This window comes from Gopherus flavomarginatus, chromosome 12 (assembly GCF_025201925.1).
Source record: "Gopherus flavomarginatus isolate rGopFla2 chromosome 12, rGopFla2.mat.asm, whole genome shotgun sequence".
Classification (NCBI taxonomy): Eukaryota; Metazoa; Chordata; order Testudines; family Testudinidae; genus Gopherus; species Gopherus flavomarginatus.
The window spans coordinates 17,715,069-17,787,157 of NC_066628.1; the positions used below are offsets into that span (position 1 = coordinate 17,715,069).

General features: G+C 48.2%; 2 pseudogenes; one reads left to right on the forward strand and one right to left on the reverse strand.

Moving 5' to 3' along the window:
* The first annotated feature begins 24,483 nt into the window (after positions 1–24,483).
* LOC127032102 (prostasin-like) lies at positions 24,484–35,793 on the forward strand (annotated as a pseudogene).
* A 3,462-nt stretch (positions 35,794–39,255) lies between these two features.
* LOC127032103 (serine protease 27-like) lies at positions 39,256–49,802 on the reverse strand (annotated as a pseudogene).
* Positions 49,803–72,089: the final 22,287 nt, after the last annotated feature.

A 72,089-nucleotide genomic window follows, 5' to 3' on the forward strand; every position in this document is an offset into this window, starting at 1 on the left:
TCTACTTGAAAATGATTCTTGAATTAAATTCTTTTCTATCCCACATTACATTACATCTCAATTAGGAGGGAACACGGCATTTGAAAGTGTTCTGGATATCACTTTGTTACAATGAGGTAAGAGTTGATGATGTTTTAGGAGCAGTTCTGAAACCTGGAAACGATAACTGATATAATAATATATCAATATTCCATTTGGTGGAAAATATCCTTTATTTTTCAATTGTCTGTTTAATGTAATGCTTTTTTCTTTTGATCTTTTCTGGTGGTTTCCTATTATGGTGGAACATGATTAGTCCCGACAGGACAACTGGAGAAAGAGAGAGAGAGAGAGAGTGTGTGTGTGTGTGTGTGCACGCATTTTATTTTTTCACATTGGTAAGGTAAAGAATTATAGAAATCTAGTGCCAAAACAGCCACATTACTAGGAAATGGGGCTTCCAAATGAGTGTGACTTTATGCTTCTAATTCCATATGGAAATTTTGATTCCTATCTTTGGCGTTTCTTTGTCTCATGGAGAAATGCAAGAACTCTGTTACTGGTGACCTTGTTCATGACCATAGATGGGCAAATCTGAAAAAAACTAGGAACTGTAATAAAAAGCAGCCAGAGAAGACCAGTTTGTGCAGAAGATTTATATCTCAGGGAAATGATTGAATATTCATGCAAATATATTGTTTACCGTGTTTTTAGTTTTTAGTTGCAAGACTTTAACACAAAATGAATGAATGAAAAGTCCACCAGCTATTCCAGTTTATAGCAGCTCAGGACTTGGCTCCATAATTTTACCTTTAAAGAGATTTCAGGTAGGAGCCCATGCAGAGAGATGGTTGGGTGGGTCTGGCTGCATTTTGCATTGGCTGAGGAGGACAATATACCAGAAAATTATTCCTCGGTGTATGCAAATATGGGGACTGGTTTTTCTGATTGGTACTGGAGTGCAGATATGAGCTAGTTCTCGCTCATTAAGTCATTGTGCAGAAATTTCTATCATCGTGACTTACAGGAGAAAACAATATGGAAATGGAACTTGAGCCCGATAATGAAGGAAGGCGCCATTTCCCTTGAAAAACAGTGTCCAGGAACTGTGTTACAGCTTCTCATTTATGCACTGATATGTGGTTTCTGCAATATAGACACCACCCCCTGCTTGTTCCACTACCTTTTGAGCTACATTGGTTAACTTAACAGATGATATAAAGAGAAGATGCTCAGACTGTAATTATTTCCATTTGCCACCCCTATTATCTCAGTTACCACAGCCCCCTTCCCCTCCGCCAGATCACTGAACAATTAAATAAAGGAAGGTGCACACAGTGAGGTGTTTTTATAGATAGATAGTCAGACAGGTGGTTCTGTTTTGGGACACACAGGTAGACGCAAGACAGACGGATGTTTTGCTATGGGGCTAGACAGACAGAGACATGGTTATGTCTGGCGTTAGACAACCAGAAACACATCATTAGACGCACACAGGAGAAAGGAAGGATGCCAGAGGTTATCGCACTCGCCTAAGACTTGAGGGGTCTGAGTTTAAATTCCGCCCCCACTGCAGACTTCCTTTGTGATCTTGAGCAAATCACTTAGGGCCAGATTTTTTAAAGGGATTTGAGTTTCTACTTCCCATCGAAATCCATGGGATTTATGTGGCCTAAATACATTTAAAACACCTTGGTTTAGTCTCCCTTTGCCTCTGCTTGCCACTTGTAATATGGAGGTAAGAGAAGGAGTGTTGTAAGCAAGACACAAGAAGTGATTCTTCTGCTCTACTCCGTACTGATTAGGCCTCAACTGGAGTCTTGTGTCCAGTTCTGGGCACCACTTTTCAGGAAAGATGTGGCCCAATTGCAGAGAGTCCAGATAAGAGTGACAAAAATGTGAGTGCCATGTCTCTGTGTGGCTCCCAGAAGCAGCAGCACATCCCCAATCCGGCTTCTATGCATAGGGAAATCCAGGAGACTTCACACACTGCCCATGCCCCAAGCACCGCCCCTGGAACCACAGCCAATGGGAGCTCCAGGAGCGGTGCCTGCAGAAGGGGCAGTTTTCCCAGCCCTGGACTAAGGGCACACAGCGTTCGCAGTTACATGGCCCACGATGCTAACCACCATCACTCCCTTGTTAAATCTTCAAACAAGCCCCTTCGTGCTTCCTCCCATTCTGCCCCCCTCACTGAGGAGGTGCTCCCTGTAAATATCAGGAAAATGACCTCCTAAACTCAGGGACTGTTTGACTCTTCAATTATTCCCTGTCCAGCAGGCTTGTCATCTCCTTATGAACTTGCTTCTGCAATGTACCAGTTCTGTGGGATGCTTTGCTGGGTGCAGGTTGTGATCCTACAGTGTTCATCTTAGGCAGCTTTTGTGAGCCTGGCCTGGCTTGCTTGATAATACCTGTCAGTGAATTTGAAGGACAGCCATGACCTCTGTCTTTGCATTTAGGGTGACCTCTCACACACCTCAAAGCTCTCCAGTGAGATATCCCTATGGCATTCGGGCCTCAGATCAGGAACAGGGGCTGTCTTACAATCCTCTGCACAGAATATCATCTGGACAAAAGCTTCATTGTTGTGATGCACTTTTAACCTGTTTATATGCACAGTCCAAGGTGCATCCCTGCTGCGGGGCCTGCGTACATTGCAGGTAACAGCGTGACCCCTTCTTACCTGCTGAGAAGGCCCTTCCCATCAGTTTCACAATTTGTACTTTTCCATGAGGAATAATACCAGCAGCAGATCCCCTACATCAAACAATCGCTCACAAGGAGAGCAGAACCCCCTTTATCCCATCGAGTTGGGACCAAGGCCAGATTGGTTAACCAAAACGTCGGATAATTGGATGAATGGGAACGTGCCAGGCTGCAGCGCCATCTAGGGACCATAGGAGAGATTGCCCACTTCCGGACCTGTGTGCGCTGGTTGTTGGGTTAATAAGGAGAACCGGATAATGGAGGGTCAGATAAACAGGGTTCTACTGTATTGCAATCATCCCATTCTTTCCGAGCTGCTTGGCTTCAAGGGAGGCTTTGCATCAACTATTCCAATCATAGATTTAGGGAAACCTAATTTAGGCTCCTCCCTGTGAAAGGGAAAGGATAAGTGAAGTGCTTCAGTAAGATCAATCTTCCCAGAATGAAATGTTCCATTTTTGGTTTCAAAAGGACATTTGGCTTCATAAGTTTATTTTACTGTGGAGGAGATTGTGCCTTTCATGATTTGTGGCACACAAACAGACAAGTTAGAGAAAATATAAAATACTCTTCCTGTACGTTCGCAAAGTCTCACTAATTTGTTTCTTAGGAGCCAGAACAACAACACATAAGAACCCAAAACTCAGAGGGAGAGAATGCAGGCTACTGCCTATAACAGAGAGGCACAACTCACTAGGTACCTACTGACTCACTGCTGCTATGCCCTGATTGTGTGCTGCCCTACCGAGCTCCCTAGCATGCAAGCACACCCAGGAACCCTGCCCAACATTTAAAGTCACAGTATTCAATTTTTACACAACCACAAATACACCAGAGCATCAACATTTTCTGTTTTACAAGGTCTCTTCTTTTTCGGAATGCTTGTTTCTAAACATGCCATGAGGGATTTGTATCAAATTTCAGCGACCAATTATCATGCGGATGGAATCATCATTAATGTGTATTCTGCGTAGTTATGTTGTTGGCTTCTGTAGGAAATTTGTGAAAACAGGAACACTGGGAAAGCCTCCCCCCCACACACAAAAACACACGGCACATTTGCTACCCACTGGTGCTGCCTGAGCAGTAGCCTTGTGACATCAGAGATAACCTACCACTCAGCACTCCCTCCCTCCGGTTCATTTTCATACTTGGGGAGAATGACTAGCACCCTGGCTGCCATGGCAACAGCTGCCTTTGACAACTGGTTGCCCCCTTGTTACCAGAACATCATCACAGACAGGAAGTTTGTAATGAAACAGGGCCAGAGCTGCATAACCAGGACAGCCCCTGCTGTGCTCAGTGGGGTTTGTGTTGCAGTACGGTGCTGTGTTCCTTCGCGAAGGGCAGGTGTTTGCTGCTGTCCTCAGTAAGGCCTAGGTGAAACCAAGATGCAAAATTCCAGCTCTTTTTCTTGGATTTTGTTTCTCTGCTTCTTGCACATTCAGGGTTATAGCTGAGAACTTTCACTGACCCTGAAGTTGCATAAAATGAGTTTTGTTTTAATTCAGTTTAATTTAATGACTTTCAATACTCTGAGCAGCACAGCACTGAGTGGTGAAACAGGGATTTTCACCAAGATAACAATGGCAATAAAATATAGACTGAACCAACGCATGAGTAAGAGCTTCATTACACTGCTCTATAGCCAAAATGCTTCTGAAATAAATGTAGTCCAACTTTACTAATTCTGGGTCACTGAGAACGAAAATGATGCTTAAAATTGTTGATTGGCTCTAGTTTTCAAGATATGCTATTGGGTCAGTATATATGACCCGTGACTTGGGAATGGCGGAGGATAAGTGAGTTAGAAAGGGAAGGGATCTCAATTTAAACCAGAAATGACTAAAATACATCTTTGACTGGATCTATGAATAAATCTATGACTGGGTTTGGACACTACTTGCTTTTGAGGCAAAACAATGAATGATACAATCTGAAGCTGGTATTGCATCATACATGATATGAATTGCATCATGTTATTCCTAGAAGTCATGGATGATGCAATCATAACGAAGCTTACCTCACTCTGCTGAACAAATTGCCCTATATCAGCTCTAGAAATCATACAGTGTCATGCTCTCTTATTTGTCAGTGTTTGATTTTGCAAAGGGACACATTTCTGTTTAGCCAAAGTGAGCAGAAATGCCTCGTACTTGTGTGAACACTGCAGATAACTTCTGCTATGTTTGTGGTGAAGTGACTTTTGCATCACAAAAGTGCAGTATAACCACTATGGTTAAGAAAGCCTAACACCTTTCTTTTGGCTGCAAAATTGGAGATCAGGACAAGAGGTGGGCCCCACACATATGCTGCAACACTTGTGCAACAAATCTTTGCCAGTGGTTGAACAGGAAAAGGAAATCTATGCTTTTGCAGTGCCCATGATTTGGAGAGATCCAACAGATCACACCAGCAATTGTTACTTCTGCATGGTGCCTCCAATTGGGAAAGGTGTGTCAAAGAAGAAAAAGTGGACTGTGCATTATCCAAACATTCCATCAGCTATACGCCCAGTACCCCACGGAGAAGGACTGCCGGTTCCTGATGCACCAGAAACATTCTCACTTGACTCAGACGAGGAAGAGGATGAAACTTCTGGTCCTGAACCATCAATGTCACAGGACCCACATTTTTTCCAATCCTGCTCCTCTGAACCACACCTCATAAAATAAGGTGAACTGAATGACCTTGTTAGGGTTTTGGAACTACCCAAGAGTAAGGCAGAGCTGTTGGGCTCCAGACTACAGCAGTGGAATCTCCTGGCAGGCTATCAGGGCAAATGGAGCCCATCAATGCTTGCAGACTATTGCTGGACAGTGACAGGAGATGCTCCATTTAATGAATACAAGACACAAGCCAAGAAGCGCCGAGTAGACACTGAATAGGACTAAACTATGTACATAATAGTTTTTTGCCTTTTGTTTTATAATACATTTTATTTATATAACGCTTTTGCTGATTTTTAAAGTGGTACATAAACAGGAAAGCTGAAATATTATCATGTAAAGCAACCATAAACACATGAAAAGACCTAGGTTTACAATTTATGATTAAAACTCTACTATCTACACAATATACATAGACATAAAATGTAAAAACTTAAATGTCTTAGAAACAGTAGCCAATCAGTTGTTTTGTCATATTTGAATTCAGCACATCAAAATACATAATAAATATCACATTTTATCTCTGATGCAGACGACTTCTCAAAAATTGTAGACCAGTGTTATTTAAACAGCTTGTAGAGCTGCAGATTTACCTCCATAGGGCCTCCTGCTGGTGACTTCTGGGAAATTAGCTCATTCCAGCTCCGGAGTGTCCTCTGCAGGCCGGTGATCTGCCTGTCCTCTGGTGCCTGTGCCCCTCCCTGGACCCGGTGCCCCTTTAGCAGGGGTGCTGCCCACTGGCAGTAACCCCTCAGTCTCAGGGTAACCCCCCACCCACTATCCCCACTTCTCCTCAGTATCAGGCTACTGCCAGTCATCGTCTAGGCCCACACCCTGGGGCAGGCTGCAGTATCAGCCTCTCATCACTGGCAAGGAGGGTTTGGACCTGCTGCCTTGGCTTACCCTGTGCTGCCCTCTGCAACCCCCCAGGACCCTTTGGCCTTCTGCTAGGCCACAGCCTGGGGCTTTCCAGGCTGGAGCGCCCCAGCTTCTCTGCTTTTCCCCAGCCCTGCTCTACTCAGGTACCCTTTCCCTAGCTCCCTGGAGCCAGGCCCTTCTCCCTCTACAGACAGAGAGAGACTGATCCTTCCGGCTTCCCTGGCCTTCTTATAAGGCCCTTTTGCTCAGTTTGGGGCTTGGCCCCAGAGCAGCCACTTCCCCCAAATCAGACAGGGTTTTACCTTGTCCAGCCCCAGCCCCCTGCAGGGCTTTTCTAACTCCTTCCAGGCTGGAGCGGGGGCGGGGGGTCACCCCATTACATAGCACAGAGAGAAAAGGTTTTCTTTCTATTAAAAAAACCCAAGGAAATTAACAAACAAAAACCCTTCATTTAACGTTACTCACGTTTGCTTTCATCAATAAAATCATTAGGAAATACAAAGTCAAGGTTTTGAAACAAGATGAAAAGGTTACAAAGTGAAGCATTCTCAGGTAAGCAAATGTCCAAAGACGTGTTGCCCAGGCACCCTCATTTCAGTCCTTTTGTGCATTTGCAGGAAGATACAGACTTTATTGACATGATCCCATAGTATTTTTTTCCAGGGGACCCCTGCCTTATTTGGTGCACAGGGTTTTCTGCTCTGGGGCTGTGTACTGAAGGAGCCTGTTGCCTGTAGGATCCCTGCCTCATTTACTGCAGAGTTAACTCGCACAGGCAATGCTCATTCTAGTGTTTCCTAACCTGAGAGTGCTTCACTTTGCTGCCTTTTAGTTCTCTGGGCATTTCCTAATTTTATAGCTTGCTTTACTGAGGAGAACAGTCTTCATGACAAAGGGCTTGGTTATTTGTGTGTGCGTGATGTCTCCATTATTTATCTGGTCAGTGTCACTAGTGTGGCTTTACAAGACAGAGAAAGCAAGGACACTCCCTGATACAAAGCCACAATGATCTAAGGAAGACTGACACATACAAAGAAAGCGGAAGATGTAAGAACTACGACGTTCTTTCTTTTCAGGAATAGTCATTTATTTATTATGATTTTTTATGATGATTAAAGAAAGGGTGGTGAATTGGGAAACTTATGTGGTGAGGATGTTCTATGCAGAAGTTTCCATTGTTTGGCACATGCAGCTGATCTGAAGTGCCACGCAGTGCTAGGTTTTGGGAAGGAAGCCCTTTCACAATGGCAAAGAGCCTTTTCAGAACTCTGATGCAATCTTCTCTTGATGCTCGTCAGCCTTTGGCCTTTAACCTTAGGCTCATCTCAAGGTCTTCCCACCTATGGAATGCTCTCTGGTGATTCCCTGCCATCTCATGGCATGCCACATTTCTAGCCAGACTTTTCCAGTCCTTTGTTCCTGTAGAACACAATGAGGCTGGAACATTAGACTGGAGGAGTTTGCAACAATACCAATATGCAGCATTCTGGGTTTTTGAGTACCTAAGCCATGGCCTTTCCACTTTGTCACCATTGGGGATTTCACACCAGGAACGTGTTGGATGGAAACTTCTATTTTCATTGTCTTTGGAGAACATGAAGTTTTTCACACCCTGTGGCCTATGCAGTACAAGGAAGTCCCTCAGGCTACTACTCAAGTGAGTCCACAGTCCTGGATCATCTAGACTTAAGGAACTAAACTCAGCAGCAGCTGTTTCTTGTGCCTCCACCACACTCTTCTCTGAGCTACACTTTTCTTCAGGAATGTGCATGGTTCCATCCATTTGAGATGGAGATATGGATGCTGCAGTAGCTGCCAGGTCACCTGCACTCTGACTAACCGGAAGATCAGGCATCTCCTCACCACTCACATCCTCACTGGGGCCGGAAGGCTCAGCGTGAACATTTGTGTCTATGTATCTCAGGAGAGCTCCTTCCTGCTTAGATAGAAAATCTTCCTTTGCTTGCTTTCTTTTTCTGAATGCTGCCCCAAGGGGCATTTTCTTCTTGCACTCATGGCTGCTGTTCTCTGCCAGCTAGAGTGGCTCTCAACACTCCGTTGAAGGGGACAAATAAGCAGGCTGGTAGCAGGGTCTGAGTGAGGGAAGATATCAGCATCTTAAGGGCCTAACTGGCTCCTACTACTTCAGTTGACTGCCTGTTCTCCTCAAGCGGGTTCAGGGAAGCAGTAGGAAATAGGAAGCTCCCTGACCAGCTGGTGTGAATCAGTCCAGGCTCCTGGGGGTGCTCAAGAGGTACATAAGAGGCTCCTCCTCTTCTCTCTCCCTGCAGCTCCTGTTGCTTTCTGTTATTCCCTCTCACCTTTTCTCCTGCCTGCCTGTTATGTCTCTTGTGCCCTCCTTCCTGCAGCACAGCACTCCACCATATCTGTGCATCTCGAGCGGAGAGAAAACATATGCACCAGCACCAGACACAATTTTCTACACTTTGGGTCCTAGTCGCATCCTCCCACAGTCTGGCACCTGTGGCAGCCGCCTCAGTTCACCTCATGGTAAGGCCAGCCCTATCCTGTGGGCATGGAGAACCTAATTCCTATAGAGGTCAACCAGGGAGGCTGGATGTGCACATTGCAGGAAATAGATAGTCAGGGCAGCATAATCCACTGAAAAAATAGTGACTTTCTAATTGCAACACAGGGTATCTCTGTGTGGATCTCTGTCCTGCCTTTGTTGCTGGAGCATTTGCAGAGCTTTCTGAGACAGCTGCTGTGGCTGTGGCCAGCCATCAAAGCCAGTTTCCCATCGTCTCTCTTATGGCTGTAGATGTTTGACTGCAGCAGCCCCGCAGAGGTCCCCGCCTCGCTCTCTAATGTCCATTCTCCTCTTGCTTGCATGGCGCTTCTTGGACCATGGAGTAGTCTCATGAAAACATCCCAGTTGTGGACACAGGGACCAGCACCGATTCCCCAAGCCAAAGTCCCCTTTGCAATACAGGGAAACACCTGGATTGTCTGGAGTGCAGGGATTGGCCCAAGGTGACTGCAGACTCTGCACCTGCTTCACAGCGACTCCTGGGAGCCCTCTAGTCCATCAGAACTTGGCTATCCTGCATTCTGCTGAGTGGCTGAGATCTGGGGGAACAGAAACCCTTTGTTAGAGACGGAAAATCTCCTCCCAGGAACACTCTGTCAATGGCTGCCAGAGGCCATCCCTGCAAAACCCCAAATGTGCAGCCCCTTGGATTCCCACAGGGGAGATCTCAGCTCATTCACTTGTCACCCGTGGCCACAGCCTCTGACAGGGGGAATACAGAGGGGGTTTTGCCAATTGTCCCTTCTACAGCACCCAGAATGGGAGGAGGTTTGGCTTTGTGATTTGAGGCCCGAGTCTGAGAATCAGGGGTTCTGGGGATCTGGAATGGGGTGTGGTCTAGTGGCTGGAACTGGATTTGTTGACAGTGAGTGAGAGGGGCATGTGCTGAAGGACCCTGGGTCAATCTCCACCAATTCCTGTGATGTCTACATGTGGCCATGATTTTACTTACCTCTCAATGTAGGTTATTTAGCCCATTCCTGGACACACGTGTTACATCTGCTGCTGGCCATCCCTGAGATGTAGGTCCTACATCCACACAAGGACATGGCACATCAATGTCAATCGAGCAGCTCCCATCCAGTCTTCACCTCCGCAATGGACGGCAAGCTCTAACCTGACCAGAGAAAGACAGGGTGGTGTTCTTCAGGGGAATCTGCTTGTGCTCCTGCATCCCCTGCTCCACCTCACACCCCAACATGCTAAGGGTTTTCCAAAGATACCGCTAATCTCGGATAAACAAAGCAGCTGAGATGAGGAAAAGCTGGGAGTGAATATGAGAGTTGTAAGGTGGATAAGGAACTGGTTAAAGGAGAGACTCCAGAGGGTCGTATTGAAAGGTGAACTGTCGGACTGGAAGGAGGTCACCAGTGGAGTCCCTCAAGGATCGGTTTTGGGACCGATCTTATTTAACCTTTTTATTACTGACCTTGGCACAAAGAGCGGGAATGTGCTAATAAAGTTTGCGGATGACACGAAGCTGGGGGGTATTGCTAACACGGAGAAGGACAGGGATACTATTCAGGAAGATCTGAACCACCTTGTAAACTGGAGTAATAGAAATAGGATGAAATACAATAGTGAAAAGTGCAAGGTCATGCATTTAGGAATTAATAATAAGAATTTTGGATATACGTTGGGGGCGCATCAGTTGGAAGCTACGGAGGAAGAGAAGGACCTTGGGGTACTGGTTGATAGCAGGATGACTATGAGTCGCCAATGTGATACGGCTGTTAAAAAAGCAAATGCGATTTTGGGATGCATCAGGCGGGGTATTTCCTGCAAGGATAAGGAGGTGTTAGTACTGTTGTATACGGCGTTGGTGAGACCCCATCTGGAATACTGTGTGCAGTTCTGGTGTCCCATGTTCAAGAAGGATGAATTCAAACTGGAACAGGTTCAGAGACGGGCTACGAGGATGATCCGAGGAATGGAAAAACTGCCTTATGAAAGGAGACTCAAAGAGCTTGGCTTGTTTAGCCTGGCCAAAAGAAGGCTGAGGGGGGACATGCTCGCCCTATATAAATATATCAAGGGGGTTAACGTTAGGGAGGGAGAGGAATTATTTAAGTTTAGTACTAATGTAGGCACGAGGACGAATGGGTATAAACTGGATATTAGGAAGTTTAGACTTGAAATTAGACGAAGGTTTCTGACCATTAGGGGAGTGAAGTTCTGGAATAGCCTTCCGAGTGAAGTAGTGGGGGCAAAATACTTTCCTGGCTTTAAGACAAAGCTTGATAAGTATATGGAGGGGATGTTATGATAGGATCGTTAATTTGGGCAATTGATCTTGAATTACCACCAGACAGGTCTGCTCAATGGTCTGCGGGGAGATGTTGCATGCGATGGGTACTGAGTTGCTGCGGAGAATTCCTTCTTGGGTGCTAGCTGGTGACTCTTGCCCACATGCTCAGGGTTTAGCTGATCGCCATATTTGGGGTCGGGAAGGAATTTTCCTCCAGGGCGGATTGGCAGGTGCCCTGGAGGTTTTTCGCCTTCCCCTGCAGCGTGGGGCACGGGTCGCTTGCTGGTGGTGTCTCTGCAGCTTGAGGTCTTCAAACCATTTTTGAGGATTTCAATAACTCGGTCCTGGGATAGGGGTTGTTATAAAATTGGATGGGTGGGGTTCTGTGGCCTGCCTTGTGCAGGAGGTCAGACTAGATGATCAGATTGGTCCCTTCTGACCTATGAGTCTATGAGTCTATGAGTCTATGAGGTCAGTGTGGGTGGATTTAATGAGCAGACTGGTTCTAATGGAAGAACAGATTTCTCCCCTGCTCTAGGGAGATTCCCACAGGAAAAGTCTCTGATGGTGGGGGTGGGGGCAATGCAAACCCCTAGCCCCTTGAATGGCAGGAAATCAGGACTCGGGGAGTTAAGGGGTGTCTCTGTCCTGCTGGAGGGAGCAAATCTGGAGAGCAGGAAGAGAGCGAATGGCATTGTAGGAAAGACAGTGACTTCTACCTATGAAGGTGGCTGAAGCTTCTTGCAGACACTAGAGTCCTGGATCCTTACACCTCCTTTGGGGATCCTTTTCCTAGGAATAAAATAAGGACACCACACAGAGAATGACATTTGAATCCCAGGGGATCTGGGATCCAGGGAAAAGGGATGATCTCAGCCAGGCTACGTATCAGGAACCTGAGTTCTCTCCCAAGAGCCACTATTACCCAGATGAGGTTTTCTTCCCCATTTGCTTTCAGATTATTTACTCACAGTATTCATTTATTTGCTTTGCCGGGTCTCCACTCTCTGCAGCTGTTCATTGGTTTTAGTAACAGTCTGTCAGTTTTTGCTTCTGTTTCCTCTTCTTACAGGGTAGCATCTACTCAGCATTTTTTAAAAAGAAAAATCAATTCAAACCAAAATCCTGATCCTACATTGCAGAGGAAGGTTTCTGAGAATTTGGCTGCAGAACTTTAGTGTCTGCATATTTCAATCCCTATTATTTATTCACGTGCAGGTCTGATGCAATCTGCACCCCCACGAATGCCCATATCACGCATTGGGAGCCCTTAGAGTACCTGTTAAAAGAGAAGAAGACAGAAGATTAAAAGGTGGGGAAATCAACCAATGCATCGGCACTTCTCTGCATCATTGAAGCACCAGGCATGGGAGCGAAATAGGTTACAAATCCCCATGGTTCTTTCCCACTAGACAGACGTCCAAAAATAAAAAGGCCTTCAGCCAATTTTTTCCTTACACTCTGAAGGGGTGAAATCCAGACCTGTGCAACCAGCCAGGGCAAAGTCTCTGCATCACAGCGGGGTTAAGTGGCACTTCGCTGCCCAGGTGCTGAGAGACTTCAGTGGCACAGTTTTCCTCCTGGAGTGGAACAGCCGGCTGGAATCCTGTGAGGTACAGAGCAGAGAGAGGTTAGGGCCACAATGTTCACCTCAGAGGCTGAGTTTCTGCAGACTCTTGGGATGTTCCCATCTGAGGGGTAGGATTTTGGCCAGCCCCAGGTCAGAGCTTTCAGTTACTTCAACCAGTGATTCTCTGGAACAGTTCATCTAAAGTAGCTGAACTTTTCAGGCCTTGCCCCCATCTCTGACCCCCCTCGCACCTCGCATTGCCCTCTAACAGCCCTGTCCCTTCTCTTGATCCCTGCCAAACCCAAATACAGAGCCTAGTCCACGCTACTCCTCTCAGACCCTCTCCTCACCCAATCCTCCCCTACCTTTGACAGACTGATCCCTGCGCCCTTTACCCAGCTCCTGGAGAAATCATGGCTCCTCAGGACAACGGGGGAGTGAGTGGTTCCAACCTCTGTGTGGGGTGCATGGTTTTCCGTCTAAGCATCACTGAGAGCCAGCACGTCTCGATTTCACAGGATGAATGAAGTCTAGGAAGCGCTGCACATCTTGAGGACTTCCAACTTCGCCCCATTGATGAATGGCTTCCACCTTATTTGGATCAATGGTAACATCTTCTGCGGAGAGGATGTACCCCAAAAACTCTGTGGGGAGTTGGCTGGAGGTTCCGCTTTTCCAGTTCTGTGTTGAGACCATGCTGCCGAAACCTCTCCAGGTTTGGATGTGCTGTGCGTGCTGCTCTGGGTTCTCCAAAAAGAGACGTATCTCACCCAAATAGATGTCAATGTCCCCAAATACATCACTGATGAAGTGTTGCAAGGTCAGGAGACTGTTAGTTAGCTCAAATAGCATATCAGACTGTTAAAATATCCATGGTGTGTTTTGAAATCTGTCATCCATTTGTCCCTTGCCCAAACGAGTGTGAGATTGGAAATCCTTGCAGATGAAGTTTGATGAAACTCTTTGCAGATATCCTGTGAGCCAACAACTATGGGATTCACAGCAGAGGGTAGTGGTTTGAAATGATCACTTTGTTCAGGAGCTGATTGTCTAAAGAGAGCCATAGCAGAGTCCCAATTTCTTCTTCCCAAAAAGGGCCTGCTCTTAGGAATGGTTTTCATGACTGTACACAGGGAGATCCACTAATTTTGGTCCCAACAATGCATAAATATAGGGAAAAGCAACTTTCAACCAAGGTAGTAGGTCAATAAGGCACTCATAGTCCTGGTCCAGAGGTAACAAGTCCACATTTCTTTCTGAGGTATCCATGGAATCTTGGTATTTATCAGGAACGCCACCATCAATCAAATCCTAACCCCTTCCCTTGACCCTCCCAAGCCCTATCTGTTGACCCCTTAGTCCCTCTCACCTGTCACTGGAAGTTCTGCCCCATGGAGGTTTTTAATTCCGGGGTCAAGATGGCCACAAGACTGGAAGCAAGGTGTGTCATGTGACCTCTCTAAGAACTCCTCCCACCACTCTCTACCAATCAGGATGGGGTTCATCCCAGAAGGACCACCCTGAGAGGAGATTTCACCAATCAGGGTGAGTTCCGAGGTGGGGTGACCCGTCCAGAAGTGAGTAGTGTAACCCCTCTAAGAACTCCTCCCACCGCCATCTACCAATTAGGATGGGTTTTGACCCGATAGAACTGCCCTAAGAGGAGATTTTGACCAATCGGGGAGAATTCTGGGGCAGGTTGATCCGTCCAGAAGTGGGCCATATGACCCCACTAAGAACTCATCCCTAGGCTCTCTGCCGATCAGAGTGCAGCACCATTACCCCATAAGTCCCAGCACCGGACAGATGAGGCCATCTCTTACCAAGGACACATGTTTTAGAAATCGTGGAAAGGCTGCTGAAAGGAAACATGGACTCCTTTACCACCCTCGTGAGAACTTCAGACTTTGTTTTAGCCCCGAGGGTCTTTGACCATCCACGGTGAAAGCGCTACATCAGTGACAGTCCCGAGGAGGAGGAGGGAGCGACCGAGGGGAGCTCTTCGGCCCAGTCATTGATGGCTACACCAGAAACCAAACCCAAAACCCAACTGCTTGTGAGACACCCCAATGAGCATGGTGGCCTCTCTTTGTCCATCCTCTTAGAGGTGGAGTGCGACTGAGGCTCGGGGGAGTCACCGGTGGACAAGGTGAACAGAAAAGAGAGATTTTCAGAACAGAAACAGTGTAAGCACCCCCACTGCTTGTTTTTAGATTTACACAACCCCCGGTTCCTTACCCATTAAGAAGCAATTGCTTCTTAATCATTCATGTACCTGTGTGATGTCAACAGCTCAAAGATGCCTTTCTAGATGGCCTGGAAGCCCTGGACAGCATTGCATGAAGCAGGGAAGATGAACCGGGCCCACCTTGGTTTTGCTCAACGCCGATAAAAATTGTTGAAGAGGACTCTGAAGATGATGGCCATGAGGTGTTTCAGAGGAAGCTTGACATAGAACTAAGTGAGCCAGTGCCTCGTCGTGAGTGTAAAAAAGTCACACGGACTATTGTACACGTTGCTGTTTATGCTGCTCTTAAGCACTGCCTTAGGGAAATGCTTTGTGAAGATTGCGAGGGCCGTGTCATAGATGCACCAGGCCAACGGCCCCATGACTGGGTGACTTGGACTTCAGTGGATATAAACCACAAGCTCTGGGGCCTATGTGCTGAGCTGGGTTTGAAAAGCTGATTAAACACCGTTATTGCCAGAGGTTATGCTGTGCAATGTCTGTGCCTAACCCAAGAACATGTAGCGCAACGGGTGACTTTGATCAATGCCGTGCAATTCAGAGGAGCCCCTGACCTTCTTTTAAAGAAAATAACCTGCTTACAGCTGGAGTGGAAAAATTGCAGGCATCTTCAGGTTCATTTTCTTTAAAACACAGTCAGGGTCTCTATTCAATTGCACAGCATTTCTCCAGTTATGGCAATCATGTGAACAAGGACGTGTGTATCACTAATTGTGTTTTTCTGCCATTAAAGCTGTTGAAAAATCTGTATTCAGGGGGACACCAGTTGGCTGGTCCCCTCCCCCAGGGTGCTCGTAATAAAGGAGCCTTGGGCGATTCTGATCCAAACACAACATGGAGTCGTTTTTCCACGACATGGCGTGATATTGGCCATCTAGTCCAGACAAAAAGTTACAAGTCCCTGCTTAAGGTAAAGACTATTTTTAAGGACTCTAAAAGGATTCAGTCAGAGAATGGTGAGGGGACAAACATGCGATAGAAAACTTGGTAGCTGTAAATTAAAAAAAAAAAACCCTATTGAAAAGGGCTTTGTGACTATCTGTGTTTCTCTTAGAAAGCCTTTGGCCCTAAAGTGAGCTAAAAGTTTTAATCAAGCATCTTGATTTAGTTTCAAGGAGCTGTATGTTTTTTAAATCAAAAATCAATTGTTTGTGAGAGCCTAGCGTTTGTCGGTTTTGTGTTTATAAGTTACCCATTTACAGCAAAAAGCTGAAATGTATTTTGTGGGGGGGGGAATTCTAAGAAATATGCTTACAATAAAACAAACAGGTTGTTCAGACCTGTGTTTGAGTACAATAGAATTGACTTATCCTGTTGAACTGAGTGGATTTAATCACCCCCTACCCCCACTGAATAGCCAGGGTGACTGCAATTTCTTATTCTTGTTGCCATAAGGTTAAATTTGATGGGGATGGAGGATGAGTTCTGATTAATATGAAATGAAATAAAACTTCAGGAATTCGCAGATGCTATTGAACAGTTGAAATATAACTACTGGAGTTGGTGGAACACAATTGGACAGTTTCAATATGACCCCTAGAGTTGGTGGAACACTATTGGACAGATTAAATCTGGCCCTGGAGTTAGTCATTCTTTCTAGTAAACACCCCCACACCAAACTTTAAGCATGAAAGAAACGTGTTTAAAAAAAAACAACTCAAGTCCCAAGACATTCATGGATATCTGCAAAGGCTCAGGCACGCATGGCTGGGGGACAGAACAAGCAGGGGCCTGTTAAATGCATGGGGGCTAGGGCGGTTATTGAAAAGTATATGGCTGCAAACTTGGCTTGGTGTGTTTCTAAAGCTGCTGTTTTGTGTGTGAGAGAGGTCTGTGCAAGGCATAGGTGTAGGGTTTTAAAAGTACTTGGTTGTTTGTTTCAAACCAACAGGGCTTTTTTCCCGTGCAAAATGTGGTTTAAAATGGATTTTAAAAGCAGTTTGGTTTTTATTCTGCAAAATTTATTTTAAAATAAATGTTTTTGAGATTTTTGTTGTTGTTTGTTGTTGTTTGTTTTGTTTTTCAAGAGGTAGAAATAAACTTAAAACCTGTGTTTCTGGTACAGCCTGAAATGGATGATTTGTTTTAAAGCTGTGACTTTTTAAACAGAAAAACACCCTAATGAATATTTAGTTTTTAAGTTTACAAGATGGTTTCATGTGTTTTATATTAATGCTGTTTGCTCCACGGTATGGTGAAAACATGAGAGATCCTTAGAGCAGAGGGAAAATAAGCTCAGAAGAAAAGAGAAAGAGACAGCTGAAAGGGAAAATTCACCAGCATCAGTGACTCATGGATGGATGAAGTCCAATAAATATATTTTGCTTATTGGTTGGGTTGTTCTATGAGGTTTTGTATTTTAAGAGAATACATAGGTGTGGTGAGAAAGATGGTAAAGTTCAGTTTTATAAAATGGTTCTGCCCACTCCTTATTGGCATGGGCAACTTTTCCGACAATGCTTAGTCAGCACGACAAGGACACCTCCTCCAGAACCGCCAAAGAACCAGGAATCTGCTTTGAGACCTTTAACAACGCAAAACAGCACAAGTGTGCAGGTGAAGCATCCGGCAGTCCAAACCTCATATCCATCAAACCCAAGGGCAAAACAAGAGCCTGGTAAAAAAAGAACCACACAACTACAACTCCAGTTCTTCAGCAGCCACTGCCACACCAAACCCTGAGAAAACGCCCACATTCACAAACCCGGAGCATGCGCTTGGAGGGCTCTGAATGTGCACAGAACCACACACATTCACTAACCCGGAGCATGCGCTCAAGGGGCTCTGAACGTGCGCAGAACCACACACATTCACAAACCCGGAGCATGCGCTCAAGGGGCTCTGAACGTGCGCAGAACCACACACATTCACAGACCCGGAGCATGCGCTCGAGAGGCTCTGAATGTGCGCAGAACCACACACATTCACAATCCCGGAGCACACGCTCTAGGGATTCTGAATAAAACACAAAGGACTGACAAACCATTCTCCCAAAACCATAAGCTCGTCACCGCTCCCCTATATTCTAGTATTTAGGAAGACTCTGATGCTTCATTCAGAACATTGATGGACGCTGTGTCCCCAGGGGGGAGGGGGCTATAAGAACGGCATTCTAAAGAGAGTTGGGAAAATCTGACACTTCGCTCAGAACACTGGTGACCTCTGTATGTTCAGGGGGCCTAACGACCAACCGCAACTCGCTTACTGGATGCTGAAACGAGTCTTTTCTTCAAAGAACCGACTTAGCCAAATAATAAAAGCCTAAACCTTACAGCACCGAGCTTCAAAGGTGCCTAATGTAGGTGAAGCCAAGCAACGCAGAGAAAGTGAAAATCAGTCTGTTTCTGCCAGAACAGGGACAGGATGTAACTGCAACCCCCAGAAACACCAAAGAGCTCAGAGTCTGTTGCTCAGCAGGTGCTAGATAACAGGAAGAAGCGATCTAAGAAAAATGCATTAGTATTGCTAAAGCAGCTGGGCCAGGCTACAAATCTCTCTTCATGAAACGATAAAGGGGCTTCCTTGGCAGGGATTTAAAGGGATCAGAACTCTAGCGGTTGTGGGGAGCCAGAGCCCTTTAAATTCCCCGGTAGCTCTGGCAGCCAGGTTCGGGTGTGGATTTAAAGGGCCCGGAGCTCCCACAGCTGTGGGGAGCCAGGGCCGTTCAAATCCCTGCCGAGGAAGCCGGTGCGGGGCCAGGATTTAACGAGCTCACAGCAGGGGTGAAAGTAACTTCCAGGACTTACCGGTACTGCCGGAATCCTGAGGGGGCGTGGCCTCAACCAGAAGAGGAGGGGCTTCTCAAGATTTAAAGGTCCTGGAGCATCGGCTGTGGCTGGGAGCCCCAGGGCCTTTAAATCAACCCTGGGCTCAGGGGCAAATTAAAGGGCCCAGGGCTCTGGCTGCTGCGAGGAGCACTGAGCCCTTTAAATCTGGCCCCAACCTGGCTGCCGGAGCTGCAGGGGAAAATTAAAGGGCTCTGGGCTCCCCGCAGCCGCTGGAGCTCTGAGCCCTTTAAATCCCCACCGATGAAGTCGGTGCAGTCTGGCACAGCGTACTGGTTCTTGCCGCTACGTCGTAGTGGACCCTACCGGCTTACTTCCATCTCTGGCTCAGAGCTCCGATGGCTGCTGGGATCCCAGAGCCCCTTAAATTCTCCCCGCAGCTCCAGGAGCTGGGCTTGGGCCGGGAATTAAAGGGCTCAGAGCTCCTGCAGTTGCTGGGAACCCAGAGCCCATTAAATCTCCCCCCACCCCCGCCGCCCCACAGCCCTAGCAGGCAGGCTGGGGCAGGGAATTAAAGGGCTGAGGGCTCTTCCCAGCGGCAGGAGCTCTGGGCTCTTTAAATCCCGGTTCCAGCCCGGCAAGGCTCAGGCTCCCCACAGGCTCCCGCACAGCCCCTGTAGTGCGTCGGGCATCTGGCCCAAGACCCTGATGTTAAATAGTTGAACCATGATGTTGGCTGTAATGTCCTCCTGTTGCAAGGGAACAAGGATCAATCAGAGACTCCAACACCCATAAGAGCAAAGGGTATTAAAGGCACCGGGAGCCAGCAAAATTTCCTCCCCATGTCTCAGGGACAGATTTCACCGCCCAACCCCCGAGACGAAATCTCTCTTCTCTAGTGACTTCCATCCCCTCTCCCACCATTGTGGAATGAACTCCTGCCTCCACTCCTCTCAGTCCCCCCGTGAGAACGGTTCTACCTCCCAACTCATCTGGGGATTCAGCTCCGCTCCCCAGAGTCCCCTCAGCCACCCTGGGCCCCCCAAGCTGAGGAGCTGGGAGGCTTTGGGCAGTAGTGCCGGGGGGTGAGAAGAAGTGGACACCTTTCCCCAAGGGATCCCCGTGTCCTTAAAGTGATGCTATGGGCAGTGGCTCTGGTGAATGGGACATTTAAGCAGCCTCTGCTGACTGACTCCTCCAGTTCTCTCAGAGCAGTTGGGGGCTGGGATAACATGATACCAGAGCACTAGGAACCGGCCTGAGGCCCAGAGGGGGAGGAAAGGCTCACAGAGGTGACTAACGGAGTTGGCAGCCCCTGGCATGAGCAATGGCCGTGTGTTGTGCTGATGTGACGCCTGTTAGGAAATAACTTTGCTAAGGAGCTGGGTCTGCCCTGCTTTGAGCAGCTCAGGGGACAAGCTGGCACCGACCAAGGGCACCTGCCTGGGGTCACCCTGTCCTTGCTCCCTTCTCAGCGCATGGGGATGGGTTGGGAGTGATTTTCAATGGCCTGGAGGTGAAAGGTCCTGGGGGTCTCTCCCCAGGTGATCCCTCTTTGGTTACCTCGTCCTCCAGCAGCTGGTCGGCTTCCCCCAAGATTGAATAGGTCAGCATCAGGCCAGCCTGGCTGACACAGAGGAGCGGGTGATGAATGACCAGCAACCCCGCCTGGAGGAAACTGCTCTTCTGGTTTTCAGTGAATATTTCTCCAAAGACCTAAAACCAACAGAACCAGAGCCCTTGCAATGGCCCAGAACCAGGCTCCAAATCCCTCTAGTGTCTCAAAAGGTGGAGAAGAGTCCTGGGGCAGCCAACCTTTGGGGTCCTGTGGACCAGGAACTCCCTTGAGTAGGAGGCTGCAGGCACTGAGGCCTCAAATAGCTCTTTCTGGAGCAGGATTCACTGCAAGTGCCATGAGATGCTGGGAATGTGTCTGCGCGCTCTGGAACCGAGCTCATGCAGACAACGCAGGACCCCTACTGCTCCCAGCAGCAATAGCTCCTGCAGCTCACCCGCTAGAGGTTCGGGGTCTTATAGATCTGGTTCATTCCCACGCCTCACCCCACGGACATTCCCAGGAGCCTCACATACTCTGTGGAAATAAGGAACAGGCTCTTGCCCTGTGTCCATGACACACTCACTGCAGCGGGAGACAGTTCCACACCTGAGCTGCTGCAATGCAACGGCAGAAAGTCCTTACCTCTCCCACCCTGGCCAGGTTTCTATAACCCAGGCGCTCTGGGTCCTGGAGCCCGTCCCGGCACCACAGCTCTGGTGCCTCTCTGGTCTTGAGCCCTGAGGGAGAAAGACACACCCATTGGGGAGGTTTGGCCTTCCGCTTTCAGTGCTTTTTTCCTTCTGGGTGCACACTGGCCAGGCTCCTCATGGCATCCACGGCCCAATGGAATCGCAGGGTCCATGCCAGGCAGGTTAGTACCAGAAGGGAGATTTGTTTCAGCCATCACAGTAATCATGTGACCCTTACGGTCATTGTGCTCTGCGAGTGGGTGCCTGTTCACGGGGGTGTCTAATACTGAGAACCCCCCACACCCACTGAAGTCAGGATCTGGCCCTGGCTACCTGACTAGTGACATCCTACAAGCTTTGTATTTGTCCCCTTTGGTCCCTGCTCCTGCCCCTGCCCTCATGATGGGCTCTTTCCCTCCATGTGGCTCAATAGCTCCGTTCCTGTCCCCTCACGAGCTGGCTGCCCCGTACCGGGGTGTGCTGATTTCCCTGGGCTGGGGGACAGAGCCAGGCTCTGAGATAAAGCAGCCAATTTCCCTGGCACTTTCACACTCATCTCCCTACTTCAGAAAGAAGGGGAGACAAAGAGTCATCATCTAAGCTGGGGTCGGTCTCAGAGGAGGGGGCTTCCTTCTGTAGGGTCCCACTGCCCAGCAGAGGGAGTCTCAAAGGAGGGGACTTTTTCTGTTGGGGATCCTCTTCCCTGCTACAGCAGGTCTAAGCAGAGAGGCCTTAGTTCTAGAGGAGTCCCAATGAACAGGTGGAGCAGAGACTCGTTTCCATGGGGTCCCTTTGCCCAGCTGGGTTTCTTACCTCTCTTCTGGAGCAGGAGCCAGTAAAGCCAATATATCCCACCCCTGGCTTGCCGGCTGATGTCACTGGCTGGGTGGGATACGTAGAGACCCAGCTGCAGCACGAATTCGCCTGCCTTGGAGAAGGCGGAGGAGGTCTGGTGGAAGAAGGAGGAGAGGGGAATCCATCACCATTCTCCCTTCAGCTCCCCAGAGCCCCTGGACCCGAGTTCTGCTCCCACCCCTGTGTAGGAGGTGCTGGGGGAGAGGAGTGAGAGCCCTCTTCCTCCCTGTCCCCAAGGGAGCTCGGAACAAAGGGAGCATGGCAAGGGCCCTCTCTGAGCACTCGCTGCCTCGCTGCTCCAGAAGAACAAGGGCCCTGAGGCCAGGCACAACCCTGCCAGCCAGCGGCCTACGGAATGCAGTCCCTTATGGACCCAGGGCGGATCAATTAGCCAGGAGATGAGGAACTTGACTCTGCAGGACGCTGGGGTGAAAGATCACTTACGTCAAATCCAGGCAGGGAGGTGGCAAACTGGAGCAGGGCCGCGCTGGTCTGTATGGCCCTGGCTCTCTCCTGGGTGTTTTTCGACAGGAGAGATGGATGTGCTGTGGGAGAAGGAGGCAGGGGAGGGTCAGCGGGCAGGTGTACATGCTCTACAAACCAGCCTCTCTCCCTCCCCAAGGGGCTCAGACTTTGTGCTCAGGGTGAAATAGCCGAGCGCTGGTCGCAGAGCTTGAAAAGGAGGTTCATGACACTACCTACGTCTTGCTGGGCACAAGCTCCTTGTCTCTCCAGGCTGGGACAATGGTCAGTCTTGGGGCTTGTCTATTTGCTCTGAACCCCTGATCCACAAACAGCACGTCAGGATCAAGGCACACGCCCTGGACCCCAAACCCCAACTGCAAAGGCCTTGGTACGATGGATGGAACGGCCATGAGGACAATCCCTCCGGGAACTGCAGTGTCCCTAAGACACAAGAGCTGATTCCCTGAGGCTCCTCCTGTATCTCAGGGTCTCCCTAGAGAGGAGCCAGTGACTTTTCTCAGCAGTCCATGTCCTGCATCTCGCCGGGGTTTCAGTCTCTCAGGTCCCAGCCAGGCCTGGTGCTCACTGTTAGTGCTTAATGCAACCATGCAGAGCTCTGGCTGACAGTCCCAGCTCCTTCCCCCTGCACTGGCAGCTCTGAAAGTGTGGCCGTCTGGGTCCAAGCTGGGAGGACACAATGGAACCGTGGCTCTTCTAGTCTCTCCTTTGCTGCCCTCCCACAGGGTTCAGGGGCAATTCCACCCCAGAGCGTCCCATTCTATTCACCTCCAGGAGGTGCTGCAGCTTCTCCATGGTGGGGGTCTCTCTTAGCCGGCCCCTGAGGATGGTGTCCAGGCTCCGCGAATAGCGGTTGTGCAGAGCCTGCAAGAAGAAGGAGAACCTGTCAGTTATGGGACATGGGGCTACACCAGTCAGAGGACAATTAGGAGGATTCTCCAGGAGCCCTGGCAAGACTCAAAAGGCACATCCTGGCTTCTCCCATTCACATCACTCCAGGGACACTTAGCAAGAGTTTATGACCAGATGCTTGCTGCCTCGTCAATCCTTCCTCTTAGCAGTTCTCTGTGCAGGGCCTGGTACCTAGCACAGTGTGGACCAGCCAAACTGCAATGGGTGGGAAGTAGGATCCCCAGGAGAGTCCGGGCAGGAGATCAGAGAATGAGGAGACGAGGGAAGGCTGGGATCAGCCACGGAGGGGTAACACAATCCCCTCTGGCCCCCTGATCCATGAACAGCACGTCAGGATCAAGACACATGCCCTGGACCCCAGACCCAAACCAGCTCCAGGGTTCGAGACCTCCATGGGGTTGGACAGGGAAAGTTGCCCCCGTCCTGAAACCAATGTCTCCTTGCACAGACAGGGGTTGCAACTTGGACAGTGTCTGCGGAGACCTTGGCCTCTGTGGGACAAATGTCCCCACTTTGGGGTGCCAGATAAGAGAGGATATGTGTCCCCACATTGGGGTTGAGGGATTCTCTGGGACAAGACCCGCTTCCTGGGTAGAAATGGAACAAGGAGCAGGACAGACTTGGTAGCAGCGCAGCTGGGGGATTTTTGTACCTCAGCTCTGCCCTGGAGGTGCTGATGGATCACCAGGATGGTATCTTCCTCAGGGGACAAATCCTGCTCCTCCTCCTCCTCCTCCTCAGCTCACGCCAGCTGGGCACTGGGGGTGTCTGCACCAGGGAAGGAAGGAGAAAGTTGAATCCCTTCTGCTGCTGGGGGGATGCAGTGGACAGAGAAGGCTCCATGTTTCCCCTTTCTATGTGAGGAGGCCCATGGCACCGAGGGCCCCACCCTGCCCCTCCCAGAGACGCCCTCAGCCCCATCAGTCTCCTTGCCCCATGCCAGTTAGCCCTCCCCCCGACAACATGATCAGGGGAGGCTGGAGCTCCCCGACTCCACCCAGCATCCCCTGCCATGGGGCGTGGCTGTGCCACCCCAACTGGTGTTAGTGGGGCTCACATGGGTCAGTCCCGGCTCCTTGGCGATCCAATGGGCACAGGGTGTTACTAGTCCCCCACCGCCCACATCTTCCTCCCTTTCCCCTGTGTCTCCCCTCACCTCCAAAGAGGGAGCCTTTAATCTCAAGGATGCCAGACCCCATGGAGGAGCTGCTGGCCCCGCAGGAGTAGGCGGAGCTGCTGGTGTTTGATGTGCAGTTGCTCAACTCCTGCTCTGGGCTGGCAGGAGGCTCCTCGATGGCCAGGGTGGGGCTGGCAGGAGGCTCCTCTGGGGCCAGGGTGGGGCTGGCGGGAGGCTCCTTGGGGGCCAGCGTCGAGCTGGCGCAGGGCTCCTCAGTTGCCATGGTGGACGATGGCTCCTGCTGGGCCCTGGGGCGCAGCTCCTGGCTCCATGGCTTCCTGCAAAGGAAGGCACAGAGCTGCCTTCCCCGGCTCCTGCCCTCTCCTGGATTTCTCCTCCATAACTGAACCCGGGGCCACCTCCATTTTGGCCCAGAAGGTGCCTCAGGTTCAGCTAGGGGAGCTACTGTCTTCTTCCTCCTCCAGCATGCGACACAGCTCCTCGTTTTACCCTTCCCACAAGCCTCTTCCCCGCCCGCGGGGACAGAGGGGCCGCTGTCCTCCTAGGAAGGCTGGCTGATATATCCTGCTGGCTCTGGAGCCACCTGCCCGGCCTTCCTCCTGAGCATCCGCCTTATTCGCTCCATCCTGGAACTGAGTGGGGAGCAGCCATGAGTCTGGCTTCAAAGCAGCCTCTCATTAACGAGCCTGACTGCTCCCTTGCCCACCTTCCCTCTGCTGAGGCAATTTCTCCTCCCGACACATCCTGCCCCAGAGCACAGGAACCCTCAACCTGGGGAACAAACCCTGACAAGGGAGAGGCTGGGAGCCCTAGTGCTGGGATATTCCCACCACACTGGGGATGGCTCTGGAGAACTCCACTTACTTGTTCTAGATCGGATGGAGCAGGATGGCAGATGCTCAGGGTTGCTCCTCCCTTCACCCTCCTCGATCTCCTGCACTCAGGTGGCCTGCAACGGGTGTTGCACAGTGCCCTGCCAGCAGGGCAAGGGGTAGAAACCAGAGATCGGAACTGGCTGTGAAAACAATACAATGCCACTAGCAGAACGCTCCTGGGACACTCCATAGCTGTACCCGGGGCCACCTCCATTTGGGCCCAGAAGCTGCCTCAGGGTCAGCTAGGGGAGCTGGTGTCTTCCTCCTCCTCCAGAAAGCCAGAGCTGGGAAGTGCCAGCAGGACTCGATTCCCAGTCTCCCTGGCTCCGAGTGTGACCTGTTGTAGTGACTGACGGATTTGTTCCTTGTCCCCCAGCCAAAGCCAATAACACATCTCTGGGTTGGCAAGCATGACTTAGACCTTCTCAGCACCACTCTGTCTCCCACAGCCCTCAGCTGTTCCTTGCATTACAGTGGCTTGGACGGTAACAGGACTAGATATTGTTACTGGCTCACTGGGTGGTTCTAGCCAATGAGGGTCTCAGTCTAGCCTCAGAGGCCCACACCCCCAGACGCTACAGGTCAGGGTGGATTGATTTCATTCCAAATGTTTTGTAGTTGTATTTTTGAGTTATTTTCCTAATGAGAGATTGATTCTCATGAAATTCTTAGTAGTAGCCGAAGACAGAACACAGAGCAATGGTCTCAAGTTGCACTGAGGACGGCGTAACTTGGCTGTTAGGAAACACTAGTTCACTAGGAGGGTAGTGAAGCCCTGGAATGGGTTACCTAGGGAGGTGGTGGAATCTCCATCCTTACAAGTTTTTAAAGATCAGTTTGACAAAGCCCTGGCTGGGATGATGAATGTGGGGTTGGTCCTGCCTGCAGCAGGGGGTTGGACTAGATACCTCCTGAGGTCTGTTCCAGCCCTAGTCTTCTAGGATTCTAGGAATAGGGATCCATTCAAACATGTTGACTTGCTGGTTTTGCAGGATACATACAAACAAAAAGGTTGGCTGAACCATTTGTTTTCATTTCAAACAAACTGAGGTAAAGAAGGATCTCTAGTTCGTTCACTGAACTGATTGTTCCTGCTCATAATGTCCTTCCAGATTTTAGAAGTAGTAGCTCACAGCTCCTCCTCTCTAGTGTTTATTCATATATTATAAGAGGAAAAGAAGCCTTCATCCTTTTTCAACTCCCAATCAGCTTCTTACATTTGAATGAAGTAGCTGCATCAGCTGGAATGAATAAAATATTCTTTCTGCACCCGCAGAAGAGGCTAGTGCTGCCAAAATCTGGCTGAGTGTTTCAATAACTTCTGGACTCCCCAGTGCTTAGGCAATGTCTTCCAACAGTTCAGTGCTTTGACTTCCTCTGACACTTGGCAGCAAACATGGACTTCTTCATACTGGTATTTATTTAAATTACTTTAATAGGCTGGAGCAACTAGAGGCCTTAACATCACTTGTCATTGTTTCAAATTTTATATTTGATAGGTTTTAAAAAAACATTTTTTTCAATATAAATTTTTAAAACCCAGTTTAAATAAAAACAAATTTCTTTGGGGGGGGGGAGTTGAGTTGTGAAAAAGCCATTGATTGGTCTTGCCCTTGATTTTAGAAGAACCACTTCATCTGAGAGAATCAGAAACTGCTTGTACTCTAGTCAAGGAGGGGAGGCAGCAAAATTCATCCTAGCAGTAATTTGTTGGGCCTTATTTGCTCAGTCTTAAACAAACAAGTGTGCAAAACTCTACCTGGTCTCTTTTATGCAGGCCCAGCTAAGAGGTGGGGGGAGGGGCAGGAATGCTGTCTGCGTCCAGGATCCAGTAGCAGTTGCACAGGATATTGCCATGAAATCTACATTTTACTGCCAAACTGTCTAAGCCATTCCTCCTCTGCGCTTCCTGGTGTCTGCGTTTCAAATCCACAAAACCTTCCCCTTGCCAGTCACTGCCCAGGTGGTGCAGCAGGCAGAGGAACCTAAGCAGTAACATTGTGACACCAGAGGTAACTCAGTCACCTGTCGCTCCCTGACTCCACTAACCCTGAGCATAAACCCAAAGCCTGAGCCCTGCCTTGGGCATCGATCCCACGGAAACCTGCAGGTTCATTTACTGACTTATGCAAATCACCTGTGGAGAGTTAGCACTGACTGGCTGAATTCACTCGAAACTCACAATGCCCTTCAGCTTACAGCATTAATGGAAGGGGCACAGGGTGGAAATCAGGCTTTTCTGGTGGCCTGTTTTCCAATTGAGAAGAAGGGACAAGAGGGAAGGAGGAAGAGGGAAGCAAAATGGTCAACTTCCAAACACCCCCAGTGAGTCACAGATTAATTCCAAGCCCAGAGGAAACCACTGTCGTCTGACTTTCTGTTTCACTTCGGCGATAGAATGTGCCTCAAAGTAATTCCCATAGGACTTAGAGTAGAGTTTTCAGTAAAACACCCAAGCTTGATTTTAAAATAGGCCAGTTGTGGAAAATCCAGCACAACCCTCAGTGAATTGCTCCAAACTCTGACGTTAAAAATGCTCCTTGCCTTATTTCCAATGTGTATTGGTCTAGCTTTAACTTCCAGCCATTGTCTGCTCATAATCTTTATCTGGTAAAACGAAGATGGAGGCTTGCTGCACCAAGGCTACAGAGCTCTCCCAGGTTCCCCCTGCCCTGCATCCCTGTCCTGCCTAGCTGTTGTCAAGGGAGCTCTGTGAGGTCACAGAGGCCTCATTCATAGAATCATAGACTATCAGGGTAGGAAGGGACGTCAGGAGGTATCTAGTCCAACCCCCTGCTCAAAGGAGGACCAATTCCCAACTAATTGTCTTTGCTCAATGGGCTGAGTTCCTGCCAATGGCCTTTGTGAAGTCACTGCCACACCCACCTTTCCCTGGCAGGCCTGACGTCTGCCCCTGGCCAGCCCAGCTGGATGTTGAGCTGCACCCTGGATCACCGCACATGCTCATTATTGATTCTGGGGAGCAAGCAGGCTACCCAGTAAAACAGCACAGTCTGTTCCGCACCCGACACTGAGTTTTTCATAGAGGCATTGGTCGTGAAACAATTCAGTCTCCTAATGCGGCCTCTATTTCACGGGCTATGAAATTTCACACTCTTAGCACTCTATTAAGCCCAGTTGCTTGTAATTCACTAAAAGGCACCTTCCCAACCAGTTATGATGGTAGGACACCAGCTAACAGAGACTCTACCTCTCCATTGGGTAATTTGTTCCAGTGGCTAATCTCCCTCACTGTCAGAATTACATTTGAAATTGACAACCTCTGAGAAGTGCCAAATTTATGACAATCTTTTAAATAATTTAAATAGAAGAGAAAAAATAACATTCAGTAGAGAATGTTCATTGCCAAGTTTTTCAGACTGTTGCACCACTGATATGATAGCTAAGGCCTTGGAAGCAAAGTTAGCTGAAATGCTAACCCAGGTTTGGGCAGCAGAAACTTCCTTGAAAGGTGCAGAAAATATTGTCTTCCTTTCAGTTTATTCAAATCATTCAGTTCAATCGACTAGTTTGTTGAAATTCAAAAAAGCCATTGGGAATTCACAAAACAGGCCAACTTGTTTTCCTCCCTCAATTTATGGATAAAAATTAGGAGATAGATCTACTGGTTCATCAATCTAGAAACATGTGGAGACAAGAATGTATCATTTCAGTTCACTAACCACACATCAAATTGCCTTTCTTTAAGAAATCAGTTAGTTTGAAATGCAAAACATTTTGATACAACTTCTTTCTTATGCTTCTCTTTCTAGCTCTGGCATGACCTTGCTGTGTGACCAAAGAGAGTTCACTTCTTTTCTCTTTCCCTCAGTTTCATGGGGGATGGAAAAAATTCTCTCAGTCCAGCAGGAGAGAGATTTGAGCAAGTCAGGCGTGTTAGGGCCTTCGTGTGCTAAAGGACAATGGGCGATTGTTGTTTGGGTCAAGAATCCCAACGGATTTGTTTCTTGTCCCCCAATCAAAGCCAATAACACATCTCTGTATTTTCAGTCATGAGTTAGACATTCTCAGCATCCCACTGTCTCCCACAGCCCTCGGGTGTTCCTTGGATTAGGGAGGCCTGGATGCTAAGAGAACTGGAATTATTTTACTGGCTTCCTGGGTGTTACTAGCCCATGAGGGTCTCAGTCTGGCCGCCAAGGCCCACACTCCCAGACACTAAAGATCAGGATGGGTTGATTTCACTCAAAGTTTTGTGTATTTGCATTTTTGAATTATTTTCCTAATGAAAGGTTGAGTCTCATGAAATCTTAGAGCTGGCAGATGACAGAACAAGGAGCAATGCTCTCAAGTTGCAGTGTGAAAGGCTTGGATATTAGGAAAAACTTTTTCACTAGGAGGGTGGTGATGCCTTTGAATCTGCTAGGATAGAGTCCCCTATCTTGTATCTCTACCTAGAGCCTATATTTTTCTTACCTTCTACACAGATGACAATGTCTTTGATAAAAATCCACACGGGAATGACAAACACATGCACTGAATCTCCTGCACACCGACGTCTCTTGGTTCTCAATGAGAGACCATGAGATGGAGGCTTGCTGCAGCAAGGCTACAGGGCTCTCCGAGGTTCCCCCTGCCCCGCATCCCTGTCCTACCTGGCTGTTGTCAAGGGAGCTCTGTGAGGTCACAGCTGCCTCATCATCTTTGCCCAATTGGCTGAGTTCCTGCCAAAGGCCTTTGTGAAGTCACTGTCACACCCACCTTTCCCTGGCGGCCTGATGTCTGCCCCTGGCCAGCCCAGCTGGATGTTTGAGTTGCACCCCGATCACCCCACTTGCTCATTATTGATTCTGGGGAGCAAGCAGGCTATGCAGTAGAACAGCAGAGTCTGTTCCTCACCTCACACTGAGCTTTTCATAGAGGTTATGAAACTATTCGATCTCCTAATGTGGCCTCTATTTCACAGGCTATGAAATTTCACACACTTTGCACCATATTAAGCCCAATTCTTGTAAGTCACTAAAAGGCACCTTCCAGAATGACAGGCAGTTGTGACGTGAAGACACCAGGAAACAGAGAGTCCACCTGTACCGTGGGTAATTTGTTTCAGGAGCTAGTCTCCCTCACTGTCAGAAATGTGTGCCTACGTCTCATTTGAATTTCTCTGGTTTCAGCTGGCAGCTGTTGGTTCTTGTTGTGCCTTTTTTGGCTAGATCAAATTAGCCCTGCTCCGTGATATTCAATCTCCCTGTCCTGCTGGGACCCCGCAGCCAGGAGAACTCAGTAGGGGCCTCCTAGCTGTTTGTCTGCTGGCTGGGGACAGGGCTTCCTCTCCACGAGGATATCAGATGCACCTGTAGAGGCAATGCAGAAGTGAGTGCGCTGCATCAGCCTGGCGTTGGGCTCAGGACTTTGGTCTTGGCAACTTCCACTCCAGTCACTTCTCTGGGTGTCTGGACTCAGAGCTTCTGGCCTCCCATGGGGTTAGCCAGTGCTGGAGCACCGGGCTCAGGAGTTTCATGCCCCTCCCCACTCCTGCCTGAGCTATGGGTGCCTGAGCTTGGGGCTTCTGCCTTTCATCTGCCATGGGGGCTCAGGGCTTCCCTTGCAGTTCCTTCTGGGGCTCAGGGGTCCATTTCTCTGGATGCCCTGAAAATGGTAGGAGCCGAGGTGCTTCCAAGTAGTAGGTAGGAGCTGAGGTGTAGATTGCACAGGATGATAAGATACTGCATGTGAGCCCAGGCGAGAGGGAGATGTTTTACTTAGTATTCATTAGGGTCCTTTCCTTTGGAGGTGGAAGCTTTTCCAAACTCACTTGCTGCCTCTGCTTCCCCATTGCAGAACTCCAGTTTTAGGCTGTGCAAGAAGCCAGAGCAGGCAGGAGGGTCTCACCCATCGTTTTAATTCAGCTCCCACTGCTTAACTTTGCTCTTCATTCATATCTCCTCAGTTAATATACAGTGAACCAGTGTGAACGTAATCTTACTGATTTCTGATTTCAACAAGAATGCTGGTTATTGAACTTATCTGAGTTTATTCCTAGTTTGTGGTTTTAATTGACATCTTATACATAGCATCAAAGAATCCTGTGGCACCTTATAGACTAACAGACGTTTTGGAGCATGAGCTTTCGTGGGTGAATACCCACTTCCTCAGATGACATGCATCTGAGGAAGTGGGTATTCACCCACGAAAGCTCATGCTCCAAAACGTCTGTTAGTCTATAAGGTGCCACAGGATTCTTTGCTGCTTTTACAGATCCAGACTAACACGGCTACCCTCTGATACTATAAATAGCATGGCTCCTGGTTTAATTATGAAAAGGTGATAGACAGGTAGACACTAGACAGACGGATATTTTTCTATGGCGATAGATAGACAGAGACATAGTTATGTCTGGGGTTAGATAGACAGAAACACGTCATTAGACAGACACAGGAGAAAGGAAGGATGATCCAGAGGTTATCGCACTCGCCTAAGAGTTGAGGGGTCTGAGTTTAAATTCCGCCTGCACTGCAGACTTCCTTTGTGGCCTTGAGCTGGACATTTCTTATTTTTTGATCTCCTGCTCTCTGTCCTGGTGGTGTCCTCTCGTGGCCTGGCCAGCCTGCCAGGTAAGTGGAGCTGAGAGATGCTGATGAGCTTGAGCTGCCCTCCACCTCAAGAGTGAGGCCTCAAGTACCCCCACCAGCACCCTGAAATACTGCCTCATAGTACACACATCCCCCTCTGGTACCCCCAACTGTGCCACCCCTCTGATTCCCGCCTCCCCCGGCTGGGTCCTCTTCTGGGGAACTCGAAATACAGTAACCCTAGGGGTGTTGTCCACTCTCCCTCAGCTCTACCCCTGTCTCTGCCTATCGCATGAACCTGGGAGAGTACCAGCTCTCCAACCCCCCGCGCCCTGACTCGGATCCCATCCCCCATGCGTCGCATTGTCAGGCATTCTGACTACAACCCAAGCATACTCGTCGCCAACGTTGCCCTGGTGCAGCTGACGGAACCTATCAACTTCACAGGCACCATCCGCCCCATCTCCCTGATGGGCTCCTCCATCCAGTTCCCAGCAGGGGAAAAGTGCTGGGTCACTGCCTGGGGCCACATCGGATAGGGGTGTGGAGGTGAGGGGAGCTTGGTGGGGCTAATGGGTGACTGGGGGGCACTGGTATTCAGTCCCTATCCCTGGGAAAGTCTAATGTCTTCAGAATTTGTGAGCCCTTCCCTGGAGCTCTGAACACGCAAGGGTGTGTAGCCACAAGAGGGAAACTGTGCACACACGCCCGCAGTCTTGATCATCTCCAAAAGGGGGCAGCGCTGCTCAGCCCCAGAGACATGAAGAATTTCTCATGTGACTTCTATGTGCATAGTGAGCTGCAGCCCCTAGATGGTGACATTGCTCACATGCTCGGCCGCACTGGTAGAGATTTTTTCCAGCGTGTCCCCTCCTTTCCCTCTGCCTCAGCCTCCCAGTGGCTCCATCCCCAGCTCTCTCATTCTAGATGTGCTTCTGCCACCCCGGACTCTTCAGCAGCTGCAGGTTTCTCTCTTCGATGTGTCGACCTGCGAAAAGCTAGTAGGGAGATGCAAACGTTGGAACCAACCCACGATGCTGTGCGCTAGGGCCCAAGATGCTTGTAGTGGCCCCTGCAAGGTGAGCTACCTGGCTTGGGAAGGCAGCCCTGGGGCTGCTTGAAATTATCTGACACATTTTTCAAATGTGCCCCTTCCTCACCTGTTCCCCCAAAAGGCCCATTCTGGGATGTTTTGCCTAATTGCCTTCTATGAGGAGACAACTGGGTCTGTGGATGGGGGGAAAGCAGTGGATGTGTTAATCCTTGACTTTAGCAAAGCTTTTGACACGGTCTCCCACAGTATTCTTGTTGGTAAGTTAAAGAAGTATGGGCTGGATGAATGGACTATAAGATGGATAGAAAGCTGGCTAGATCGTCGGGCTCAACAGGTAGCGATCAATGGCTCCAAGTCTAGTTAGCAGCCAGTTTCAAGCGGAGTGCCCCAAGGGTCAGTCCTGGGACTGGTTTTGTTCAATATCTTCTTTAATGATCTGGAGGATGGCGTTGACTTCACTCTCAGAAAGTTTGCAGATGACACTAAACTGGGAGGAGTGGTAGATACGTTGGAGGGTAGGAAGAGGATATAGAGAGACCTAAACAAATTAGAGGATTGGGCCAAAAGAAACCTGATGAGGTTCAGCAAGGACAAGTGCAGAATCTTGAACTTAGGACGGAAGAATCCCATGCACTGTTACAGACTAGGGACAGAGTGGCTAAGCAGCAGTTCTGCAGAAAAGGACCCAGGGGTTACAGTGGACAAGAAGCTGGATATGAGTCAACAGCGTGCCCTTGTTGGCAAGAAGACTAATGGCATTTTGGGCTGTATTAGTAGGAGCGTTGCCAGCAGATCGAGGGATGTGATCATTCCCCTCTATTCAGCATTGGTGAGGCCTCATCTGGAGTACTGTGTCCAGTTTTGGGCCCCACACTACAAGAAGGATGTGGAAAAATTGGAGAGTCCAGCGGAGGGCAACAAAAATGTTTAGGGGGCTGGAGCACATGACTTATGAGGAAAGGCTGAGGGAACTGGGATTGTTTAGTCTGTGGAAGAGAAGAATGAGGGGGGATTTGATAGCTGCTTTCAACTATCTGAAAGGGGGGTCCAAAGAGGATGGATCTAGACTGTTCTCAGTGGTAGCAGATGACATAACAAGGAGTAATAGTCTCAAGTTGCAGTGCGGGAGGTTTAGGTTGGATATTAGGAAAAAGTTTTTCACTCAGAGAGTGGTGACGCAATGGAATGGGTTCCCTAGGGAGGTGGTGGAATCTCCTTCCTTAGAGGTTTTTAAGGTCAGGCTTGACAAAACTCTGGCTGGGATGATGTAGTTGGGAATTGGTCCTGTTTTGGAGCAGGGAGTTGGACTAGATACCTCCTGAGGTCCCTTCCAACCCTGATATTCTATGTTTTCATTAGATCGCCCCTCCCTCCCCACAGTGATGATGAAAGCGGCTCTCCCAGCAGCAGATGGGAGGGGATAGTTCAGTGGTTTGAGCATTGGCCTGCTAAGTCTAGGATTATGAGCTCAATCCTTCGGGGGCTACTTAGAGATCTGGGGCAAAAATCTGTCTGGGGATTAGTCCTGCTTTGAGCAGGGGGTTGGACTAGATGATCCCCTGCCATCCCTTCCAACCCTCATATTCTATGTTATCACTAGGCTCCATAGGTTGTGGGGTGGAACTCTCTGAGAAGGGTCAGGTTTAAACTGAGCTTAACACAAGAGAAAACAAACCAAATGAAGGAGTAATTCGACCCCAGGACAGGGCATGAGAGGGGACTGGGTTAGAGCTGGGTCTGGAGCCAGGACTCCTGGGTTGCATCCCATGACCTGGTAGAAGAAAAACAGTCCCTCTCTTTTCCCTAGGGTTACTCTGGTGGGCCTCTGGTCTGTCCAAAGGGAAACAACTTCATCTTGGTTGGGATCGTCAACTGGGGGATTATCTGCACAGCCTCCCCACCCCCCCACCCAGGGGTGTACACCCGGGTCTCAGTCTATGCAAAGTGGATCCAGGAGGTCACAGGCAGCGCTGGCCCCTCTGCCTTCTCTCCTGCTGTACTCAGCGCTGGTACTACCCCACTGGGGTCCCTCAGCAATGGCTTAGTGTGCTCATGCCTAGCACTGGCTCTGATTGCACCGCTCCTTGCTGGGCTCCTGCTGCCAGCCCTGTGACCTGCCCCCTGGGGCTCCCATCCAGGCCAATCCGTCCCCAGCACAGATGCCTGCCTGAGCTAACATAGCAGCAGTACACCCCTCCGGGTATGAGTTGTGCTTCCTGGGTGTGAGCTGCAGGGAGCTCGGAGCCAGCAGCTCCCCACCAGCCAGGGTGGCCATAGACTCTCTTGGTACTGGGTATGGGCCCCACGTTGCTGGGATCTGGGGGACACAGCTGGGAAAGGGTGGTGGATGGCAGCACAGGGGTGCTATGGGGCTTGGCAGAGCAGTGGGGGGGTTATATCCAGCTCTTCCTGCAGCTCTGTAACACCTCCCAGAGGTGACTGCGAAACTGACGGGAACAGGCCCCACAGCCCCTGTGATCCTGCAACTTATGCTTCAAGAATTGTCAATTAATCAGCTTTACAAACTCTGTCTCCTCCTGGCAGCAACCGCAACCTGCCCCACAACAGCTGGTGCCGTCTCCCGCTAGGGCCAATCCTGCCATGGCAACAGCCTCCCACGGGCTCCACAGGTTGATATTAGCTGTGGGAGGACAGAGCGTAGGGGCTGCCTATCACGTCAGGTGCTGCACAGCTCCCCTTCCACTGAGATCGGGGACCCCATCACCGTGGATAATACACACACATCCCAACTGACTGACACTGGGGACCCCATCATGCTAGGCCCTGCACAGGTCTCCTTGACCGAGATTGGTGCCCCATCAGGCCAGTCCATTGAGGCAGTCCCAGCCCTTAGAAGCTAAGACACAAGATACCAGCTGGAGACAGACAGACGGGGAAGCACCAGGGACCAACGAGGCAGATGCTTTGTTCTCTGCCCATTGCCACTCACCTTTTGCCCTGGGAGAGATTCCCTGCTGGACACTCAGCAGACGATGGTGTGAGGGTCTCAGCTATAGGCGTCAACTCTTGGGTGCTCCGGGGCTGGAGTACCCCCAGGGAAAAAATGGTCGGTGCTGGACACTCACTGGCAGCCCCTCATCAGCTAACTTCCTCTCCCCCAGTGCCTCCCACCCACCAGCAAGCCCCACCAATCAGTGCCTCCCCCTCCCTTCCCGCGCCTCCCCTCCACCGTGATCAGCTGTTTTGAGGCAAGCAGGAGGTGCTAGGAGGAGGGGAGAGGAAGCAATGGGCTTAAACTGCAGCAAGGGAGGTTTAGGTTGGACATTAGGAAAAAGTTCCTAACTGTCAGGGTGGTTAAACACTGGAATAAATTGCCTAGGGAGGTTGTGGAATCTCCATCTCTGGAGATATTTAAGAGTAGGTTAGATAAATGTCTATCCAGGATGGTCTAGACAGTATTTGGTCCTGCCATGAGGGCAGGGGACTGGACTTGATGACCTCTCGAGGTCCCTTCCAGTCCTAGAATCTATGAATCTAAGGGCATGGTACACTTGGGGGAGGGGATGGAATTGGGTGAAGAGGTGGGGTGGGGAAGGGGTAGAGTGGGGGCAGGGTTTGGGGCAGAGCCAGGGGTCGAGCACCCCCCAGTACCTTGGAAAGTCGGCGCCTCTGGTCTCAGTACACCAGGCCCCATATGCTTTAATCCTTGGCTGAACAGAGCCCAGGCACGGCCCCTGGCCGGGTCCCCAGGGGCCCCTTTGTGTGAGTTTGGAGTTTGAGCATTTAAACAAATGTATTGATTTCAATGTTCACAGTTGTGTGAAATGATGAGGTGGGTCTGACACTTGGGGGGGGTGTCAGACAATAATTATTTAATTCCATTGAAATGAATTGAAAGCGAAAGCTCTAGAACACAAATTGTCAACATCCCTTGTTCAAAAATACAAAGCCAACAGTCTTAAAGCAAAGTTTAAGAGGTTGTGGAGCTGCCCTTTTTCTCACTGCGGCTGTCTGCGCATTTCAACCATTACTGATGGGAAAGTGTGTGTGTGTGTGTGCGCGAGCATGCAGGGAAGTCTGACTTTTCGGATATGACCCGGGCGGCATCCCAGAGATCACAGAACGGGGACTGCAGCAAAGAGCAGGCCTGGCTCCTCGCCCCAATTTCTCCTCCAAAGGGAAACAGCTCAGAAGTCAGAGAAACCACCCGGGGCCCAAAATGGGGAAACGGGTGTAAACATTTTGCTGTGCATTCGACAGCAAATCTCTGGTCCTCGCGATGGAGAGGAGGAGAGACAAGGGCCCTGGGTCAGAAGTGCAGGGGACTTCTCAGCAAAGAGCCATAGGGTCAAGGGGACCCCCAGGGTCAGCCAGTCCCAGCCCCTGCCGAAATGCAGGATTTGTTGTGTCTGAACCACCCAGGACAGATGGTTTTGCAGCCTCTTTCTGAAACCGCCCAGTGAAGGAGCTTCCAGCCCCCCCGCCAAAAGGCCTCCTGGGAGTGGGGCCTCCATTGTCCTATGTCCTTACCCAGCCAGGGGCTGGCCCAGATCACCCCCCATCTCCGAGCTGTCTGGCCCCAGGGCACACGTGGGGCTGGCCTGGGGGGGAGGGGCTGGGCTCCCAGCTGGCCTGGGTGCTGGTGCTGGTGCGTGTTCCAAGCTAAGGGGGGACCAGAGCAGCCTCCCACCGAAAGAGAGTCACAGACATCTGGGGGGCAGGTAGCCTGGAGGGGGCAAATCTGCCCCCAGGGCGGCAATCGACTGGAGGAGGAGATCCTGCCCCCTCCGGGGATGGTAGTTCCCCCCTTCCCCCCCGTGATCTGCTCCACAGCTCGCTCTGTCTCCCCGGCATTTTCTCCGGCAGAACTGAAAGTAAAACCTCCGCTGGTTTCTGTTTCCTCCTGCCCCGGAGCCGGGCGCTGCCCCGCAGGAGATCGGCTCCCAGGGGTGGGAGGGGTGTAGCCAGAGGGGAGGCTAATAGCCACTGCTGGGGCTGGAAGCCAGGACTCCTGGATTTTCTCCCCAGCTCTGGGAGGGGAGCAGGGGCTAGTGGGTTACATTAGGGGGTTGGGAGCTAGGACTCCTGGGTTCTGTCCCCAACTTTGGGAGAGGAGCAGGGTCTAGCATGGGGGTGTCCAAGAGCCCCCTAGTGCTTTTTCTTTCGTAAAATTGATCATCAAAACATTTTGCAATCTGTGGGATTTCTTTCCTCCTGCGGAAACAGCTCACAGCTGAAAACAAAGTGTCACCTGAAATCTTTCATCTAGCCTGTGCTGAGGAAGGAGCTTTCTGCTGCCATCTGGTGATGAGAGTGAAGCGCCAGCAGGTGATGAGTCCAGGGATCAGCTGGTTGTGCCAGAGACACTGGAAAAGGACACTCTGAAAAGGGTCATGCCATGATCTTAAAATCACTGGACACTTCAGGGTTGCAAAAATCTTAGCCAAGCGAAGGGCAAATTTCTGCTGGGTGGATGTAGAAATCAGAGGCAGGAAATGTGATGCTGCTTGTGAAAAAGAGCTCCCCTAAGACAGGCAGCGCCAGGACGCGGCGGTAATTTGTTGGGGGCACTGATGGGGCCCGTTGCTGCTGACATGGTTGAGATTTTGCTGGAGACAGAATCTAGAAGCAAATGTTTGCTGGTCGCTATGGACAACTTCACAAACTGGCCCCTAAGAAATCCAGAGGCTGGAACAGTCGCCGGGGTCCCAGGGAATGAATCCTTCTGAGCTCCCGGGTAAGTTACGCACAGATCATGGGTGAAGCTTTGAATCCAAAGTGTTTCAACAGGATGGTGAGATTCTAGAAATCCACTATCAGGGTCAATCTACTCAAGGTCGTTTGGATCAGGCTTCCCAGGGAGGTTGTGGGATCCCCGTCACTGGAGGCTTTTAAGAGCAAGTTGGATGAACCCCTGCCAGGGCTCATCCAGATTTACATGGTCCTGCTTTTGCACGAGAGGCTGGACTAGGTGACCTCTTGAGGTCCCTTCCAGCCCCACAGCTCTCTGGTTCCCTGTAAGGTCATGTGGGGAAACTTAGAAGCGGGGCCTGCTCGGGTCCCACAATCCCAGAGGAAGGAAAGATGAGAGCCCAAAGCTGGATAAAATGTGGGTGGGAGAGGACCCTCCACAGCACTGAGCTGAGTAATTAAAGTGGTGTGTAGGACAGAGTGGCGTCCCAGGACTAACCTCAAAGCCACCCAAAGGACCATCTGAGGGCACATCAGAGAGTGGGGCAAGATTTCAGCGTGGCAGCCCCTAAATCTGAAAATGTATCTGTGGAAGCTGAGGCTGGAAGGGTTATGACACTGATGAGTCCCCCATTGGAACAGATGGGGTTAGGGATTGTCTGAGGCTGCAGATCTCGCAGACACAATTGGTGTTTCTCAGGGGCCCATTGAACCCAGCCAGGAACCCGGGAGCAGAGTTTGATGCAAAAACATTTTATTTTTGACCACATGTGATGGGAGTGCAGCGTCCATATATGCAGTCACACACAGGGACCACTTTGGAGCTGTAGGAGGGGCTACCTATAAGCCTTGCCCCACCTAGACCACCCATTTCCCAGCGAGCCAATCCCAAACATTCCTGGTATGCATGCCCCAGCGCAGTTGTCAGGGAAGGAGTCGGAGGGGCCAGGCAAGCAGAAGGGGAGGATTTCGTCGGTGTATCACACTGGCTCCGCCAGCTGCACGAGGGCGATGTTGGCTGCACGGGTCCCCCTGTTGTAATCGGGGTGGATGTGGATCTGGCGCACAGGGGACGAGACCCAGCTTAGGGAGGGATTGGACAGCTGGTGCTCCCCAAGGTTCACACAATAGGCAGACTGGGAGAAAGAGCTGGGGAGCAGAGGGAAAGGAATGATCAGTAGGGGAAACTGGATTGCAAATATGGGCAAAAAAGCAATTGGATCCAGGGAACAAGTGACGGTAAGAGGCGGCCACCTCTGGGGCAGGGCAGCTGGGAGAAAACCACCCAGGATGCTGCAAAGGGATGGTCCACCCGATTCTGAGATGCAGCCACCTCTGGGGTGGGGCATCTGGGGAACAGCCACACAGTGATGCCATCCAGAGAAGGTTTGCCTGGCATAGATCCAGGCAGGACATCTGTCTGTTGTACTGGTCCCTACCCATCCCAGTTACTCACAACAGGAAGCAATGAGCTGCTGACACAACCCACTGGGCTGAGATGAGGGACCCACCACAACAGTGGTGTCCATTGTACTGGATGCTGACCTGCCATGGACACTGGCCCCTTGCGGCATCCCCTCCCTCAACAATTTGGCCAGAGATTCTGGACTGACCACACCCTGGAGAGGAGTAGCATTTAAATGGGAAGAGCAAAGAACCAGGAGTCCTGACTTTCAGCCCCTCTCCCTCCCTCCATTAGCCCCCACTCTGCTGTCAGAGCTGGAGTTAGAACCCAGGAGTCTGGGCTCCCAGCCTCATTCTCATGGCACATGCCCGGGGCAGGTAAGGCTGCAGTTTTGCAGTGGGTGTCTTACCTGTCTGATTCCAGGTCCCCTGAACACCTATGGAGTGAAGAAAGAGAAGGGAAAGATATTAATGTGTGTGCTGGGGTTGAAGGGGGCTATTCACAGGCATTGCAGAAGGTGTGTGGAGGGGACTGAGTGCCAGTAGCTCCACCCATAGCCCCAGAGCAGCCCTGCCATCCTCAGCACTAGCCACAATTCTCACCAGTAGGTGCAAGAATCAACACTTCCTGTTGATCTGAGAGGGGCAGTTCAGAACTGAATGTACAAATCCAGGGTGGATGGGCTGGGGGATCTATCACGAGCCAAGGGGTTGGATCCCCCTGTTATTCACTAGCCCAATTCCCTCCCCCACAATCTGTATCTCACTCCCCTCCCCGTACATCCCCACCCCACACTCACCCTGCAGCAGAATCATTGCCAGCAGTGCTAGGGCCGCTGGGGAACAGAGACACCCCATGGTTCAGCCTTCCCCAGGCCTGTCTTGGCTGCATGCAGCTGCCTCCAGTGCTCCGACCAAAACTCGACTGAACAATGTAAGTGCCGGGGCAGGTTTTTATGGGCCTTTGTGTGCCCCTCCCTAGATCTATAGAGAATAATGGAGACTGATTTTCTGGGAACCTAAGCAAGGAAATAACAGCTGCTAAATTTAACATGCTGAACAGGTTGTGACTGCTTTCATTCTGCTCTGCCTGGTGTCACCCCAGTACGGGCGCCCTAGAAAACCAAATGAAAAAGTGTGATGGCCCAGGTCACTGCGTGGTGATTATCACTTCCCCTGTGTTATTGCCAACTGAGTGTGCTCAGAAGAAAGTGACAAGGACAGTGCTTAGGTGAGGGATGTGGTTATCATGGGGTAGAGGATATCATGGAGTTAGGGTTAAGGGTATCGTGTGGATTGGGGCTAAGGTTATCACGGGGTTAAGAGTATCATGGGGTTAACATGAAGGATATCATGGCTTTGAAGGTTACATTTATCATGGGGTTAAGAGTATTGTGGGGTTAAAGTGAAGGATATCATGGGGCTTGGGGTTAAGGTTATTATGGGGTTAAGGTTGGGAGTTGGGATTGAGTTTATAGTGGGGTTTAGGTTTAAGTGTAATTTTCCACCCTGTGTTTTTGGCCCTGTTGCCCTTCTCTTGGCATCACTCCAGTGACGATTTGGGGTTCTGCCCCATCCAGCTGTCGGTATTATGAAATTGTTCGGCTGTGAAGCCTTCATGTGGAGCCCAACGTTTCTTCACCGAGGAGGGCTGGGTCAGCAAACCTAGGGAGAATGTTCATTTGTTAGACCTTAAATGGTCACCCATTCAGGCAGACACACCTTGGAAACTGGGTTCTCTGAGATTGGCAGGATCCACCCCCCAGTTCCTGTGCAAGCAGGGGGAAGCAAAAAAATCAACCAGGGAGAAGCAGAGACACCAGGTGCTGGGATGGGGACACATTAACTGGAGAGAAGACTCACAGAAGCAGGAAACTTCAGGCAGAAGCCAGGCAAAGACCGGAATGAGAGGGGAGGAGATGGACATGCTTTGATAGCTGGGAGGAGATTCTTGTTTAACTGTGGACCAGACAAAGTCAGAGAAAGCTAGCTGAGCAGGAAAACCACCTTGATTTGGAAGAAAAGCCGCAACCTGTGGGGAAAGGATATGGGGCACCCCACGGTACTCTGTCCAAAGCCAAAGCACTGCACACTCTCTAGCAGTGAGGAACCGGAGCCAGGGTATTGCATGTAGGTGTACTGGCTGTTTTGTCTAGAGCTGTGTATTTCTTGTGCTAGTCAGCACAGCTGAGTGACATCGTTTGGAGATATGGTTTATTCACTGAAATATGTAGTTTGGGGTCATCTAAAACATCACAGATTCAGATTGAATTCGCCAAACAGTTTCAGATGAAGAAAAATTCAGAGAAGTGGAAGTGTTTCTTGGACATATTCCAAAGGAACCATTTGCTCTTTTCACTTTGAAGCAACACTTTCTTTTCAAATTTAGCTAGATTGGTATTTTTTTTAAAAAATCTTAATAAAAAGGGGAAAGAAAGAGAAATGCCACATTTCAATCCAGAACCTCACCCCCATGAGAACCTTCAGCCAAGGATATTCTTAACCATGACCCCATTATAACCTTAGCCCCATGACTACCTTAACTCTTGTCCCTAAGCCCAATGATACCACCTTATCCCATCTCACTCCCCTCCCACAGCTGGGATAGGACCCAGGATTCCTGGCTGCCAGCCTCATTCCCATTCCACATTCCCAAGGCAGATGTGGAATTTTGGCTGGCATGAGGACAGCAGGGCTGTCCTGGGGCAGTGGGTGGAGTTTGGGGAATTGTGGGTGGAGCTACTGTCCCAGCAATTCCTCTGGATGTCCCCACCCTCATCTGCTCCTACACACTCATTAATATCTTCCTCTTCTCTTTTTTTGCTCCCTAGGTGCTCAGGGGAGTTGGAATCTGACAGATGAGACACCCCCTGCAAAACTCCAGCCTTACCTGACCTGGACACATGACATGAGAGTGAGGCTGGGAGCCACGACTCCTGGGTTCTCTCCCCATCTCTGGGAGAGGAATGGGGGCTAGTGGGTTAGAGCAAGTGTTTTGGAGAGTCAGGATGCTGGATTCTTTGCTCATCCCATTGTCATGCTGTGAGTTCATGACTGTGAGTGCCTGTCTCAGGGCAGACTGTCAAAACCAGGGCAGACACCCCAAAGTGGTGGGATGTTGTATAATTTCACCAGGCCAGTAACAAACGTGACAGTCTCACCATGGGGTCACAGACAGGCCCCTTAGCCTCTCCAGTCTATCTTGCCACCCAGATAAACTAGACTTTGTGATGAATGGTCCCAAAAATCACACCACAGTCAGGCTGGTTGCAGTCCCAGGACACCAGTCACTAACCCCAGCTCAGTTGCTGCCCCGGACCCTACACCGAAGACAGCGTCTTAAGCCAGTCCTGTAATACACAAACGAAAGGTTTATTCGCTGTGGAAGAGGAAGAAGAGAGTTATTGACTGGCTAAAGCGAGTAACCAGACATGCACCAGGCATTTATCAGCCAACACCTGAGCGGGACAGAGGTGTGGAGCTCCTGCAATTCAAAGTATGTCCCAGGGCAACCACCCCCTCCTTACCCCGGGGCAAACATTTGGTATCAGGTTCCCTGTGCAGCTGGCTTTCGGGGACTTTCCTCAGTGACCCTTCTCTGGGTTCTCCGGTCCCTCCCCTTCTCCATTTCCAGTTCTTGTTTTAGCTGCTTCACATGGTCTCAAATTGCTCCTTCTCCTGGCCAGCTAGCCCTGCTGCCAACTTGGTGGCTCTCAGACCCTCTTGGCTCCCTGCCTGGGTCCAATCAACCTTCTCTAGCTGGGAAACCAGCTCCGCCTTGTTGAGCTCGCCGGCACCCACCCCTCCATTCCGTCACAGTTTGATGATGTTCTTCTTCGGGAGCTGGTTATACGCCATTCTCTTCCTGTGTCCTTTGGCTACCCTCGTTTTACTGCTGCAAGTCACAATATTCCTAGTGCAATCAGCATCCCACCCCTACCACCATCTGTCACAGACCCCAGGATCGATGCTACGGCCCCAGCTTTGGAACGGTCTCTAGTAGGATCCGCTTCAGCAAAATGCTTGGGTTTGTTAGTCACCGGGCACACGGCACATGGGGTTCTTTGGGGAGCACAATTAAACCATGGTCCATTCTGGTCAGCCCAGAGGCCCAGCCATGCTGCAGTCAACCCCATGTTCAAGCTCTGTCTGATCCCCTGTGTCAGTCCCTAGGTGTGAACCCCAACTCCCTCCAGCACTGAACCCTTATTCCCCCCATCCCCAGTCCTTTGTTCTGGAGCTGGGGGGTATTTCTCGGCTTCCCTGCTGAGAGGTGAGGAAATCCATCTCCCGCCAGGGCGCTGGCCACCAGGTGTCTATGGCTGGTGGTTGGATTTTCTGTCATCTTCATGGATTCTTCACTGACATGGGGTCAGCCAGTCCTTTTCCAGTGCCCCGGCCCAGCAGCGAGGCGACAGTCACGTCTCAGGGCTTTGCTACACTTTAAATGCTGCAGGGGGGGGTGTCTCTCATCAGTATAGTTAATCCACCTCCCCGAGAGGCCCTAGCTGGGGCGAAGGGAGAATTCACCCACTGACCAAGAGCTGGCGACACCCAGGGTTAGGTCAGTTTAACTTGCCCGGGGGTGTGTGTGGACACCCCTGAGTGACGTAATGATACCGACTGAATTTCCCAGCGCGGGGCAGGGTGGTGTCTCTAGCTTGCCCTGAGAGCAAACAGTCATTTCCCACACACGAGGTGACAATGCCGCATGCAGGGGAAACTGAGGCACAGCTAGCGACCATAAAATAGTTCAGAAAATTCACACTCGCTCTGGGGAGTCAGTGCCATGGTGAGGACTGAACTTTTGGTGGGGGAGGAGGTCTGTGCAGTGCTCAGCAGGTTGCAGGGACTGAGCTCAGTTCGGGGAGGGGATGTATCTCTGCCCAGGGGCCCTGATCTTGGTCAGTGTCTGTACAGCACCTGAAACAACAGGGGCCCCAATCTCGGGGGGGAGGTCTGTGCAGCACCCAGCGTGATGGGCAGCCCCCACACTCTGCCGTCCCATACCAAGCAGTGGAGGCAGTGGCGGTGGCAGGACTGACCCTAGCGGGAGGCAGCACCAGCAGCTGCCAGACAGGTCGTGGCTGCGGCTGGGAGGAGACAGAATTTGCAAAGCTGATTTATTCATGATTTTTGGAGCACAAGTGGTGGGATCAAAGCGGCTGTGTGGCCCTTCCCCACTGGCCTCCCAGTCACCCCCCCCGGGGGGGGGTACTGCAGAGTTGCAGAAAGGGCTGGATATGATCCCCTGTGCCCACTTCCCATAGCGACCCCCTGAGTTTCCATCCACCACCCTTTCCCAGCTGTGTCTCACAGGCCCAACAATGCAGGACCTACACCTGGTGCCAAGGCGGGTCTATACACACCCCTGCTAGCGGGGGGCTGCCATGTTACCTGGGGGTTGGCGCAGATGGGAGCCCCAGGGGGCAGGTCACAGGGCCATCAGCACGAGCCCAGCAAGGAGCAGTGCAACCAGAGCCAGTGCTAGGCACAAGCAGACTAAGCCATTGCTTAGGGACCCCAATGGGGTGATACTGCCACTGAGTACAGAAGGAGAGACGATTGAGAGGCCAGCACCACCCGTGACATTCTGGATCCAGTTGACATAGACTGGGACCCGGACATACACCTTGGGGAGTAGGGGTGAGGAGTCTCTGCCTCAGTTGATGATCCCAGTCAGGACGAAGCTGCCATTCCCTGGACAGATCAGAGGCCCCTCGGAGTCACACTAGGTTGAGAGAGAGGGACAATAGGGTCAACAAGGGCGGTCCCTTTGCCTCCCTTCCCACAAAGTGGCTCCTGTTTTTCCTCTACCAGAGCCTGGAGAGAACCCAGGAGTCCTGGCTCCCAGCCCCCCCTGCGCTAACCCACAAGACCCCATTTCTCTCCCAGAGCCGAGGATAAAACACATTTCCCTCCCATGCCATGTCCTGCTGCAGTGCTGGGGCAGAGCTTCCACCCTTGTTAGGTTTGTTTTCTCTGGCATTAAGTTCAGGTGAAGTTTAATCCTCTCAGTTCAGCAGGGCCAGAGCTCAGAGAGTTTGCCCCCATTCTACGGTGACTTGTGAGATCTCCCAGAATTCACTTGTGCTGGGAGAGCTGCTTTCTCCATCAATGAGATGCGGAGGAAGATCAAATTTAAACATCACCCACATGGGCCTTTTTTGAGAGCAGAAGAGGAAGGACCAACATTTGCAAACAGAACAATGGGCCAGATAATTTCAAGCAACCCCAGTGCTGCCTCCCTAAGCCAAGAAGCTCACCTTGCAGGGGCCACTAGGGTCACCCTGGACCCAGCGCACAGCATGTCATCTTTGATCCAGTGGCTCTGTTCCCCAAAGAGTTCTCTGCAGGTCAACACATCGACGAGAGGAACCTGCAGCTCCTGAAGCGTCCAGGGTGGCTGAAGTGCACCTGGAATGAGAGAGTCGGGGATGGAGCCTCTGGGAGGCCGAGGTAGCTGGAAAGGACCAGGACGTGATGGGAAAAATCTCTCCAAGTCTAACATGGTGGCAGGACATGTGAGTAACATCACCATCTAGGGGCTGCAGATCAGAGCGCGTATAAACATTACAGTCAGGGGAGATTGTGTGTGAGCGTGTGCAGTGCTGCCCCCTGATGGAGAGGATGGGGAAGAGTGTGTGTGTGTGTCTGTGTGTGTGTGTGTGTGTGTGAGCACGTGCAGTGCTGCCCCCTGATGGAGAGGATGGGGAAGAGTGTGTGTGTGTGTGTGTGTGAGCGAGCATGCAGTGCTGCCCCCGATGGAGAGGACGGGGAAGAGTGTGTGTGTGCACACGTGTGCATGTGTGTGAGAGCACGCTCAGTGCTGCCCCCAGATGGAGAGGACGGGGAAGAGTGTGTGTGTGTGTGTGTGTGTGTGTGTGTGTGCGCGCGCGCACAGGATTTCCCTCATAGCTGTGTGTTTAGAGCTCAGAGGAAGGGCTCTCAAATCACCCCCAATCACCCATTAGACCCACCAAGCTCCCATCCCCGCCACCTTGATACTCTGACACAGTTTTGCCCCAGCCAGTGACCCAGCACTTTTCCCCGGCTGGGGACTGGGTGGAGGGGCTGGGCAGGGAGATGGGGAGATGGTGTCCATGAAGTTGACAGGTTCCGTCAGCTGCACCAGGGCGATATCAGCGAAGTACATGCTCTGTTTGTAGTCGAGGTGTCTGATAAAGTGACACATGTGGGACGAGATGCAGGTCGGGGAGGGGTTGGGGAGCTGGTACTCCCCCAGCTTCATGCAATACTTAGATTCATTGTGATAGCTGGAAGAGGAGGGGCAGAAAATACTGATCAAGGAGGGAAGATAGACTGTGAACATAGACAAAAATGCAGCCACTTCTGGGGCAGAGAGGTTGGGGAACAGCCACACAGCAACGCGATGCCTCACCCAGCACTAAGATGCAGCCAGCTCTGGGGTGGGGGCAGCAGGGGAACGGTCACACTGCACCATAGGGATAGTCTGATCAAGAGCAGGAAGTCAGCGATAGAGCTGAGGCCATAGACAGATGTCACTGCAAACCAAGTAAAGGCAGCCTGGGATCCCCTTCCAGAGTGACTCACCGATTGAAGCGGCTGACACCACCCAGTGGGCTGAGATGAGGGATCCTCCACAGATGTGGTTGTATTCAAGTTTTTCATCATCAGATTCCTGCACACTGACCTGCCAGGGCCATCGACCCTCCTGTGCATCCTGCTCCCCAATGATACGGCTGAACATTGCATAAACCAGTGAGCCATGTTAACATGGGACAAGGTGCACACTTCTCCCACCCAGAGCTAAGGATAGAACCCAAGAGTCCTGAATCTTTACCTGGCTGGTCTTGACTCTTCTCAGCACCTGTGGAGGCAACAAAAATGTTGGGGAGACATTACAGTGTTGAGGCCATTGGGACAGGAGCAGCATTAGGATCCGAAGGAAGACGGGAGGAAGGAAGGTGCGGAACTACTAACTGTGGTATGTAACTGTGGTATGTATCATTTCAGTCAGCTTCTGTACCCGATGAAAGGAGGATTAGCTAACGTGACATCAATTTTTTAAAAGGGCTACAGAGGCGATCCCGGAAATTACAGGCCAGTAAGCCTGACTTCAGTACTGGGCAAACTGGCTGAAACTGTAATAAAGAACAATATTGTCAGACTTATAGATGAACATAATTTGTTTAGGAAGAGTCAACATGGTTTTAGTAAACGGAAATCATGCCTCACCAATCTACTAGAATTCTTTGAGGAGGTCAACAAGCATGTGGACCAAGAAGATCCAGTGAATATAGTGTACTTAGATTTTCAGAAAGCCTTTGACAAGGTCTCTCACCATAGTAAGCTGCCATGGGATAAGAGGGAAGGTGCTCTCATGGATTGGTAACTGGTTAATAGATAAGAAACAAACAGTAAGTATAAATGGTCAGTTTTCAGAATGGAGAGAGGTAAATAGTGGTGTCCCCCAAGTGTCTGTACTGGGACCAGTCCCATTCAACATATTCATAAATGATCTGGAAAATGGGGTAAACAGTGAGGTGGCAAAATTTGCAGATGATACATAATTATTAAAGATAGTTAAGTCCAGGCAGACTACGAAGAGCTACGAAAGGATCTCTCAAAACTAGGTAACCGGGCAACAAAATGGCAGATAAAATTTAATGTTGATAAATGCAAAGTGATGCACATTGGAAAGCATAATCCCAACTGTAGATATAAAATGATGGGGGTCTAAATTAGCTGTTACCACTCAAGAAAGAGATCTTGGAGTCATTGTGGAGTGTTCTGCAGCAGTCAAAAAAGCAAACAGAATGCTGGGACTAATTATGAAAAGGATAGATAAAAGAAAGAAAATATCCTATTGCCTCTATATAAATCCATGATACGCCCACATCTTGAGTATTGTGTGCAGATGTGACCACCTCATCTCAAAAAAGATACATTGGAACTGGAAAAGGTTCCGAAAAGAGCAATAAAAATGATAAGGGGTATGGAGCGGGTTTTGTATGAGGAGAGATTAATAAGACTGGGACTTTTCAGCTTGGAAAAGAGATGGCTAAGGGGCGATATGATTGAGATCTATAAAATCATGACTGGTGCAAAGAAAGTAGATCAGTATTGTTTACTACTGCCCATAACACAAGAACTAGGGGTTGAAATTAAGAGGTAGCAGGTTTAAAACAAACAAGAGGAAGTATTTCTTCAGACAATGCACAGTCAACCTGTGGAACTCCTTGCCAGAGGATGTTGTGAAGGCCAAGACCACAACAGGGTTCAAAAAAAGAACTAAATAAGTTCATGGAGGATAGATCCATCTATGGCTATTAGCCAGGCTGGGTAGGGATGGTGTCCCTAGCCTCTGTTTGCCAGAAGCTGGCAAAGGGTGCAGGGGTTGGATACTGGATGATTCCCTGTTCTGTTCATTCTCTCGGGGCACATGGCACTGGCCACAGTTGGCAGTCAGGACACTGGGCTAGATGAACCTTTGGTCTGATCCAGTGTGACCATTCTTATGTTCTTATCAGGCTGGAATACAAGCCCCACTCACTGTCCCATAGCTCCTCCAATAATCCTCATACCACACCCCAAATTGTAGGTGGCTATCATGTGTCAATAGGTTTAAGACTGAACATCGACATGAGGGGAACGAGGGCTGCTCTCAGCTCTCTCAGGGCCACACGTGATCTTTCCACCCAGCCAAGCTTGAGAACAGGAGATTGGGGCACAACAAATGGGAGGGGGACTGGAGGCAGTGGCTCCTGTGGGGGGTTAGTCAGAGGGGTTGGAGGGGTCAAGCCGGTGATGTTGGAGGGGTGGGGATCAGGGTCCCTTCATGCACAGCAGGGCCTGGAGACCAGCACTGTCATTTCTGCCCCTCTCTGGGCAGGATCTCTTTTCTTCACGTGCCCCCAGACCCACAAACCCGCTAACCCAGGCCCTGGCAAAGGGTCAGAGTCAGTCCACTGCGGCAGGATCTGGATCTGATCTTCTCTCCCTCTTACCATGCGCTGAGGACAGCAGCACCAGCAGCAGGAGCAGCACAGCCAGCTGGGAGCGGAGCCCCCCATCATCCTGCCCCATAGGAGCTTTGGGTCGGGATGGCCCAGCTCAGCTTCCAGCCAGCTAAGCAGAAAGTTTTGGCTTCAAGGTAGCAGATTCTAAACCCAGCTGGAGTTGCCATGTGGGGGCTGATTTTTGCCAGACCCGCTGCCAGATGTGCTGAAGCTCTGGAAGCCATGGCGCCTCAGACTCTGCTTCTCTGGCTCGGAGCCCAGCAATTACATTTCTGATTCACAGGAACGTGAAAGCAGAAGCTCATGAACCCTCATCTCTGCCCCCCACTCCCTTGTGAGACACGCCAGTTCACCGCCTGGCTCGCCTCTGCATAGAGTCTCCTTTCCCCACATCCCCCAGACCTACAAACCCACAACGCAGGCCCTGGCAAAGGGTCAGAGCCAGGCCACTTGGTCAGGCTCGTCCCCTCTGGTCTATTCCCCGCCTGGGGGCAGGATCGTCCTCTTCTCTGTTCCTCCTGGGGGAAGTTTGGCTGGTGGGGGTGGGGGTTCCTTTGACAACCCACGTGATATTTAACTTGCTTCTCCCTGCTTGGCCTACAGGCAGTCAAACCGATAGCGGCAGCGGGGAAGGTCCCAACCTGCTTTCCACCCAGGTCTCCAGTCTCTGGCTGATGTCAGGAAGAGGCCAGCTGGCAGATGTTTGTCCAACCTCTTCTTAAAAACCTTCAATGACAGATATATTCCACAGCCTCCCTCAAAAGCCTATTCCAGACACCTTAACTACCCTTAGCCTTAGAAAGTTCTTCCTAACATATAATCTAGATCTTCCTTCAACCTCCTCAAGATTAAACAAGGGGAGGGAGGGGTTAGAGAGTTGCAGTAACCACCTGGACTTCTGGTCTCTGGCCAGGCACATCCCCCTCTCCAGAGTTTTCACTGCTATCATCTCCAAACTGGTCCTCCTGATCTAAAGTGAGGTCACATCCTGGCCTTTAGGGATATTGGCAGGATTTTCTCTGTTCCCAGCTGCAGCATCACCCTCGTTATCCTGCCTGATAAGGATCCAGCCAGGGCTCAGCTAAATGGCATGTGGCATGACAGACTCTTTGCTGAGAGCCCTTGAAAGCATCCAATAGAGATCTGAATCGGATGGGCACGTGCAGGTGCATTTCCTGACTTTTTACTGGACTCCTGGACTCTCTCATACTGCTGCTGCAAATGTTCCTTCTCGCTCAGCGCTGAGCAGCAGAATGCTCTTTGCCCTTTGGCTGTGCGACACACAGACATCTAGTCCTGCTGCTCTGAAAGAAACCATCTTCACAGCTCTAATCCTGGCAGATATTGATTAAAATCTTGCCATGCTCCTCTAAGTGTATTTGTGTTTGGACGTGCTTCTTGCTAGGGGGGATTTTCAGATAGATGAACTGCATGAAACAGAGGGAAAGACAAAGAGAAGCATCAACATGTCTAAGAACTTGAACAATATTTGAAGACCATATATTGGTGTCTAACTATCTCCTGCTACCGGGAGACGCAACTGGTATTTTAATGACACACACAGCTGCTTGTGCCTGACCTAAGATTCAGGAGGGATAGTTTAGTGGTTTAAGCATTAGCCTACTAAACCCCATCTTGTGAGCTCAATCCTTGAGAGGGCTGTTTGGGGCAATATTCTATCTGGGGGTTGGTCCTGCTTGGACCAGATGACCTCTTGAGGTCCCTCTCAACCCTAATATTCTGTTTCCTCATATTGGCGGAACAAATAAACCCCACCTCCCATTATACAATGCATTTGAGTTCAAGAAAAAGATCTCCATCTTGCAACAAGTTTCAACATTACAGGGAAAAGACTAAGGTGAGTGGTCTATTTTTCTTTCAGTTCTAATACTGAAGGAGATCTCCAAAATCCATTTTGTCTATCAAGAGAAAAGATTGTTTTTCTGTTCTCGAAGTGCTGATGCTTTTGACCCCAAAATCTTGTCTTCATTTTCTCTCACAAAATAACTTGCAGTGAAATAGGACCAACTGCCTAAACTATCCTGAATGCTGCATGTCAGAGTTTGGGAATATCAGGATAGATCAGCACCTGGTGTCAGTTGTCATGGATCCATCAGCGTCAGCAGAGCTATGGTGATTTATACCAACCGAGCGTCTGGTCCATTGTGCTATAACGAGTTAAAAGATTTCATACGCTGTGCAAATCAAGATGAAAATAGTCTGTTTAAAATTACCTCTTGGTTTCAAAGAATCTTGTTTAATGGAGGGTTTTTTCTTTTTTTTCTATAAAAATGTGCTTCCTTTATTTGAATATCAAACATTTTCATTTAAAATTTCCCAGAGCGGGTTTTGTGCTGGTGAAATATTCCCAGTTGACAGCCGTGGAGAGAGAAGATTGTGAATAAAGACAGTACAGTATGGAATGGGCTTCCCCAGTGCACCATTCTCTGCCCCCATGGAAGGTCTCATGGCTTCGAGATGGATACACACCGATAATGGAATGAAATCTCTCTTGCATAGTTGAGTTTTCTTCGTAGTTTGAAGCAGGAGAAGGAACAGGAATGTCAGGACCCACCTAGCTTCCAAGGGAACCATCTTTCTTGATGTTGTTTGACCTGCAATTCATTGTGGCCCTTTAGGTGGAGATCAGTGGGTATTCTCTAGGAAGCTGCTTTATGACTCTGGTAAAGAACTATCTTCTGAGAAGGAGAGGCTGGTCCTCCCACTGTCTTCACTCACTCACAGTAAATTACAGAGATTTGTAGCTGTAGGTTGTACAGTATGATAAGATACTGCATGTGAGCACGGGATAGTGGGAGATGTTTTACTTAGTATTCATTAGGGTCCGTTCCTTTGGAGGTGGAAGCTTTTCCAAACTCACTTGCTGCCTCTGCTTCCCCAATGCAGAATTCCAGTTGTAGGCTGTGCAAGAAGCCAGAGCAGACATGAGGGTTTCACCCATCGTTTTAATTCAGCTCTTGCTGCTTAACTTTGCTCTTCATTCATATCTCCTCAATTAATATACAGTGAACTAGTGTGAACATAATCTTATTGATTTCAACAAGAATGCTGGTTATTGAACTTATCAGAGTTTGTTCCTATGTTGATGGTTTTAACTGACTCTCTTAGAAATAGCATAGCTTCAGGTTTAATTATGGAAAGGTGCTAGAGTGCTAATATGAGGCTTAAATATGCACTCCAAGTACCACCTGCTATAGATTCAGGTGGCTGTGGTGACATCTGGCCTTTCAGTTTCATAAGAAGAAAGTTATATTTGGCAAGAGCTGACGTTGCATTGTTTGTGATTGGCATTTCTAAAATGCTGATTTAAAAAAAATTGCAGTTGTCAATTGTTTCGAAGCAAGCAGCCTTTGGAAATCCCATAATGCTCACCTCCTTCTTTTTAAAGTCATTCTTTTTCTCTGCCATTGTCTTTTAGTTCAACTTTCTCTAAATAGCTGCAGTATTACGTGTGATTCTACTTAGAGATGAGATGTTTTCACTTTACTAGCAATTTTGGCTCTTTCTACCTGAAAATGATTCTTGAATTAATTTCTTTTCTATCCACATTACATTACATCCCAGTTAGGAGGGAACACGGCATTTGAAAGTGTTCTGGATATTGCATTGTTACAACAAGGTAAGAGTTGATGATGTTTTAGGAGCAGTTCTGAAACCTGGAAACGATAACTGATATAATAATATATTAATATTCCATTTGGTGGAAAATATCCTTTATTTTTCAATTGTCTGTTTAATGTAATGTTTTTTTCTTTTAATCTTTTCTGGTGGTTTCCTATTATGGTGAAACGTGATTAGTCCCAACAAGACAATTGAAGAGAGAGAGAGAGAGAGAGAGAGAGAGTGTGTGTGTGTGTGTGTGTGTGTGTGCGCGCGCATGCACAGGCATTTTAATTTTTGACATTGATAAGGTAAAGAATTGTAGAAATCTAGTACCAAAATAGCCACCTTTTTAGGAAAGAAGGCTTCCAAATGAGTGTGAATTTATGCTTCTAGTTCCATATGGAAATTTTGATTTCTATCTTTTGTGTTCCTTTGTCTCATGGAGAAATGCAAAAACTTTGTTACTGGTGACCTTGTTCATAACCATAGATGAGCAAATCTGAAAAAAACTAGGAGCTATAATAAAAAGCAGCCAAAGAAGACCAGTTTGTGCAGAAATTTTATATCTCAGGGAAATGATTGAATATTCATGCAAATATATTGTTTACCGTGTTTTTAGTTGAAAGACTTTAACCCAAAATGAATGAATGAAAAGTCCACCAGTTATTTCAGTTTATACCAGCTTAGGATCTGGCTCCATAACTGTACCTTTAAGGAGATTTCAGGAAGGAGTCCACCTAGAGAGATGGTTGGGTGGGTCTGGCTGTATTTTGCATTGACGGAGGAGGACAATGTACCAGAAAATTATTCCTCGCTGTATGCAAATATGGAGACTGTTTTTTCTGATCAGTACTGGAGTGCAGATATGAGCTAGTTCTCGCTCATTAAGTCATTGTGCAGAAATGTCTATCATCATGTGACTTATAGGAGAAAACAATATGGAAATGGAACTTGAGCCAGATAATGAAGGAAGGTGCCATTTCCCTTGAAAAACAGTGTCCAGGAACTGTGTTACAGCTTCTCCTTTATGCACTGATATGTGATTTCTGCAATATAGACCACCTCCCACTGCTTGTTTCCACTACCTTTTTGAAACTACCGTTGGTTAACGTAGCAGATGCCATAAATGAGGAGATGCTCAGACTGTGGTTATTATCCAGTTGTTACCCCTATTTATCTTAGTTCGCCAACACGCCACCCTCACCCCTAAAATCACTGATAAATTAAATCAAGGGAGGTGCAACGGAGAGGTGTTTTTATAGCTAGATAGTCCAGACAGGTGTATCTGTTTGAGGACAGACAGGTAGACACTAGACAGACGGATGTTTTTCTATGAGGATAGACAGAGACATAGTGATGTCTGGGGTTAGATAGACAGAAACATGTCATTAGACAGACACAAGAGAAAGGAAGGATGGTCCAGAGGTTGTAGCACTCGCCTAAGACTTGAGGGGTCTGAATTTAAATTCCTCCCCACTGTCAGACTTCCTTTGTGACCTTGAGCAAATCACTTAGGGCCAGATTTTTTAAAGAGGATTTTCAGTTCCTAATTCCCATTGAAACCATGGGATTTATGTAGCCTAAATACCTTTAAAAACACCCTGGGTTTAGTCTCACTTTGCCTCTGTTTGCCACTTGTAATATGGAGGTAAAAGAAGGAGTGTTGTAAGCAAGACACAAGAAGTGATTCTTCTGCTCTACTCTGCGCTGATTAGGCCTCAACTGGAGTCTTGTGTCCAGTTCTAGGCAGACCACTTTCAGGAAAGATGTTGCCCAATTGCAGAGAGTCCAGATAAGAGTGACAAAAACACAAGTGCCATGTCTCCGTGTGGCTCCCAGAAGCAGCAGCACATCCCCAATCCGGCTTCAATGCATAGGGAAATCCAGGAGGCTTCACACACTGCCCATGCCCCAACCACCATCCCTGCAACTCCCATTGGCTGGGAAGCATGGCCAATGGGAGCTTCAGGGGCGGTGCCTGCAGACAGTGCAGTTTGCCCATCCTGGGCTAAGGGCACACAGTGTTCACAGTTACATGGCCCACGATGCTAACCACCATCACTCCCTTGTTAAATCTTCAAAAAAGCCCCTTCATATTTCCTCCCATTCTGCCCCCTACACCCAAATATCAGCAAAACAAACTCCTCTCCAGGGACTGTTTGACTCTTTAATTATTTCCTGTCCAGAAGGCTTGTCATCTCCTTATGAACTTGCTGCCGCAATGTACCAGTTCTGTGGGATGCTTTGCTGAGTGCAGGTTGTGATCCCACAGGGTTCGTTGTGCAAGTGAAATGTATATTGATATCGAATGAATAAAGAATGCCGTATGTGCCTTTAAGTAGAAATGAAAAGAATGCTGCGATCCAGGTGTCAGGAAAGCAGACGTTAAGGTAGAACAATAGCTCCACTTTAGGGATATTGGTGACATATTAGTCTTAGATCAATAGGAGTTAGTAGGGAAGTAGGAGATGCATTTTGCTCTCTTTGTCCCTTTGTTTAGTTTGCACCTTTTTATCTGTAAGACTTTGGGTCTTGTATGGGGGCTTACATTACTGGATGTATTAGCATGAGCACTGTGCTAATCAAACAGAGGGATCTGACAAACTATGAGTCCTGAGTCTAACCTTGACTTCATCTTAGGCAACTTTTGTGAATCAGGCCTGTTCTGCTTGATAATACCTGCCAGAGAAGGTACACCACAGCCATGACCACTGTCTTTGCATTTAGGTGACCTCTCACACACCTCAAAGCTCTCCAGTGAGATATCCCTATGGCATTCAGGCCTCAGATCAGGAACAGGGGCTGTCTTACAATCCTCTGCACAGAATATCATCTGGACAAAAGCTTCATTGTTGTGATGCACTTTTAACCTGTTTATATGCACAGTCCAAGGTGCATCCCTGCTGCGGGGCCTGCGTACATTGCAGGTAACAGCGTGACCCCTTCCTACCTGCTGAGAAGGCCCTCCCATCAGTTTCACAATTTGTACTTTTCCATGAGGAATAATCCAGCAGCAGATCCCCTACATCAAACAATCGCTCACAAGGAGAGCAGAACCCCCTTTATCCCATCGAGTTGGGGACCAAGGCCAGATTGGTTAACCAAAACGTCGGATAATTGGATGAATGGGAACATGCCAGGCTGCAGCGCCATCTAGGGACCATAGGAGAGATTGCCCACTTCTGGACCTGTGTGCGCTGGTTGTTGGGTTAATAAGGAGAACGGATAATAGAGGGTCAGATAAACAGGGTTCTACTGTATTGCAATCATCCCATTCTTTCCGAGCTGCTGGCTTCAAGGGAGGCTTTGCATCAACTATTCCAATCATAGATTTAGGGAAACCTAATTTAGGCTCCTCCTGTGAAAGGGAAAGGAAAAGTGAAGTGCTTCAGTAAGATCAATCTTCCCAGAATGAAATGTTCCATTTTTGGTTTCAAAAGGACATTTGGCTTCAAAGTTTATTTTACTGTGGAGGAGATTGTGCCTTTCATGGTTTGTGGCACAGAAGCAGACAAGTTAGAGAAAATATAAAATACTCTTCCTGTACGTTCGCAAAGTCTCGCTAATTTGTTTCTTAGGAGCCAGAACAATAACACGTAAGAACCCAAAACTCAGAGGGAGAGAATGCAGGCTACTGCCTATAACAGAGAGACACAACTTATTGGGTACCTGCTGACTGGCTGCTGCTACGCCCCGATTGTGTGCTGCCCTACCGAGCTCCCTAGGATGCAAGCATGCCCAGGAACCCTGCCCAACATTTAAAGTCACCTTATTCAATTTTAACACAACCACAAATACACCAGACCATCAACTTTTCCTGTTTTAAAAGGTCTCTTCTTTTTTGGAACCCTTGTTTCTAAACATGCCATGAAGGATTTGTATCAAATTTCAGCAACTAATTATCATGTGGGTGGAATCATCATTAACGTGTATTCTGGGGTAGTTATGTTGTTGGCTTCTGTAGGAAATTTGTGAAAACAGGAGTACTGGGAAAGCCTCCCCCCACAAGCCCCCCAAACACACATACAAACCACACATTTGCTGCCCACTGGTGCTGCCTGAGCAGTAGCTTTGTGACATCAGATATAACCTAGCACTCAACATTCCCTCCCTCTGGTTCATTTTCATACTTGAGGAGAATGACTAGCACCCTGGCTGCCATGGCAACAGCTACCTTTGACAGCTGATTGCCCCATTGTTACCAGAACATCATCACAGACAGGAAGTTTGTAATGAAACAGGGCCAGAGCTGGATAACCAGAGACAGCCCTTGCTGTGCTCAGTTGGGGTTTTTGCTGCGCGGTACCGTGCTGTTTTCACTTTCGCAAAGGGCAGGTGTTTGCTACTGTCATCTCAGTTGAGGCCTAGGTGAAAACAAGACGCAAAATTCAGCTCTTTTTCTTGAATATTGTTTAACTGCTTCTGCGCATTCAGGGTTATGGCTTGAGACACTTTCACTGACCTTGAAGTTGCATAAAATGAGTTTTGTTTTAATGCAGTTTAATTTAATGACTTTCAGTACTCTGAACAGCGCAGCACTGAGTGCTGAAACAAGGATTTTCACCAAGATAACAATGGCAATAAAATATAGACTGAACCAATGCATGAGTAAGAGCTTCATTATTTAAACAGCTTGCAGAGGTGCAGACTCATCCTGGCAGCGCCTCCTGCTGGTGACTTCTGGGTATCAGCTCATTCCAGCTCCAGAGAGCCCTCTGCAGGCCAGTGATCCACCTGTTCTCTCATCCCCGTGCCAGTCCCTGGACCCGGTGCCCCTTTAGCAGGGGTGCTGCCCCCGGCAGTAACCCCTCAGTCTCAGCGTTCCCCTCATTTGGGGAAACCCCCCAACCCACTACTCCCACCCTCACATCAGTATATGGCTACTGCCAGTCATTGCTCTAGCCCCCACACCCTAACGGCAGGCTGCAGTATCAGCACACTCCATTACTGGCAAGGACGGGTCTCGGCCTGCTGCCTAGCCTACCCCTGGGCTACCCTCTGGCCACCGCCAGGACCTGTTGGCCTTCTGCTAGGCCGCAGCCTGAGACTTTCCAGGCTGGAGCTCCCCAGCTGCTCTGGCTCTCCCCAGCCCTGCTCTACTCAGGTACCCTGTCTCTAGCTCCCAGTAGCCAGGCCCATCTCCCTCTACAAACAGAGAAAGACTGATCCTTCTGGCTTCCCTGGCCTTGTTATAAGGCCCTGTTGCTCAGTTTGGGGTATGGCCCCAGCTGCAGCCACTTTCCCCAATCAGCCAGGGTTTTACCTTGCGCAGCCCCAGCTCTCTGCAGGGTTTTTCCAACCCCTTCCAGGCTGGAGGGAGTGCGGGGGTCACCCCGTTACACAGCACAGAGAGAAAAGATTTTCTTTCTATTAAAAAAACAAAGGAAATTAACAAACAAAAACCCTTCACTTAACGTTACATTTGCTTTCATCAATAAAATCATTAGGAAATACAAAGTCAAGGTTTTTAAACAGGAAGAAAAGGTTACAAAGTGAAGCATTCTCAGATTAGCATATGTCCAAAGACGTGTTTCCCTGGCACCCTCAATTCAGTCCTCTTGTGCGTTTGCAGGATGATGCGGACTTGAATGACATGATCCCATAGTATTTTTTTCCACGGGACCCCTGCTTTATTCAGCGCAAAGAGTTTTCTGCTCTGGGGCTGTGTATTGAAGGAGTCTGTTGCCTGTAGGATCCTTGCCTCATTTACTGCAGAGTTAACTCGCACAGGCAATGCTCATTCTGGTATTTTCTAACTTGAGAGTGCTTCACTTTGCAGCCTTTTAGTCCTCTGGGCATTTCCTAATGTTTATAGCTTGCTTTACTGAGGAGAACAGTCTTCATGACAAAGGGCTTGGTTATTTGTGTGTGCGTGATGTCTCCATTAATTATCTGGTCAGTGTCACTAGTGTGCGCTTTACAAGACAGAAAAGAAAGGACACTCCCTGATACAAAGCCCCTATGATCTAAGGAAGACTGACACATACAAAGAAAGCAGGAGATGTAAGAACTAGGACGTTCTTTCTTTCTTTTGAGGAATAGTCATTTATTTATTATGAATTATTATTATGATTAAAGAAAGGGTGGTGGGTTGGGGAACTTGTGTGGTGAGGATTTTCTATGCAGAAGTTTCCATTGTTTGGCACATGCAGCTGATCTGAAGTGCCACGCAGTGCTAGGTTTTGGGTAGCAAGCCCTCCCACAATGGCAAAGAGCCTTTTCAGAACTCTGATGCAATCTTCTCTTGATGCTCGTCATCTATTGTGGACTTTAACCTTAGACTCATCTCAAGCTCTTTCCACCTATGGAATGCTTTCTGGTGATTTGCTACCTTCTCATGGCATGCCACATTTCTAGCCAGATTTGTCCAGTCCTTTGTTCCTGTAGAACACAATGTGACTGGAACATTAGACTGGAGGAGTTTGCAACAAAACTAATATATTAATATATACTAGTAGTAACTTCTAGTATCGTTTCTGGACTCTGGGACTCCATTCGCAGCCACTTTCATGTGAGATGGATGAGGTCATACAATTGGGACCAAGGGGTTTTGTTTTCCTGGTATCTCCACTCATGATACCGCTGGGCCCGCACTGCAGTCATTACCCCAAATCTGGCCAGGATCTCTGCTTTCAGCTGGGGTAGTCTGCTGCAGCCTCTTCAGGCAGATCATAGTAAGCCTTCTGGGCCTTCCCACACAGGAATGGGGCAAGGATGCCAGACCACTGATCTCGAGGCCAGGCCTCCTGTAGGGCTGTCCTCTCAAAGGCCAGAAGATATGCCTCTACATCATCTTCCTGTGTCATTTTCTGCAGCCAATGGCTAACCTGTATGATCTGCATACTATCATGGCCGCAGTTCAGCTCTGTAAGGGTCTTTACCTGGTTTATCAGTTTTCGCAGCATAGCTTGGTTTTGAGAAGCCTGGTCTATCAGTAGGCGATTAGTCTCTTCCTGCAGTCACACCGCCTCCTGTTGGGCAGCTGCCTGGACACAGGTAGCCTCCTGTTAGGGCACCATAGCTTGTATCAATGCCCGTACTAAGTCATCCATTGTTGTGAAAAAAAATAAACCCTCTTCTCTGTTTTTTTTATATCACCCTCCTTCTTCTTCCACGCTGTGCACACCAGATCCCAGCTCTGACACCAGTTGTGACAAAGTTGCTCCTTTACCTTGGTGGATCCTGCGCTTATTGGAAGATTTGCTCAGCTCAGTGATCTTCCTCACAGTCTGGATCAACTCCTCCTGTGTCTGATCAGGAATTGGGAGGTTTGGGGGGAACCTGAGCCCGCCCTCTACTCCGGGTTCCAGCCCAGGGCCCTGTGGATTGCAGCTGTCTATGGTGCCTCTTGTAACAACTTCATGACAGCTACAACTCCCTGGGCTACTTCCCCCATGGCCTCCTCCAAACACCTTCTTTGTCCTCTCCATAGAACCTTCCTCCTGCTGTCTGACAATGCTTGTATTTCTCAGTCCTCCACCAGTATGCCTACTCACTCTCAGCTTCTTTCATGCCTCTTGCTCCCAGTTCCTCGCTTGCTCACAGGCACTTCCTCTCCTCTGGCTCCCTTTGGCTTGACTGGAGAGAGCCCTTTTAAAGAATCAGAGGGGCCTTAATTAGAGTCAGGTGCTTAACAGCCTCACCTGACTCTTAGCAGGTTCATTGGAGTCAGGTGTTCTCAGTGGCCTGGAGCAGCCCCTGCTCTGGTCACTCAGAGAACAGAAAAATGCTTATTCAGTGGCCTGTATATCTCTCTTCCACTACTCTGCTGTTCCCAACTGGCCTCGGTCTATCACACTACACGGGGGCTTAGGTCAGCTTAACCATGTCTTTCAAGGAGGTGCACACAGCAGCCGGAGAGCCCTAGTGAGTTAGACCCAATGGTCAACTTGCTGGAAGGTCTCAAAACATTTTCTTCCATTTGAATGTCCCCAGACCTTGTATCTGGATTTTTCACCTTGAAACCATTGCCACTGAAAACTGAAGTGAGGAGATTAGTCATTGTAATGTCATCTCTAGCTTACATGAATGTAAATTGTGAAGACATAAATTTCCAGGGAATAGCAATATTGTACAAAACCCACATGCAAAGAAGGTTTGTACAAGAATAAAATAAAACAAAAAGAAATAGTATAGCTTTCTAAATGTTTAATGGAGCTCTTTCAAAAATAGAATTAGCTTGCTTTTCAGAGTTTTACCTAAACAAATTGACAAGAATACAAAAGACAACCCAACGAAACTGCTCTGCCTTAAATTGTTAGGGGTATATCTGCACTGCAATCACATGATATTACTGCAGCTCACATAGAGACACCTGAGTCAGCTTTAATCTAGCTAGCTCAGCTACCATGTGCAAACTTAATGAGACAGGTGTGGAAAAATGATGAGAATGGCTTAAAAATCATGATATTAATTTACACATTTACTGGCATTTTTTTCCTCAGAGCCTCTTTCACTTCTTTGTTTGTCAGGCTGTATATGAAGGGATTGGCCATAGGAGTCAGAATTGTGTAGAAGACAGAACACTTTGTTAAAGTCTGAGTGTGTTGGTTTTTGGCAGCAGATACACAGTATCAGTGTTCCATAGAAAATAGTCACCACGATGAGGTGAGAGGAGTAGTTGAAAATGCCTTTTGCCTACCCGTGGTGGAAGGGATTCTCAAGATGGTGGAGATGATATACAGGTAGGATGTCCCAGTTACAGTAAATGGGGGAATAAAGCACACAGAATGGTAATTAAAAGCTCCATCTGGTAGATGTCATTGCGGTAGAGATTTATTATTTGTGTAAATTCACAGAAAAAATGATCAATTTCATTTGGGCCGCAGAAAGTTAATTGTAACATCATAAGAGTTACTATGGAATTAGCTAACAACGCACTTATCCAAGACTCATCTGCTAGCTGGAGGCAGAAACTGCCCTTCATATGGGTTACATAATGCAGTGGTTTGCATATTGCTAGGTATCGATCATAAGAAATCACTGCCAGGAGATAACACTTGGTGCCTGCAAGGAAGCCAACAAAGTAACATTGTGTGATACAGCCACCAACAGAAACGGTCTTGTCCCCAGTCAGGAAACTGGCCAGCATCCTGGGCAGGACGGTCGAGGTGTAACAGGTCTCCAAGCAAGACAAGTTCCACAGGAAGAAGTACACAGGGGTGTGAAGGTGCTGATCAGTCACAACTAGCACAACAATGAGGATGTTTCCAGCCATGGTCACAATGTAAATCACAAGGAACAGCAGAAAGAGAAGGATCTGCAGTTCAGGGACAGACCCGAATCCCAGGAGGATGAATTCTGTGAGTGAAGTTTGATTTCCCTGTTCTGCGTCTGACATGGTGGAAATGAACCATCCTCTACAAGATAACAAGAATGGCATTTATTAAATGTCAATATCACATTATCAATTTAAATGCATTAATGTTCAAATGCTCCATCTCCTCCGGCTCACCTGCCCAAATACTGGGCTGAGCACACAGGCTGGGGGCTTGGAGTCATATAATGGAGTCTTATGACATCTGAGAGTGAATGAGAAAAACTGAGACACATACTTGCTGCTAAGGCAAGCTCACATTTTTGTAGAAACCATTTTTTTTCTGATTGGCAACAGAATAAGCTTTGCTCCCTTCATTCTGTTCCCAAGAGCTGATACTAGTGAGTAGATGTAATGGGAAAACAAGATGACAGGAGACAGAGCGTAATACTAGGGATTTTTGATCACGAGGCAAGGAGCAAAGGCAGTACTTTTGGCTCTTCGGCGACAGTTCCTCTTGTAGGAATTGTGCCATTCTTTGGCAGTAATTCGATGGCACGTCCTTCCCTCAAAGAGGGACTAGGAGACCATCACCGAATTTCTGCCAAAGAACCGAATGTGCTGCCTTCTCTCTTTCTGACAACCAGTGACTGTTTGATGACGGATCCCTCAGTCCTCTCGGAGGGAAGGACTTGCCGCAGAATTGCTTTCAAAAGAGAAACTTTCTGCGCCCGAGGCAAGTGCCTCACTCACATTGCCCTCGTTACATCACTGCCAGGAGAAGTCTGGCAAATGAAGTTGTAAGCACTGGATTCCCTGAATTCTCGAAGCCTCTTTTGAGCTGGTAAAACACCCCACAATTTTGCTGACTGTGAATTGGCTTGGACTTCAGAAGCTTCCATTGTCCTGAACAAAACCCAACTCATGATGTGTGAGGTTGTGCCAGTCCAAACCCTCACCTCCTAAGCCTTTTTATGTGGTCATCATTTAATTTCATTTGTGTTGTACCATGTAGATCAGTTTTTATTCTGCTTTGTGATCATCACATATTAACTTTTAAATTTCTCTGCCAACAGATATTGTTGATTCAAATTCCTTAGTGACATTCTGAAAATTGAGTTATCTTCTCGGTATTGATTACATAGGCTCTGAATACAGGATGAGGCAGTGACCGTCTGGCGTTATGGTCTAGAGTGTAAGGGATTTAGGGATCTGAAGGTTGGGGGGTTTGAGATGAGGGCATCTCAAAGAGTTTTCCTCTGCCTAGAGCATCACATAGGGTATTATCTGGGCCTGATTTTAGTGGAAATCAGGCAAATGGAAGCATCTCACCTCCCCACTATCATTGCAGACAGCCAGCCACAGAGATGGCCATAGAGCCGTTTATAGAGGAAATTCCCAGTCTCTTTATATGGCCAAGCACTCAGTTTGGATAATTAAAACCTAGTACTGGGGATAATCTGGATAGAGATAATAATAGCAATACATAACTAGGATTCTAGCTGAAGCCCACACCTTGGCTAGAGCACTCAGATGATTTGGAAATGTTACTTTATCAAAATGAAAACTTTCTACTGGGATGTGACACTTTCAGTGACATTTACTTTTACAAATACATCAAAATTATAAAAGAAATTAAAAAGAAAAACACTATAAAAATAAAACTATAAACATTTATATTTTTATTATATTTTATTTATATAAGAACAAATATTTTCAAGAATTGAAAATTTAAAAAATTAAAAATAAAACATACAGAAGTAAATAAAATAGAGTAAAAAAAAGAAACAGCCATAATTGAAATGAAATAAGCTAAGAGAGAGTCAAGTATCAGTTAGCGTTTGATTATGTGAGCAAGAATGACCTTGGTAAACATCTGAGAGAGAGAATGCTTGGTCTCACCTCAGAGGCCAGGCCCACCCCACCCAAGATCCCATCTCCAGCTATGGCCATCTCTGATGCTTCACGAGGAAGGAGACCACAAAAAAAATCCCCCCAAAACAAAAACCCTCCCAGAATACATTCCCAGAGGATGTAAACCCTGAAGCATGAGCTTTAGGAACTTAAGACATAAACCAAAAATGAAGCCCAGGGCTGCTAAGCCGTGCCCCCCAACTTCTCAGGAAATGCAATCACATAGTTACACTCATAAATGTATCCATAAATGTGAGAAACCTTCTAATTTCCAGCCTCCATTTGTTCATGGGCAGTTATATAAATTTGTTTTTGTACAACAAGGAGAGGGAATTAGGAAGAGAAGCTCCACATAACATTTTATCCCAGTGATTATGGTGCTCATACTCAGATATGAAATGACCCCCTACTTCAAGTGTCTGATGAGGAGAAATGATTGAAATTGCTAGGATTTTTCCAAGAAAAATAAATGAGTGTGCCTGGAACACATTCTCTAGTCACAGTGACATACTTTTGAAAAGAGCCCGTTAGAAAATTAGTGGGACATCTGTCATTAAGTCATTTAAACTCCTTTGAAAATCTTACTGAATGAGATTTTAGCTCTTTGTTCTGCACATCTGGAAAGTCCAGGCTCCACCATATATATCGGAGTACTATCCTGCCCTCATGAAAGCGAGTGGCTACTTTGACATCAATTGTTAATAGAAATGGGAATGAAGCCAATGTTGTCTCCAATATCCAATCTATGTTAGTCCTCATATGACCCTATAGAGAAACTAAACCTTTCCTCCATTATCTGCCCATGAGACAAATATCTAATCAAAGAGATGGAACTTGTACCAGAACCTAGCTTTCAACATAGTCAGATTCTGTGCAAAGGGAAATTTCTGAATGGAGACAGGTAAATAGCTACTTTCTCAAGGATCAGAACTAGAGTCTTTGTTGTTTAACATATTAATAAATGATGTAAGAAAAGGAGTCAACAATGAAGTGGAAAAATTTACGCACTATACAAAATTATTCAATATAATTAAATCCAAAGCAGACTAAGAAGAATTACAAAAGTGATCTCAAAAAACAGTGATGAGCAAGAGAATGGCAGATGAAATTCAATGCGGATAAATGCAAAGTAAAGCACATTGGAAAACAGCTATACAGAGAATGTGATGAGGTCTAAATTAGCTGTTACGATTCAAGAAACGATCTTGGAGTCAAACAATAGAAGGTATCTCTGACTACAGCATCATGCTTCGAGTGTAGTAGCCCGCAGTCCTGAGACAATTTAACAGAATGGTTAGGGCACCATTAGGTCAGGCGAGCAGATGGAAAGACAGACGACATATCATAATGCCACCTATATAAAATTCATGCTACACCGACAGGAGACAATTACTGTGTAGCAGCTCTGGGTACATTCCCACTTCTCATACAACAACGATAGTATCACGAATTGGAAAAAGTACAGAGACGAGGCAAACAACAATTATTATTACGGGTATGGGACAGATTCCATATGAGAAGAGATTAAAAAGACTAGGACAGTTTGGCTTGGAAAAGAGAGGAGTAAGAGGGGGTATGAAATCATGAATGGTGTGGAGAAAGTGAATAAGGTAGTGTTATTTACATCTTCACAAAACACATGAACCAGGAGTCACCCATTGAAATTAATAGGCAGCAGGTTTAATACAAACGAAAGGAAGTATTTCTTCACACAATGCACAGCCAAGCTATAGAACTTGTTGCCAGGGGACACTGTGAAGGCCAAAGGCATAACTGGGTACAAAAAAGAAACGACATCATTTTCATGGAGGAGAAATTGGCCATCAATGGCTATTAGCCAAGATAGTCAGGGACTCATCCCCACTCTGGGGAGTCCATAAACCCTCTGGCAGCTAGAAGTGGAACTGGACATCATAGAAGGATGGATAACTCAACAAAATTGCTCTGTTCTGTTCACTCCATTCTAAAAGCCTCTGACACTGGCCACTGCCTGTGGAGGACAGGACACTGGATTATAAAGGGGTCATTGGTCTGACCATACTTGCATTTCTTATATTAAAACTAAGTGTCTTCTCCAGAGAATGCCCTACCCCTACCCTCCCCATAAAACACACACAAACTCTCCAAACAAAGAAACTACAGCTAACATGCACCAAATGAACTCTGTATTCTCAGTGCTGTCTTCAGAAATAGAGAGAGATTAGTGACTCCAGTAGTAGCTGGGGTCCCAACCACAACCCCTTTGTTGCAACTTATTCAAGTGTGAGCATGCAAGTAGAGTTGTAACTCGTCTCCGTCCCAGGATATTTGAGAGATAAGGGAGGGGTGAGATAATACCTTTTATTGGACCAACTTCAGTTGGAGAGAGAGGAGAACTCTTTCTGGCTCAAAAACTTGTCTCTCTCACCAAACGAAGCTGGTTCAATAAAAAAATATTACCTCATCTACCTTGCCTTTGTGTGAGCAGACTGCTGCATCCAGGCAGAAATCAATAGGACCAGGTTGAGAGACCCACCCCTAGAAAAGAGTGTGGGGGGGAAGAATCTGGTCATGTGTAAAGGAAAGGATAAAATAAGATTAAAAAGGAATAAAGATATTCATCAACTACCTTGTCTTTTAAATGAGGATCTGTGAATGGGCAGACTCACCCCCACAGCATCTCCTGCTGGTTGCTTCCACAAATTAGCTCAGGTTCCAGCCTGGAGCACCCTCTGCAGACCAGTGATCTGCCTTTCAGCTACTGGCCCCATGTCCCTCCCTGGACCCCAGTGCCCCTTTTCTGGGGGGCTCTGCCCCCTGGCAGTAACCCCTTCCTCTTTCTTAGGGGTTTCCCCTCCCTGGGAATCCCCCACCCTCTATCCCCATTTTGCCTCAGTGTCTTGGCAACTGCCTAGTCATTAGCTAGCCCCACACCCTGGGGCAGACTGCAGTATTAGCCTCTCATCATCAGCAAAGGGGTTTGGACCTGCTGCCTTGGCTTACCCCTGGGTTGCACCCTACATCCCCAGTGCTTCCTGACTTAATTCTAGGCCGCAGTCTGGGGCCTTCCAGGCAGGAGCACCGCAGCTCCACTGTCTTTCCCCAGCCCTGCTTTACTCTAGGTACCTTGTCAGTTCTATGCAGCCAGGCCCTAGGCAGAGGAAGACTGTCTGCCCTTGGCTTCCCTGGCCTTCTTATTAGGCACTGTCTCTCAGTTTGGGGCGTGGCCACCAGCTGCAACCACTTCCCCAATCAGCCCAGCCTAAAAGGCTGCTTTCTCCAGCCCCAACCCTTATCCAGGGCTGTTTTAACCCCTTCCGGGCCGGAGCAGAGACCCACTCTGCTACAGGATCATAAAAATGGTGAGAACCTTCTGATCTGTGGTTTTCTCTTTCTATTGTCATAGTTTGTTTGTCTACCTACTTACTGATTTGTCTGTCTAGTCTCTCTGTCTGCCTCTGCAAAACACCATGTCAGGATATCAACTCTTCTCTGCTCCACTCCGAGGGATAACCCTACCTTGTCAGATGTAACTGTCTGGAGTAAAGAACCTTTCCTCATCTGACTCCGAGACTAAGAACTGATTTTTGAGAGTTGTTTAAATGCTGTCTTGTTCCCTTGGGATCCCTACAGATCCCTCTCTGAAACAAGCTACCTGTAACACTGAGCTGGGCCAGTCCTTAAGCAGCAGAGAGTACTGAGGCTTGGATTGCTAAAGGAGCCTAATGGATTTAGGTATCCAATCTCAGTGACAGGTTTGGATTTTAAAAGTGCCCTAGGAGCTAGACCCCCCAAACAGCAAACCATTTAATATCACATACGCTCCATTGATGATGCTAGCCATAATGTGAATGGAGCAAATAGACTGATGGGGAAAAAGCAGGAAATGAGAGTAAGGGCAGGGGGGAAACAAAAAGAAACTAACAACTTCCTCCAAGCAGTATTGGTTGACCCTGTGCTATTTGTAAATTTGACACCTATTCACCATTTATTTTCATGCATAGGAAAAGAAAGTCTAATTTGACAATCCAGCATATGGAAGCATCCCCTATACCTTTAAGCTATTGGTTGGGGTACTTGGATGTGGGGGGAAACTCATACGCTTCTCACCTCTGCCTGCTGTGGAGAAGAGCTTTGAAATTAGGTCTCCCAGCTCTCAACAAACTGCTCTAATCTCCGGGCTATAAGGTATTTTAGGGTAGGACTTTCTCAGGCTCTCCTGATGAAACTGTTCACATTGTAGAAATCAGCAGCACATTGGCAACAGCAGATACCGGGTACATCACTAGAATGCAGCCATGGTGGCATGAAGAATGGATTTCCATCTTAGATTCACCCTTGCAAGATTTCTTGCTTCCACAAGAGGGAGTATGGGAGGATTTAGGTTTCTTAAATTCCTCAAAATTGCATCTTCCAATCTTATTCATGGTCACCCTTATGCTCTTCTTCCTTTTACCTCAGATTAACACGCCTTCAATAAAGAAGTGTACCTTCTTCTGCTCATTGGATATGACCCCACCATTGCACCCACCTTCTTCTCAACTGATGCAAGACTGCAACTAGCTGGGATCATCTAACTATGTCCTCGTTTGTGACAAAATCAAACTGTGACATTCTGTACTTTGCAGGAGCGCCCCGTAATCCCCATCTTTATCATTTGTATCTAGTTGTGATATTTCATATAAGGCTTGCCAAGTAAGGTATAATGTAAAAGGTCATGACTGCTGAAACCCATTGTTCTACTTAAATAGGTATATCTTGAGTACATATGAAGTTATGAGATTGTGCTCAATGGTTGTCATTGAAATATGCTGTAAATTTGGGAGTCATCCAGATGCTATTTTCCCCAGAGACAACAACCAGGGAGGTGACCAAGTGCCCAGGGATATGTGAAATTGGCCACCAACAACTGTTGTCCAGCAAGGGAGGTACAATTCAATGACTTATTGGCACGAGGGCACACCTGTGACTCAGCAATGTCCCACCCATGTCTGGACTTTTTTTTTTCCAAGTAATGGATTAAGAGTACAAAGTAGAACATAGGACGAAGTACGATGCCCCCTTTTCCTCTCCCCCGCACCTATGCTGACGGCAACGAGAATGCTGGACCTGAGGAGAGTGGTCCCACGCCTAACAGGGAAGGCCCTTGTATCAAAGACTGTAACCAACCTGCAATATCCAGTGGGGTGAGAAAAACTACTTGAACTAGATATTGCCCAAGTCTAATAAGGTTGAGAATTTAGACAGTGTGCTTATCTTTTATTTTCTTTTGGTAACTTCTCTGACTTTTTGTCTATCACTTATATTCTACCTTTTGTAGTCAAACTTATTTTTATGTTTATCCTTACCAGTGAGTTTGTCTGCAGTGTTTGGCAAATCTGCTCAGGTTACAAAGGCTGGTGCACGGCCACTTTCCCCTGAAGAAGTGGCAAACTAATTAATAAACTTGCATTGCTCAAGAATGGATCTTGACCAATGCAAGACAGTATATTCCTGGGGTACAAGGCTGGGAGCAGGGTGGGATTTGGCTGGTGCCTTTCTCTGTGTTTTATGAAATCTAGCTGGGCATGAGACTCAATATACTGCTGGACTGAGTGATAACAGCACCTGGAGGGGTTTGATGCCTTTCACTAGCAGAGCACTGTGATATACAACGCAGGCTAGTGAATTCAGGGGGCACATCGGTCCCATAGTCCCAGGTTGCAGCCCAGGGATCCCGTCCCACAAACCAACAGATTTTAAAAACCTGTTGTATTTTTACACTGAAAACTGTCTAGTTTCCTCCTCAGCTATTGTTAATGGATATATTTCTGCTCCGTATAACAGACTTGCCATGGCTACCACATTGAACACTCATCTCTTAGCTGTCACATAGACATTCTGCCACCCAAATTAAGACATCTGAAGATGCTGAAATGACACCGATGCAAGGCTGATCGTACGTGTGACTCCTTCAGTTATAGAACCTACTGCTGTCAACCTACTACCCAGATGGATACAACTATTCACCCATTCAAAACCATTGACATGTTCATGCATAGCACCAGTCCATTCATTTCCATTTTATAGGACGCATTCATGACTTTGGTTTTATCATCATAGATTACATTTGTTTTCTCAACTGTTGGTCAGTAGTCACTCCAAGTAAGGCAATACCAACTTCATATTCAAGATCTACTCAAGATGAATCTCTAAATAATACACCTCTTACCTTGGCCTCAATCAGTCTGTGACACTCTTATGTCTTAAAGCAGGACCCTGCCCCCCCCATAGTCACACTGCCATACACTTATGATGTAGTTTGTGTAAAGTAGATCATTTAAGATAGTAATGGAAAAGTTACAATCTATCAAGTATGATCAGTCTTTGTGTATTCATATATTATCTTTGTATCTATAGTTATGAATATTAAGTAGGTACCAGTATTTCAGGTGTTTGCTACTGGGGTGACACCCACCAGGTATTTACATCTTGTCTAGCCAATAGATAGTGAATGGACTATTCAATTTAATGGCCCATTAGTGAACACTTAACTCTCACAATGGACCATAGAAGAAACCTGTCCCCGCCTGAGGGGCCTTCCTGTAAATTTTCTAGCTGAAGTATGGATGATGGCTGCTATTGTGGAGTCATCAAAGTATGTAAAGGAATGTGACTCGCTCATGTGACCCTGACTCCATCTTGTAAAGTGTATTTTTTCACCAACTTGGCTGGGGGTTGTGTTTGAAACTGTAAAACTCCACCTGGCAGAGGAAGCTATAAAAGAAAGAGAGTGACATCAGGACTTCTCTCTCCCACCACAACTCAACACCTGAAGGAACATCTGGAAAACAAAGACTCTGAACTGGGGAGGGGATCCCAGGCTGAAAGGATTTCTAGCCTGCATACTAAAGAACTATTTGTATGATCTATCCTGGTGAGACATTGCTTGATTCAAATCTTGTTCAGTTATTAGAACCCAGACTGCGATTTTATTGTATTTCTTAAACTAACTTTGATCTATACACTTACTACTTGTAATTATTTAAAATCTATCTTTTGCAGTCAATAAACTTACTTTTATGTTTATTCTTACTAGCGAATTTGTCTGAAGTGTTTGGTAAATCTACTCAGTTTGCAAAGGCTGTCCATGTCCACTCTCCTTAAAGAAGTGTCAGATCGATTAATACATTTTCATTGTTCAAGACATGATCTTGAGCAGTGCAAGACAGTATATCCCTGAGGCACAAGGCTGGGAGGATCTGGTTGGTGCCTTTCTCTCTGAGATTTCATGAGTGGCTCTGAGAGCATTCATGCAATCTAACTGGATGTGGGACTTCACATGCTGCTGGACTGAGTGACAACAGCCCCTGGAGAGAGGTTTGCTTCTTGTAGCAGAGCATTTTGAGACACACCCCAGGCTGGTGAATTCTGGGGGCACAGCTGTTCCACAGCTTCAGGTTGCATCCCGTCACATCATCCAATAGTCTATACTAACATTCAATACTCTAAAGCATAACTTTGGCACCGCTGATTCTACAGAATGCCAGTCTGCTATATAACTGTTGACCTTCACATAAATCAATGTGCCATGGTACTATT